This window comes from Polyodon spathula, chromosome 2 (genome assembly GCF_017654505.1).
Source record: "Polyodon spathula isolate WHYD16114869_AA chromosome 2, ASM1765450v1, whole genome shotgun sequence".
Classification (NCBI taxonomy): Eukaryota; Metazoa; Chordata; class Actinopteri; order Acipenseriformes; family Polyodontidae; genus Polyodon; species Polyodon spathula.
This window is the reverse complement of record NC_054535.1, coordinates 73660868-73732956: the sequence shown is the minus strand read 5'-3', so window position 1 is coordinate 73732956 and position 72089 is coordinate 73660868. Positions and strand designations below refer to the sequence as shown.

The following is a 72089-nucleotide window of genomic DNA, read 5'->3' as shown; positions in this document are numbered from 1 at the left end:
TATTGTGATTGGATGCACTATGCAATTTGGAATTAGAGAGCTGATGAGAACTTTAAAACTGCAGTGCATAATGAATCTTGGATCCACAGAGTGAGAGGGAAGTGAAACAGGAACTATCACATTCATTCCATGTGGTATTCTTACTGATGCATTTCCTACATCCACTTGCGGCAGAGCTATACTGCAGTTTTAAAGTGTCAATAGGGTGTGATTTCTGACACAGAAAATTATACAAAGTGGATTTAAACAACAGCAAGCACACATTAGTTTCCCTGATATGTCATACCCATGCTACTGTAAGTAGACAATTGATAAGAAGCCACATAAAACATAGTGGTCTATGATGCTCGCTGCAGGGAAACAGGATTTAAGAGGAAGAACATATGAACAGGTGTTAACGTTAGACCCGATGGGACAATTATAGAAACACAGCAACTGACAACTTCAGGGAGACCACACACAGAAAATCTGGCAACACAGAATACTAAGGAATGGTATGTGCAAAGGGAGTTATTGTTATTCAACGTAAAGAGGATACCCAAGGGATACTACAGGGCCAATCACATTAGGGGAGCTTTGGGGATAAATGTTTCTATGCTAGAACCTGGTATAAAACTTTTTTTTTGGGGGTTATATTAGCCGATGGACTTTTTTTGTATTTAGCATCATACAAATTTTAAAAAAATAAGTAAATCTGGGGAAAAAATATATTTGGACCTATGTGTACTTTAATAAATACATAACTACAAAAAGATGTGACAAACAAATAAAGCCAGCATGTGATGCATTATCAGGGATGAACTCACAATGTCGCTATTGCTTCCTTATACAGCTGTATGTTAGGTATGGGTATGGACACAATTAGTGGCCCCTCCGCCCTCTTCTTAGGCTCAGCACATGATTGCTTAGTTCAAATTTTTACATTAAAAATAAAAGTGATAAATGAGAGGAGGCCATTTGATCCATTAATGCTTGTCTGGATCCAAGTAGCTGATAGATCCCAGAACTTGGTTTTCTGGCTCATCCCAGTGACTCAGCAGCAACAATGTGGTTTGGTAACCCCTTTTAAACACTCCACACTCTGTGTTGAAAAGTGTCTCCTACACTGTGTCCTGAGTCTTCGTCTTCTCATTGCTTATTCATGAAAATTAAGGGTATGAAATTAGATATTTAAAATTAAAGGGTACAAAAGTAGATATCGAAATTTTACAAATGACATCTTTAAATGTCTTATTTAAAAATATATATATCTTATAAAACATAAAACTTCTTCTAGATCTATTTCAACAACACATTCCTAAACAGCACAGGTGGTTGCTTGGCAAGCACATAACAGGTTTGAAGTATTTACTGTAACTGGATTTTTTTTAATTTAAGGGGTTTGCTGCAACAGCTGTTGCCTGGACAAATATTGTGCGGTACATGGCCCTTGGCTAATTGAGTCATGCAGCAGCCTTATAATACAGATAATGCAGCATCAGTGGGAAGATTTATGTGCAACATGATTTTTAAACAGAGACAAACTGAACTGCATTTTTCTTAGGTTATTTCAAATGTCCCTCTCCAAGTGAGATAACCTAGTGCAGGTGCATCTAAGCAAACAGAACAGCATGACCCACTGCATTGAAACTGTGGATCCTCGGGTGCAGTTCTATTCATTTCACATGAGGGAGGATCACCATTCACTGCAAATCACACCAAATTCTTGCTGTTGCAACTAGACTTGAACAGTGAATAGCTTTGACCTGTGAACTGTACAAGGCATGTGTAAACAGCTACAACTTGTCTTTGCACCCGCATGAAGAAAGATATCAAGTGCAACTTACATTAGGTGAAAACTGAAAGAAGAATTATGTGAGTTGGTTGATATTGTTCTGTAGCAACAGAACACAACAATAGAAAGAAGGCATGCATTTTTTTCAGTTTCCTTTGTCCTCACCAATAAGGCAAAGGGTTCCTGTATATTAATCGAGTTATCATCTGTCTCTAGTTTAAAATTGTATTTGTTTGGTTGAAATTGTTTGTTGATACGGAAGGTCTGATTGCTGATGCTACTTTATTCAATTCTATTGATTGTAAAAACATTTTTTACATAGAAGTTTGATATAGAAGACAATATACCTTCTATACATGTATATTACCATATTAAACTGTACCAGTCTGGGCTATTAATAAAAGCAGAGCAGTGGGCATGAATGTTTTGTGAATTTTTCAACACATAAAAAACCTTTTTGATTACAACTAATTGGGAAAACAGAATTTCCATGGCCAATCAGCAGTTTGTTGCCCAGCAGTGTACAATTTTTACACACTACTGCCACCATGTGGTTTTGAAAGGATTTGCAATTGTTTTATTTATTTATGTGTTTATTGGAGGGTGGCATGGAGGTTAGTGCTGCTGCCTCACAGCGCCAGGGTCCTGGGTTCACTTCTGGCCTAGGGGACTGTCTTTTTGCATGTTTTTCCTGTGTTCACATGGGTTTCCTCCTAGTCCTGCAGTTTCCTCCCAGTCCAAAGACATGCTGTTCAGGTTAAATGGTCACTCTAAATTGCCCTCTGTGTGTGATGTGCCCTGCAATGGACTGGTGTCCTGTCCAGGGTGTAATCCCGCCTTGCACCCTATGTCTGCCGGATTAGGCTCACAGCAGCCCTGTAAAGGATTAAGTGGTTAATGATAATATATGTGTTTATATGTGTTTATTGTTATTGAAGTTAAATAACACTATGTAACACAATTTTTGTTCCTGGATAGTAAGTGTTATTTCCTAATTGCTTACACCTCAAAAGTATAGAAAATGGTTATTATTCCCCACAAACTTTGCTTTTGTGACCAGGACAGTGATATTTCAAAATATCACTATTTCCAATGAGAAAACGGGAGCTTTTGTGTCTTTTCGTTCCTATAAAGTCAGAAAAACAACATATGAATCCAAATTAACATGTATTTATACTAAAGTAATACAAAAATGACTACAAAAGATTTAGAAGTGAGTAGTTTTTCAAGATTTACAATTATTTGAACCATGTGTTCATAAAAAATTATTTATTTATACCCTATTCCCTACACAAGCATATCCTTGACTATTACAAATGAACAGACGTGGATCTAAATACTGTCCTTAACATTGTAAACCAGCTCCAAATGTGCCCTGTATTTCTTATTGTATTTAGAGATGTTAGTGTAGTACAAGGCAAACAGATATGTTAATTGGAGTGTTTTGAGGGGGAGAAGCACATTTATAACCCAATATGCAATTGCTCTTATTTCATTCCACCAATCAACCCAGCGTCATTCATAAGTTATATGACACAAGCTTCTCTAGAGACGAACAGCCAAATAAACATGTGACCGTGAAGGATATCGATTCATCTGGTGTCAAGTGCTCTGAGATCACCCACACTTTGAAGAGTATTTATTGTGTATAAAGTAATACTATGTCAATTGTTCCCCTGGAGGTGGACTGAATGTCTAGTTAGAGTAAATAATTCCAAATGTAATTTCCATTTCCAATTACAGTAAATCACTGTGAGTTTGTATTGTGTTTATCTGTACAGTTTGTGTGTGTGTGTGTGTGTGTGTGTGTGTGTGTGTGTGTGTGTGTGTGTGTGTGTGTGTGTGTGTGTGTGTGTGTGTGTGTGTATGGCTGTGTTAAAAGTACTTTCACCTGAGTTCAGAAGCTGCTCTTCAGTTCTAGTTGCTGCCATAAATACAAGGAGCGTAGGCTAAATCAGTTAAAGTGACTTTAGGACAAGTTAAAGCCAACACCATCTAAGCAAATCAAACAGTACTGAGTAATTGTAATAAGAAAGACAAGCATGCAAGCTATTTATTATTTAATACAGAGTAAAAGGGTTACAGTATTTAAATATGCTGCTATTTATGTTAAAAAAAAAAGACACAGAGGTGCTGAGTCGGAATAAGGACCTTTAGATTGAATGGCTGTACCTTTAGTTTTGAGATCAAGTATTTTCTAAAGTTGGTATCCACATGAAACCAAACTCATACCAAGAAATGACTGCATTCGTGTTTAAATCAACCAACTAAAGACCTGAAATATTCACATTAGAAAAGGCAGTGTAACTCTGTGCTGAAATATTCACTTATATGTGGATAAAGAGTTTGCAAGGGTTCTTGACATCTTAGACACCACTTGTGCCTAGTCATCTATTATCCCTAATCTCCTGTTTAAATGATGGAACACTGCCTTCCTCTGATTCTGATCTGCACATATTCAGTGACTGAGCTAAGGATGCTCTTTGTGAATAAGGAAACAAGATTATACAGTATATTGCTAACCATTCCAAAGCTGTTTGCAATAATTTGCAGGGTATTTGCAGCAAATCCCAAGGTATTAGGATTGGTAGAGGCTGAATCTGCTGCTCATGATTCAGTATAATTGTGATTTCAGTGATCTATCCATAAGAGAATGGTTCAGTAATCCTTTATCAATGTTTTATTATAACCACATTTAACCAGGATAAGAACTATCTGTAGGCTGCTGACAACATGCTTTAGAGTAAGTTATATAAACCATTTTAGATTTTTATTTATATATAAACAATTACATTTTATCTACGAGTTAAGGGAGCACTAACCTATTTTCTTACCCTTTTGGCTTTATTAACATTGCAGGTCCTTCTGTTTTGCTATTACTGCTTCTCTTCTTATCTTGTGCATTTATGTTAATTCGGATACTGCAAATGTTTCAGGTGGAATACATTAAATATGCACCCCTGGTACTTTTGCTGTAGATCTGTTCAAAAAAGGGTTTGGTTTTAGTGGTCAATGCACATGTATAAAACAAGCATAATTAATTCTACTGATTCACCCCATTGATTTACATGAAGCACATAATGCATGAATTTGTTAAAAGTAAACCAAGATCAGTTTTTAACCACATTGTCAACCAGAAGGTTTTCCCACAGATGTTACAGACAAGGCTTAAAGAATAAATTATAAAAGTGATTTTAAAGGATGCCAGATGAATAGAGGCAGCCAACAGCAATTAAAAAATAATAATAATAATAATAATAATAATAATAATAAATAATAATAATAATAATAATAATAATAATGTGGGTATTGTATTTCAGTAATAATCTGGTTGAAATATTTCAGTTATCTACTAGCTGTTTGCATCTACAACTTGGCGTCATGACCAGGTGCTGCGATGTTTGGCCTTAGCATTGGAAGACAAGCATAACCTGACCAATAAGTTGCCACCAGTTCCATCAAAATGTTACACTCAAAAGACAATATTCCTCTGCCCAGGAGAGCAACCAGCAAGAAAAGGTGTTAAAACCAAACCTCGCCCAGGACAAGTGGAAGCTGCTAGAGATTGAAAAATGCTGTCTTGTCATCTGAATCAGCATGCCTTGTTCACCTGATAGAGTTAACTGTACCATGGGAGGATACTGTAGATGAGGCATATGAGAGGAAGAAGCTACGGTATGGTCAACTAGCCACTGAAGCAGAACAGCAAGGATGGAGGTCGGGGTTTACCAGGTGGAGATGGGTTGTCGAGGACTTGTGGCACACTCTACAACCCGGTTTCTCAGAAACGTCAAATTCAGAATCCAAGAGTTGCGTCGCACATTGAAGAACTTATCTGAAGCAGCAGAGAGGAGCAGCAACTGGCTGTGGTTGAGAAGGAAAGATTCTAGTTGAGGATCCCAATAGAAAGAAAGCAGCGCTGATGTATGGGTAAGCTGGGTTGAGTTGAGTGGGGGACGGAGGGGGGTGATGCTGGGATGCCAGAATCACCGTCGAGCCCTCTTGAGGTGTCATGGGCTATAAACACCAAGGATGGAAGATGCCCACTTGAAGACCCCAGAGATGTACCCTACTTAGTTCAATCCAGATGGCTGTCATGCTGATGCGCTGGGGAAACCGCACTGTGGTTTATCCCCTGAGCCAGCATCGCAGCCGTTGTGTGTGCTGATGCACCGAAGCTGATCCCTGGAGCCAGCATTACACTTCAGCCATCAACTCCAGCCAGAAAGATATATACATAATCAGATGGAAGGAAACGCAAATGGATGGAGACACAAATGGATCACATTAGTTTACTGTAAAGCTACGTCTTAGTTGGTGCTTATCTTGGTGAGAGCCGAGTTCAAATCAGCATAAAGTTTTAACACCTACTCTCATGTAATGGAAATCTTTATCAGGTGATGTAAAAATGTCAGTCGTTTCTTATTGGTTGTTTGTGTTGCCTATAAATGAAGGCAACGATATACTGTTTTAATTGTTTTACTGTTGTACTATTTTAATAAGAGTCCATTTCAGTTTTATTTATACTAACCAAGTATGTTTCAACCATGAAACCAAAACTACTCATGCAAGATACTATGCATTTATTAGATTATGCAGACCATATGGTGTAAAGAACAACTACACTGCTTGCTAAACAAGATGTTGTCTCTAGTAGTCTTGCCTGGTAGTTTCACACCACATTGTTGTTCCACCAGATGTGAAGAGGTTAACCCTGTGCAGAAAATATTGTGTAATATGGCATTTGTAGTACTGCATATAGCACTGTTCTAACGAAATTGATTGCTGTAATTTTTTAAGCAGCTTTCAATCAAACCTGTTTCTCTATTTGTATATATAAACAAAAAAAAAAAAAAACATTGTTTGTAGCTTAGAATGTAATCAGACACCAGTCTGAAATGGAAATCTCATTATCAAAAAGTTGCAGAATGAAAATATAATATCAAATATTATGTTTTTGTTTACATGCAAGGTTTAGTATAATGGGTCAGATTTATAGGGGTCTTTATGCCAAAATGCAATTTGCATAATTTTCAGTGAAAGTAATCATTTATTTTCTTACAATAAGACAAACAAAAAAAATAAATCTTTAAATGTCAGCTGATCAAATATGTTGTAATGCTTACTGATATACTAAAGATGGCACTGTTGCATCTAGTGATGCAATCTATTGATTCAATACACTTAAATTATGAATAGACATATATTTTGAATACATTTTAACTGATTGAATTATGAGTGTGATAGCTGCTTGTCATTGAAATTTTGTTCACCTTTTCAATCGTGTTAATGTTGAAAAGCAAATAAAGCTGTGGAATCCAGAGTGTAGTACTAATATGTGTGTTTTTAGCAGTTGATCTGACTTGATTCACCCACAAAAAGTGTGATTTTGAAGAAATTAACAACCTTTGCTTCCTTGCATTACCTACTTAACCCATCCCTATAGGATGGGCTCATACGCTATTTAGCTCAATACCACAATCACAGAATGCAGGTAGTAAGCGAGCTGTAGATCCCAACAAAGTATGCAGGGAGTTTCACTGAATCCTATGGGTTTGTTGTACAAGATTCATTGACCTTGGGAAAACCAAAGAAAAGTTATCCTTGTGCTTTATAAACAGATATATAAAACAACCAGCTGAGGGTCTGTGGCAAAGTGCCCCGCCCCTGGGCTATTTATTTATGTTGTGTGTTATGTGTAGTGTGTTAATGTTGGTGTATAGTCATTGGTACACAGGATATAAATGGGTCTGTGTAACACGACTGTTTAAAATGTATATTTGTATTTAGGCACGAGGACTGCACTGCACTTCACGTGTAGGTCAAATGTAATAATATGTGAGCACAGCAAATTGCACTTTTTATTAATTCACGTGCAGTTGTACCGAGACTCCAATTGAATGATTAGCAATCGAGTTCGGTACAGCTGCATAAAAGCAGCATGTTTTTATTCACTCTGGGTTGTGTGTTCGGTGAGTGGAGAACAGGATTAGAGACGGAGGTAATAGTAGTTATAATAACAGCTCACCATGTTTGTCTGTGTGGTTCGTTTTGTTTGTCTCTTTGTTTTGGCTGCCAGTGCCGTGTCCTGTTTTGTTTGTCTTTACAACCTTTATTTTCTGCTTGTTCATTTATTAAATGCTGAGCCCAATCCAAATGCTCAGCTTCACCAAACTCCACCTCTCTGTTTATTTTTGTATTGTTTCCTGGTTTCTGGTCTGACGTCACCCACTACAGCGGTCTTTGTGACAGGGTACCACTGGTCTAACAGACTCATCATTCATTCATGAAAGAAAATGAAGTGTTTGAGGTGTTGGGTCTCAGCCAAGTGTAGGCAATAACAGATATGCAAAACAGTCAGTTAGACCAACAAAGATTTTGATCTTTAAAGTTTAACCTGTTGCCAGTAGGTGTGCAATGCATTTCAAAGTCATGTCAAATAATTAGTTTGGGACTAAGAAACCGTAACAGGGAGTATACGTGTCAGTTCATCCCAATGACCTGCAAAGGATTAGAGGGTTATTGTAAAAACAATGTTGAAAACATCTGCCTAGTAAATGGCTGAAATGAAAAGGGCAAAACAAAGTTCTGTGGTAGCAGAGGGTCAGAAAACAAATCAAGAGATTGTTTCATAGGGCAATGAACTAGACTTTACCCGGAATACTGTGTAAAGCACATACAGTACAAGGGTCACCATATACTGCAGACATTCAAATATATTAATTCCACTAATAGGATGTTGCGTAAGGAAAGCAAGATGTACAGGAGATTAAGAAACACGGCTATGAGGAAATGTTAAGGGAGTGTGGTTTAGTTCTGGTCACCTCGCTATAAAAAAGATATTGCTGCTCTAGAAAGAGTGCAAATAAGAGTGACCAGAATTATTCCAGGTTTAAAAGGCATGTCATATGCAGACAGGCTAAAAGAATTGAATCTGTTCAGTCGTGAACAAAGAAGACTACGCTGCAACCTAATTCAAGCATTCAAAATTCTAAAAGGTATTGACAATGTCGACCCAAGGGACTTTTTCGACCTGAAAAAAGAAACAAGGACCAGGGGTCACAAATGGAGATTAGACAAAGGGGCATTCAGAACAGAAAATAGGAGGCACTTTTTTACACAGAGAATCGTGAGGGTTTGGAATCAACTCCCCAGTAATGTTGCTGAAGGTGACACCTTGGGATCCTTCAAGAAGCTGCTTGATGAGATTCTGGGATCAATAAGCTACTAACTACCAAACAAGCAAGATGGGCCGAATGGCCTCCTCTCGTTTGTAAACTTTCTTATGTTCTATGTACTTATTCTTGCTTAAAAAAAAAAAAAAAAAAAAAAAACACTCTGGATGTAACCTATTTGGAGTTATTATTATTATTATTGATGGAGCAAACTGATGTAACCCAGACATTATTATAAACATAATTTAAATTAGGAACAGATGGGTATTTCAGGCAGAACTATTTGACAAAAATAGTACACACTGTATACAAACAGAATAAGCCATTGAAGCAACAGTCAAGTATACAGGGTGTGAAGGGATATGAAGACAAATCAAAAATATGCAGGCTTATTGGGCCCAGAGCAATGGCCTGCTCCTATTTCTAAACTGAATTACTATCCCAGCATAAGCAATGCCCGTCAAGGAGACTGAGTCTTCTTTCAAGTTATTTTTTCATAACATTTCAGTAATTATAAACACAGTGTCAGCAAGTTAGATTATAGTCAGGTAAATTATGCAACAGAACTGCAGTCCCCTCAAATTGTGCATCATTAGAATGGGGTGTTACAGCTGTAACTACTCTGCTCTCCACTAGCCACAGCACTGTTCTGAAAAGACAGCCCATCCTTTACAAAAGGACCCTTGCAAACTGCTTATACTGAACACCACAAAAAGACATTTGAACTTTGTTAGAAATCAAGTTGCAAACAGTGATGTCAAAATGTGTTAATATAGAGGAGAAACAAGATCATTTTTAGAAGTAGATCTTTTATTTACATTGGTAAATATGTACATTATTTACAGTGCTGAAAACCTAGGTATGTGCATAAATAAGTAAAAGGAATCGAAAATACATCTTTACATTTTATCAGTTTGGAAAGAAAGCCTGAATATTCCTGATGAATGTTTTCCTCCTTTCAGTGACTGAGCTGGCTGGTTGGTGGAAACCTCTTAGGTCTGTTGACCACAGACCAATAAACCATAAATTTTAAAGGTTAAAGGGGGTTCCTGAGTCGTGAATTCTGTAAAGGCACTTCACGTGGAGTGCATTCTGAGATTGCAGGTGCAAATCCAGGCTATGTCACTGCGACCAGGGGTTACTAGGGGGCGGCGCACAATTGGGCGAGCGACACCCAGGTAATGAGGGCTTAGGTTGGCAGGGGAATCCACGGTTTCTTGCGCACCAGCGACCCCTCAGGCCAATAGGGCGCCTGCCGTTCTGGAGTGGAGCCATATGATCTGTGTTGTCCTCTGGCAGTATTGGTCTGATTGGCAGGAGCACATTTCGGAGGACGGGTGTTCCTGCCTCCATTTCCCGAGTTGCCAGGGGGTTGCACCTTTGAACTGGGATACAAATAACAATTGGGCATTCCAAATTGGGGAAAAACCTGGGTAAACAAAAACATTAAAGGTTGAAGGAGGGACATAGAAAGATTTGTATGATTGCACATGCAAGGACATAAACAAGTCTCACAAGACCATATATAGTACACACGTCATCTAAAAGTGATGCCCATCTGTTCAGATGGCCAAACTTTTTTTTAACTGTGTTTATTTTTATTTTAATGTTATAATAATATAACACAGCTTGAAAAATGTAATGGTATAGCATGTTTCAAGGGAGAGGGAACGTGTGTCCCTACTGCAATTACATTTCTAATCAAGCAGCGTTCACATATGGTTAAACTATAAGATTTTTTGTTTGTTAAAACACAGTTTACAAATGAACATCGTTTTGGGACACTAGCTTTAAAAAGTATTACTACAATCGAAAAAAAATAAATAAATGCATTAAATCATGCTGTATGCATAAAGTCATTATTATTGGCAGAAACTGTTTCTTGTAATCCAAACAACTATGGCTCTAAGGCTTATCGTTGCAAGTATTATTATAATATTATAATATAGTATTATAGTAATATTTTCCACACCGTGTTAAAGCAGAAGGGACTGACATAAACAGTCTAACCTAAACCCATCAACACATGGCAACAATTGTGAGTTCAGACACGAAATACTGTCGTCTTGTGGTCTTTTACACCAGTCTAGCAACACCTCCCCTCTTCTGATTTGCATCACAATTAAAGAAAAAAAAGCGTTAACTACCTCAATACGCGTCCAAGTTTGGGGGAATGGGTAAGCTGATAGATAGACCTCTGTGCTTGGACGGACATGAAGTTCACATTGCTGCATTTTGAGGCAGACCAGGTTTTATTGTGAATTTAATTAGACACACCTGAGGTGTCCTTCTATGTTTGCATTTAAACCCAAACAGTTTACTTTGTTTTCTGTACGGTAGTTGCGATGGACCAAAATAATATGGCAACGGAGTCTGATTTCCTGTGAATGCGAAAATGCATTTAAAGTTTTGTGCAAATATACATGTTTATGTAAAAAACAAGTAGCAAAAGGAAATACTGAATCAATTCTCCATTATAAAAGCCACTGCCAACCCAACTTCCCATTTCCTCAGTGAACCCCCTTCCCATACTGGACATTGTACAGCTCACTCACCTGAAATCCCAGAGTTGGGAGGTTTCCAGAGAACTCGCTTTGGCTTGCCTCTCCTGACGTTTAATCGAGAGCTATCTTATTGGCTGGCTGACTGTGCATTTCTCCTGGGTAACCGCACTGTGCTGCCTCCTTGTGCCCGAAACACACTATCCGGCAGGACTGTGTGTAACATTGCATTGAACACAAGCAGTTAGAACGCCACAACACTTAACACAGACATTGTTAGAACCCTCCCATTTCCTGCAATATTGTGTTTTTTTTTCTTGGTTTGTTTGTTTTTTAAATGTCTTCTTAAAACACTACACATTTGAACCCCTGGCTTCTGGGCAACACTGCCATACCTGGAAAATCACCGCGTTTGGAAACAAAGGTACTCTTTTTTTTTTTTTTTTTTTTGGTCGTTTGTTCTGAACATAAAATTAAAGGTAGTGATAATGCCGGCGCAGAGTTATTGTAATATCTGTAAGCTGTTTATTTGTCCTGTTTCTTTTGCAAATATTAATTTTGCTAGTATCAGTCTGCCGACTCAGTTGATGCTTTGTGAATTTATTTCGAAATGGATGAATATTCTGCTCAGTCGTTTTTTTATTTATTTATTTATTTTTTTTTTATTAGAGCTATAGAGAATACTCTTTCTCACGTATTTGCTGCCCAGGCAACGGCAAGCTTTATTGTGTTATGCTTCCTTCCTGGTCTGAGTGAATGCTGTTTACAAATAGATGGACAACTGACATTCTGTACAGGAGAGCGAGCGACATGATTGAAAATATTACAAGAAGTGAGCTTTGTTAGCTGTAGACCGAACTGCCTAGTATTGGTTTACACTGGATGAGAGCTAGGGGGGGGGGGGCTGGGGGCTGGGTGCTGCCCGGTTGTGTTAGAGACTGAGGAAGAACGATTATCTTATTTTTTAGGCGTAGCTGTCTTCTGACATTACGTATTCGTAGCAAATCATTTCAAATGACCTTCATTCAGGGTTTTGTTGTTGTTGTTGTTTTTTTTTAAATTATTTTTAAAAGCACCTGCATAATGTATTTGTATTAAACACACTGTGCACACATCTTTCCTTCACAGATTAAATATGCGTGGGATTCAGTTAAAGCACATCGAGAGGGAGATAAAGGTGAGCTGTTGAAACTGGGAGCTGTTGGTTTGGGAATCCAAGAACTGGCAAAGCGGCTGTCAACATGACTGTGTTTAATCAAGAGAATGTTGAAGACTATTATGAAATTGGCGAGGAGCTCGGCAGGTACGTGGTTGGGGAGTTTATTTGTATGCAGGGTTTATATTAGTAACAAATTGTCAAGGTGTGTGTGCTTTGAATACGATTTATAAGAAGAATGAATACGGTAGTATGTTAACTATGAAGGCAGAGAGAGTAAAGTGGATTTTCTTCAGGCTTAATAGAAAGCTGGTCCTTCAAACTGAAAGTGACTGATAGAGCAAGCTGAGCATAAGTATGGAAATTATACTGGTGACAAATTACATTATAATCTAGATATTTGACCCGTTCAGTTAGATACAAAAAAAAAACAAAAAAAAAACTTTGAAATACTCACTGTTTCTCTGAAATCACAGTACACAAGCAGTACATGAATACTGTAACTGTCCCCTGGTGTAACCTGTTCTAAAGCAGCACTGCTAGAGTGGGTCCTGCATGTCCTGTGTCTCATAATGGGAAGTGCTGTAACAATGTGTTAAAAACATCTTGGTGCTGTTTGCATGCCTTTTTTTATAATGTTCTGGGTGATCGCTCTTAATAACGAACAAGGTATTCTGCTTTCCTGTCTTTACTGCTAGCTGTGGAGTTCTCTTTATCAGCTAGCGATGTAGGTGGTGTCTCTCCCTGCAGTTCCACAGTCATATTTGTGGGCCAGTCACATAGTTGAAGCGTGGGAGCAAGACAACTGCCAAAATGTCAAATGGGGGACAGTTTTTTATTGACAGTGATGTAGTAAGCTCTGTATGAGTAAGCTGCCGTGTGCATGTCTAGTTTATTGTTGGACTGCACTCTTCTCAAACCAGGGAATCCTAATTCCCTCAAACGTCTGCGCTCGAAGTTACTTAACATATAAACAGATTATTCAGTGTGGCCATTTCTAACAGGTGTTTTTAGGCACCCAACCACAGTGTTGATGCTAGGCTTTACTGGGCCCCTATGTAAGACTGTGAAGTAGGCAACCCCTACCCATTGTTTTTTGTTTTTTTTCTCTCGCAAAATCAGATTGTCAAGGTCTGTTCAGGCTCTTGAAATTACACCTTTAGTGTTGCATCTCCCAGTGGAGCAATCACATTACCTTAGCACTGTCCACTCTGCTTCCTGCCTCAACATAGACAATCTGTCAGCTGTGATTTGTGTTTTGATTGACAGTCCAACAATACTACCTTGCTACATTTTTTCTTTTAATCCCAGTGGAGTAGACAGCATGGCACGATATATGGCATATATTATATCATATATATATATTATATATATATATATATATATATATATATATATATATAATTTTTTTTTTTTTTTTTTTTTACGTTTTTACGTCAAATCAGGGGTCAGGAAAAAAAAAAAAAAAAGTACACATGGCTGCCCCCCCCCCAAAGGCTGGGCCCTGGTGCAGTTGCATCCCTTGCACTCCCCATGACGCTGACCCTGCCCAGCCATACATGAAGAATACTTACACTTGCATGAAATCCCTGGACTGTAACTGTTAACTGAAACCATTTGACAATGTGTGAATACCATAAATCACACATTAAATGTCACTCACATGGAAAGTTCGATCTTTTGATTTGTGTAATGCATATTACTTACACAGAAGTTGTATTAAAATCCAACCAAATCATTATACGCAGCAACACTATATGGCCCCGCCCCTTCCCCAGTATTTCCTCATGAATCAGGCTTTCTGATGTAGTAAATGGTAACGATCCCCTTATTCTTTACCTTTTATACAGCCCTCCTTATTGTTTAGTTAAATTGTTCATTACTTTTAATTTTGGAAAATCTCTGAACCAACACTTCCATGTTGGCCTGCATATATTTTGGTTGCCCATCTGAATGCATTATTTGTAGGACATAGTGTCGAAAGTTCAGCAAGAGAGAGAGTGAGAAAGCGAGTGAGAGCGAGAGCGAGCGAGCGTGCGTGCGCAATGAGAATGGTACTGATTTGCCTATACTCATTAATCATTCTTCGCACACTACATACACTTACTCAGAGACATTAGGCTCTATCAAAACTGTTCTGACCAATAAGGACATAGCATTCTGACAGCTGACCAGGTTGGGAAAGTACGAGCCGGAGCCATAGTTGATTCATTTCCAGAATGCTCAAGGTTGGCTACCAGGGTAATAACAGATAGTCAGGCATTTGTTACATAGTTATTTTAGCTTCAACAGAAGATTCAGAGTGTACTACTATAGCCTTTCACACTGGCACTCCTACCCAGTTCCTGACCCGGGCTTTGGCTACCCGGGTCACAATCCCGCGTAGTGTGAAACCATGTACCTGGTTCCTACCCAGATTAACCCAGGTCTCAGCGACCCACGTCAGGATGTGGGTTGACACTCTTTGACCCGGCCGTTTGTAAGCCAACACAGTAACAAACAGCCAAGGAACGTTTTTGTTTATTCTGTTTAGCCATATTTCTGTTGATTGAGACACACTAAGTCAAATTGCAGCAGAGATAAAGAAACATTTGCTCTAATCGACATCTGGGCCGACAGTTCAATCCAGAGAAGCTTGAATGGCAACGTCAGTAACAAGCTGCTCCGTGGCATTGACACACGTGTTGTTTACTTGCATCTGTTACTCAGGTCAACCCTGCTTTATCAGAAGCAGTTTGAAATCACGTACCCATCCCGCATGACACCGGGTCCTAACTCGGGTAGGTTCCGACCCAGGTAGAGCATGTCAGTGTGAAAAGGGCTTAGAAAATAGTTCCCGCTTATGAAGCTTCCTGCTTTAGGGATAAAACTTGCGGTTTATAGTCTTTGTTACGCAAATGACATGCCCAAAATGTGATAGGCCTTTTTGTAAACAAACTGTATAATGCCAACAGAGGTCTTTTATTTTATTTAAGAGTAAACTGCAGGTAAGCAACCTTTAACCGTGGTATTAATCTTTAAGCGTGTAGATTTAATATGATGGTATATAGAGTGATGATGATGATGATAATAATAATAATAATAATAATCATCTTTATTTTTATATAGCACCCTTCATAGTGGACCACCATCACAAAGCACTTTACAGAGATAGGCTGTGAACTGTGCATTATATGCGGAGTCACTTACAATAGGACATTGATTTAACATCTCATCCGCAGGATGGAGTACAAGGAGGTTAAGTGACTTGCTCAGGGTCACGCAGTGAGTCAGTCAGTGGCAGAGGTGGGATTTGAACTGATGACCATCTGGTTACAAGCCCTGGACTTTAACCACTGGACCACAAATTTCTGTGCTTTTACAACTGAAAGGCACTGTGCTTCCACTTTACCAGAACATTTAGGCCGGCTGCTGCCGATTTCACATAGATATTGGTCAGTTTTATATATAGTCGCTTTTAACTAACAATGACTGTTTTTTTTAAGGTTTTGTTTTACATAACTCTCAATTTTACATATTACAATTAGCGATTTGACAGTGAGAGAATCTCTAAATCTCCCAGGCCTCCATCTGGAATCTGTGTGTAGGTTGCTTTCAGATTCGCAAACAGCTATATTCTAGTGCCTGTTGAAGTACTTTTTATACATCATGTAGGATGAAAGCTGTAATTTGTATCAAGTTCATATTATCCCCATATTTACACTGTCAATCATGAAGCAATCTTTTTAGTACAATTAATTATACTTACCCAAGTCTAATGGGAATGTAGGCATGGAAGAAAAATCTTGTCTTCCATTCTCTACAGAAGAGTGTTCATTTGTTTTATATTAATCACAGATCTAGTGGAGTTTCTTATAGCACATCCAGTTTTAATTAATATTGCCTGGTTACAGATGGTTACAATCATTTAATCACTAATCCTGTTATTTCGCTTCTTGCTGGATTTACACTGTACCGTTACTATTGTATCATTCTTCTCAGATAATTGGCTTTCAAAATATGGCTCAGAATCATAAAGTCTTGGTTTAACATAACCAAGATAAACCAAACCAAATTTTTTAACATGACCCTTGAATACCCTGGCTCTTGTGCTTTTAAGTAGGAGGTTTAGTCCACATCCCTTGGAATTCCATCGCTCATGTACCCAAAGCATGCTTTTTTTCATTAATTCTGAGTCAATTCTGTAAAAATCTCAGCCGCTGTCTATCGCACTGCAGCCCAGGGTTAAACTCCTAAACCCTTTCAATCACACTGTTATGCTCACAGCCTCTGGAACAAGCATACTTGATAACTGTTTTTCATTATTGAAAAAGCCTCTTGCCAAGGCTGTCTATAGTCTAAATGAAGTAGGTCTCTTGAATAAGTCTCTCAGTGTTTGCTTAGTTTGTATTCATAGAGTTGTGTAAAGTTCTGTTTTCAGTTAAAAGTATCTCAAATGTGTGAATAGGCAAGGAATATAGAATACGGATTTATTAAAGTTGTTATTTTAAGTTTTGTATTTGTTGGATAAAAATATAACAAGCTGGTAGTAGATCTATGCCTTTCACATCTTGCTATGAGCAAAAATAATTTGTCTAGTAAATACAGTATAGCGTGATAACTCAACGTATAACTTAAACGTTAATGTTTTGTATCATGCTTCCATCAGTGTTATGGCAACATTATTTGTTGCCATAAGTAGTCCAGTTAAGGCTCCCCTTTGGCTGTCTGAATAGATCATACTTTTTTATAGAAATATACATGGAGAGGGGTTATCCTTTTTAGAGTTAGAAAAATTTAACTTTTTTATAACGGTATAAAATAAATTATATATGTAATTTATTTTATACCGTTGGGCAAGTCATTAGCCAAGTCTTTGCTGCATCTGTTGATAGTTGCATAAGCAAAAGGTGACAAGAAGCCAACCGTAGGCGGTCCTTTAAAAAAAAAAAAAATGTTAATACGCAATTAAAGCAATTATGCAAAATATCTCTGGGAGAAGTGGGAATATTTATTTATAATATGAAATGGCAGATTCACATTGGATTTGGGTTTTACCTGCGCTTTAGGATTTCAGTAACAGACATCGTGTCCATTTTAACTAAGGCAAAAAATCTTGGTGCACATTCTTCAAATGAGCAGATGTCATAATTTGTCTAACCCCCGTTCACACTGGCATGCTCTACCTGCGTCGGACACTACCCAGTTCATGGTAGCAAAGTTTGTGGGGAATAATAGCCATTTTCTATACTTTTGAGGCATAAGCAATTAGGAAATAACACTTACTACCCAGGAACAAAATATTATTATTTTTTTTTTGTTACACAGTGTAATCACATGCAATATTTGTTAAGGCTCTTCCGAATTGATATAAAGCATTGTCGAGGGTTGGATTGTCAGGGTAATTTATGAGAAATCGGTATCATTTTCCGGGTAGAATAGTAAATCAGGTACACTTATTCACATCAGTTGTGTTGAGGTGAGGGAAACTGACTAAGAATGAATAAGAAAACAGGATACATCTTGGCCACATTTTAAGCAGAATTGCTGTATGAAGCATAATTTTCTTTTTTACTGTGCAAAATAAAAGCATTTTTGCTAGGTTGCACAAAAATAAAAATTAAATAATGTGTTAAGAAAAAAATCAAACTCATTCACTACACTACAAAGAATGAGGGAACACTAGTAGTATTATCACTCAGTGCTGGTTTTAAGTTCAGCTAAGGATACATATTTGTTCTGTAGTATGTATCTGTGCGCTAGGCTGCAGAAAAAGGTTTTCTAAGGCAACAGGGATTTGACTAGAATGCATTATTACATCTCTACTTGCATGTTAAAGAGCTTGGACAAGTCTGTATAAAAAAAATAGTTATTTTGCAGCAATGAAATAGTGCAAACAGTAAGTATTGTGTTTTTTTTTTAATTTTTTTATTTGTTCTTTCTCCCATTGCCCTGACCAAGAACATGGCAAATATAATCAATAAGTAGATTATAAATGTATTTGATTGAAAATTATACTACGTATATATGTATATTTGAGGGTTAGATTCCAAGTGTGGCAACTCTATTTGACAGTCATTCATTTTAAAATCTTTGTGTTGATCATTTAGAATTATACACCACCACGAAGGTCAGTGTCATTTAGGCATTTGAAGGTCAGTTATTGAATAATGTTGGTTTGGTACCACAAGTTTCCATATTTAAATTTTACACAAAGTAAGTTTATTTTCAAAGAATTGTAACCTATATTTTTTAAAAACAAACCTGCATTTTAGAGGTAAAATAGAGCTGTTTTTATCTTGGTAACAGATGCTGCCAGTGTTGCTTGGTAACAGTACCATCAAATGCGTGCGATGCAGTGAATGTCATTCTTGAATTCAACTATTTGTTGTGAGTGATTCTTACAGCAGATCAACTCATTTGGCAGAACACTTATTAAAATACTGTCCATTCCTTTTGGTAATGACCACTTAACCCTTCTGACTATTTTATCTGGAATGAGTTTAAAATGTTTTTGTTTTATTATTATTATTTCTTCAGGTTTCTAAAGTATTTAGTCATTTAGCTATTTATATATTTTGGCTAGTTCCTTCGTCATTGTTTGCATAGCTGCTGAAATTTACATTGCAGTGTTTCCATTTCCTGGCATTTCCAGGTTCATGTTTCTGGAAGCATAGATAAACAGTATCTTTGCTCACACTGTCTCTCTGCACCGGCAGAGCCCTTAAAACACAACACTGTATTAATCATAAGTAATATTGGTAATTAATATAGCATAGATGATGGATCAAGGATGTCATGGAAGAAGTTGATTACCAGTTTTAGAATTGCTCTAACCAATGTTTTAAATTCTAATTTATTAAGCACGCTCTTTTAGACTCTCTGGAACTCTCTCACAGCTTTAGTGCGTGTAGCTCCCACACTTTCGCTTCTAATCAACTCTCAAGACCCCCTTGTTCACTCTTGCTTTCAGTGCTCTTCAAGCTTGATATCTGTTATTAGCTGTTGTCTAAATTGCTATTTCAGGTTTTTCACTCCGTCTTACTTGTCTGATTCTGCACAGCGTCGTAACTAGAGCTGACATTCTACTGAGGTCAAACCAACAGAGAAAATTAAGGAGTCTTTCATACTTGACCAGAATTTTTACATGAGCATCAGTATTGATGATTCAAAAAAACAACCGAGGACACGACTCCGGTGTCCTCATAACTAGTTACGGCCATGATTCTGCATGACTTGCACATCTACAATGCTTAGAATTCACATCCTATCCTTTTATTTAATGTATTTGCATTGTGTTTTTTTTTTTTTTATTATTACTGCTTGTATTTAATGTATTATGCATTGTTCCTTACTATCTTTTAAAGTGCTTTGCGATGGTGGCCCACCATGAAAGGTGCTATATAAAATAAGTATTGAGTGATTGATTGGTTATCGCTGGTTCACCTTTTGTTCTTCAAGCTCAGGACATCTGTCACCACGATCATTTATCAAGCAGGTAATGACCGTTGTCATACCATTCTGTACATGTAGAAATGGTGTGTGTGTGTAGGTATATGTGTGTGTGTATATATATATATATATATATATATATATATATATATATATATATATATATATATATATATATATATATATATATATATATATATATATACACACACACACACACACACACACACACACACACACACACACACACACACACACACACACACACACACACACACACACACACACACACACACACACACACACACATACAGCTCTGGAAAAATTAAGAGACCACTGCAAAATTATCAGTTTCTCTGGTTTTACTATTTATAGGTATGTGTTTGGGTAAAATTAACATTTTTGTTTTATTCTATAAACTACTGACAACATTTTTCCCAAATTCCAAATAAAAATATTGTCATTTAGAGCATTTATTTGCAGAAAATGACAACTGGTCAAAATAACAAAAAAGATGCAGTGTTGTCAGACCTCAAATAATGCAAAGAAAATAAGTTCAGATTCATTTTTAAACAACACAATACTAATGTTTTAACTTAGGAAGAGTTCAGAAATCAATATTTGGTGGAATAACCCTTTCATGCTTTCATGCGTCTTGGCATGCTCTCCACCAGTCTTTCACATTGATGTTGGGTGACTTTATGCCACTCCTGGCGCAAAAATTCAAGCAGCTCGGCTAGTTGTTTGATGGCTTGTGACCATCCATCTTCCTCTTGATCACATTCCAGAGGTTTTCAATGGGGTTCAGGTCTGGAGATTGGGCTGGCCATGACAGGGTCTTGATCTGGTGGTCCTCCATCCACACCTTGATTGACCTGGCTGTGTGGCATGGAGCATTGTCCTGCTGGAAAAACCAATCCTCAGAGTTGCGGAACATTGTCAGAGCAGAAGGAAGCAAGTTTTCTTCCAAGACAACCTTGTACTTGGCTTTCAAAACCACTTTCTGTTTCATTCTCTAGCACTCTCTCTCTCTCTCTCTCTCTCTCTCTCTCTCTCTCTCTCTCTCTCTCTCTCTCTCTCTCTCTCTCTCTCTCTCTCTCTCTCTCTCCACACTGAACACACAACACGACCAGCAGAAGCTGCTGTTTTTTATACACATAGCCATCTCCAGATTAGCAATAAGTTAGTCGATCTGGAGACGGCCACGTTCTGCACGGTAGTTTTATTCTGCGTGGCCGACAACCAATCTGTCCATAATCATTAGCTGCCGACAGAGACGAGCTCCAAACATCGCCCCTGCTAAACCAAAAGTGTACAGTACATTAATAACATAATCCAATACAGCACATCATTTTAAACACACCTCAAAATAATACGTTTACCCACAGGGCTCTTCTGCCCTGCTACAGAATCATATTTAGGTTACCACTGACTTTGTGAGACGAATTCCTCGTAAATATCCTTAGCATATTTTTAAAGAGGATACCGTTATCAGTTCAGTGATACCAAGATATTTAGTTAGCAGATAGTCTTTTTGAAGTTATCCGGCAACAAACTCCCCATTCCGTTTCCTAGATGAAGGAGAACATTCAGCTTGTGTTAAAATGTTTGATTCTGCTACACAAACACAAAGCGAAACAGATGAAACAGTAAGAATGTGATGTAGTACAATAGTAAGTCTTTTAGTCATCCTGGAAGTTAAAAGACCATTAAAGGGCAGCACAGACTTCAGTTTACTTGTTGATTGAAGAATTGTGGGGATTGGTGGACCTGGAACCCTTTTAGCTTAATTGTATGTTACCAGAAAAACAACAACAAAATGAATAATTGGTCAGAAAGAATAGGCTGATACAAAATATGGAAATTGCGAAACTAAATATCTTGCGGCTGAATGCCAAGGAACCCAAGCATGTAATACCATGTCATGTGACTAAATCCCTTGGAAATGTTAATATAAACTTGACTGTATACTACATGTAGTGTATATGTTAACATTTGAGCTCCCTTCTTATTATATGAATAAGACTGCTTTCAGGCTACTAGTTAGCCAGAACTGGTCTGTTTTACAGAAACATCACAATATCAGTGTTACAAACATAACATTTTCATGGATTGGTCCCAGAGCTTTTTAGGTTAGCCTACCGGTACATGTTTAATGTTGGTTACACTGATTGTGAAATGAGGGAGATATATATATATATATATATATATATATATATATATATATATATATATATATATATATATATATATATATATATATATATTTTTCTGTTTGGGTGGCACAGACCACTGGGTTTGGATCACCCTGGTGCAAGCATTCTGTGGGAGAAAATTGCCCTGAATTACAGTAAAATGAAAAGACTATACATACAGTACCAGTCAAAAGTTTGAGTACACTTGCAGGAAACTAGGTTTTTTTCATAATTGACAATGCTTTACATCATATACGTTTCTGTAAATACTTGAAAATGAAAAAGTATATTACAATATACAAAACAAAACATAAGGGGTATCAAAGCAATGTTCAGGAAAATTGAAAATTGTCTCTAAATCTTGGATTCCTCAAAATAGCCACCCTTTGCCTTAATAACAGCTTCACAAACAAGAGGCATTCCGTTAACAAGTTTCAGCAAAAAATCACCCAACGTGTCTTCCCAGCTCTTCTGCAGCAATTCCCGGAGATGTAGGGCACTTGTGGGTAGCTTTGCTTTGACTCTTCTGTCCAGTTCATTCCATACACGTTCTATAGGATTGAGGTCTGGAGACTGGGCAGGCCAGGTCATTAGACTGAGTTGTCCTTCACTTTCCTTCTTCGCCAGATAGTTCATGTACAACTTTGAGGTGTGTTTTGGGTCATTATCATGCTGAAGAATGAAGGACTGCCCAACTAGCCGTAATCCTGATGGAATGGCATGCCTCTGAAGTATGCTATGATAGCCATGCTGGTTGAGCTTGCCATGGACTTGGTAAAGATCACCAACTCTGTCACCAGCAAAGCAACCCCAGACCATGACACTGCCTCCTCCATGCTTGATGGTGGGAACCACGCATGCAGAACTCATGCGCTCACCCTCTCTGCGTCTACAAATACTCGGCGGCTGGACCCAAATATTTCAAATTTTGACTCACCGGTCCATAAGACTGACTTCCACTCCTCAAATGTCCAGTTTCTGTGTTTTTTGGCCCAGGCAAGTCTCTTCCTCTTATTCTGCACTCTTAACAATGGTTTCTTTGCAGCAATTCTTCCAGTTAGGCCAGCTTCACACAATCTCCTATGAACAGTTGATGTTGAAACATCTGTATTTTTAGTAGCATTTAGCTGAGCTTGTATTTCAGGGGCAGTTAATCGCCGGTTTCGCAGACTGGAATGAACGTATTCTCCTATTCTGATGTCACCGTTGGCCTGCCTGACCTTGTTCAGTCCTCATGAGTGCCAGTTTCTTCAAATCTGAATGGTTTGATGGTGTTGGCCAGAGCAGTTACAGACACTTGCAAACTTCTTGCAATTTGTCTTAAAGATTGATCTTCATTTCTTAAAGTAATTACAGACTTTTTTCTTTGCTTAACTGATTGTATTTTGCCATTTTCTGCTCCCTTACATTCAGGAATGACAAACGTGTGCCTATGCGCACTATATTTGTAGTAATCGTGGACCCTTACCTATTAACAAAAAATGGTGACAAAAGATTAATTAGGTAACATGCTAGTTAACTCAGAGAACATCTAACAAAGACACTTTTATACTTAGGCTGGTGTTCTAACACTGTGTTATACACATTTCAGACTTTTAACTGACTTGGGCATCAGATTGAAATCCCCTTGCTTTGGGTGACCATTTCATTGAAATTGGCAAGATTTACATTTTCATTTAAAAATTTAATTTTTGCATGCAATTCATTTATGATTATCGCTTATATAAGTACACATATCATATAATGAAATATGTTTATAGACAAGTTTATACAGTTAAAAGCATAGATAAAAGTGAAAAACCTGGTTTCAAGCAGGTGTACTCAAACTTTTGACTGGTACTATATATATATATATATATATATATATATATATATATATATATATATATATATATATATATATATATGGGCTGCTCATATAAGTAATACAGGTGTCAAATGTATCAATATATGAAATGACCTTCATTTACAGGAATGAGGATTTCTGTACATTATGAAATCTTCGTCCATATAAAGTTTAACCACATTAGGCCAAGTGGTTCTGCAGATAGTCTTCATGAACTAATCAGAGGCCTGAAAGCTAGAAAAGGTCCTGTGAACTGGATTCTGATGTTAAGGAAGGCCCATACCAATCTTCAACACAGGCTGATAAACACCTCAATATATAGATAAAATGTACAGTATGTGTGACTTGAGCAAGGATGCCTACAACAAAACAAATGCACACTCTACCAAGGTTAGATCAGACCACCAAATTCAAATATGTATTACTTATTTATACTTGCTAGATCCTTGGCCAGTCTTTCATCTCTTCTTCGCAGCAACACCTGTTTGATGCTGCAGTGAGCTCTGAAAATCCATATATGAATGTATTGAATAACATGAATAAATAATAAGAGCCTACTGTGGCTGAGTTGCCAGGTTATCATAAAAGACAAACCATCTGACGCTGCCTTTTAAACAAATAAACAGGTTCTATATTGTTGCATTCCTTACATTGATAGTAAAGGTACAGTAGTGTTGATTTGAGATGTTCTTGATCTGTAAGGTCTGCTATCTTTCCAATCTCCCCAGCAGCCATCAGTAACATCAGATTAAATTATATACCATATAGGGATGTGCTATTGGTACATTTTTAAGAACGTTTTACCTTTCGCTGTTAGGGCTTTTGGAACCCTCAGTGCTCGAGGTTTTTCTAAATTTGAAGCAATTCAAAGTCAAATTTCTCACAAGTCTGTAAAGGAAACATAGGAATACTATGTATGGTTTTTTTTTTTTCAGCAAAGTCTGAACTTTTCAGTGATGTTTTGGGCACATCTGGTCAACTGATTGAGAATACCGCAGGTTAAATATAAAATAAAATTAAAAATGACATGTAACTTTAAATCCCTGGAAAAGTTATTTCTTACCATGGTAAGAAGACAAATTGTATGTGTTTCACATTGCCAGTATGCTGACATGTATATAAATGTATTTTCTAAAAGTACATAAATACAAAATTGAAATTATATGACATTATTTTGCTTGGAATAAAAGTGCAGCATGTGAGTGACTGACTGCCTTTATTTATAGTATAGAGAAAATGTCATTCTGCATTGGTAGTCGTTGGTGGTTTTGAAGTTTTCATTGTTGTTGAATATCTGAGGTTTTGCACAATGGTAAACCTTTTTTTTAAATAGTTTTTCATTTCTCGTTTGCCAAGATAATCCATCCACCTGACAGGTGTGGCATATCAAGAAGCTGATTAAACAGCATGATCATTACACAGGGGCACCTTGTGCTGGGGACAATAAAAGACCACTCTAAAATGTGCAGTTTTGTCACACAACACAATGCCACAGATGTCTGTAGTCGTTTTAGAGAATTTGGCAGTACGTCCAATCGGCCTCACAACCACAGACCACATGTAACTATGCCAATCCAGGACCTCCACATCTGGCTGCTTCACCTGCAGGATCGTCTGATCAGCCCCTCGGACAGCTGATGAAACTGTGGGTTTGCACAACCGAAGAATTTCTGCACAAACTGTTAAAAACCGTCTCGGTGAAGCTCATCTGCATGCTCGTTGTCCCCACCAGGGTCTTGACCTGACAGCAGTTCAGCGTCGTGACCGACTTCAGTGGCCAAATGCTCACCTTCGATGGCCACTGGCACGCTGGAGAAGTGTGCTCTTCACGGATGAATCCCGGTTTCAACTGTAACGGGCAGATGGCAGACAGCGTGTATGGCATCGTGTGGGCGAGCGGTTTGCTGATGTCAACGTTGTGAACAGAGTGCACCATTGTGGCGATGGGGTTATGGTTTGGGCAGGCATAAGCTACGGACAACTAACACAATTGCATTTTATCGGTGGCAATTTGAATGCACAGAGATACCATGACGAGATCCTGAGGCCCATTGTCGTGCCATTCATCCGCCGCCACCACCTCATGTTTCAGCATGATAATGCATGGTCCCACACCAGATACTGACTGGTTTTCTAATCCACGCTCCTACCTTTTTTTTTTAAGGTATCTGACCAACAGATGCATATCTGTGTATATCTTTATTCCCAGTCATGTGAAATCCATAGGTTAGGGCCTAATGAATTTATTTCAGTTGACTGATTTCCTTATATGAACTGTAACTTAGTAAAATCTTTGAAATTGTTGCATGTTGCATTTTATATTTTTGTTCAGCTCTCGGGTAGGGACATTTTTAAGGCAGGTCAGGTTTTTTAACTCCCCTCTCTAAACTGCAATGTATTCGACATGAAAAGTGAGCGTAAATTGCTTCAGCAGTACGGTAAAGTAAATGTATTTAATTGTTTAATTGTGGTGGTGATTCTATCCGGAGAGCCTCATAACAACCATTAATCGTATTGCTTCAATTTTTTTTTGCAACACCATTATTATAGATAACTTTGCACTTACCTGCCCTCTTTCATTTCACCTTGTGACAGCAGGTAAAATTTCTGTTTGTTTACTATTTCTTGCTTCACACAGTCCCGCCCAATCAGAGACTCAAAAAGCCAATCAGCTACTGCATAGGTCTGATTGATGGAAACGATCCTGGTAGACGTGTGCTTTTGGTAACAACTAAGTAAAACAATTCAATTAATTTAGTGACAGTTCGCACAATTAATACTCACTTTACTGAACACATTGCAGAGTAACGAAACCTGACTTTAATTAAAGTCTCCCTAGATTCTGGAGCTTGTTGGCAACCCTACTCTCAGATCCGGTTACAAAGGTTGAAATATAATCATCAATATTTATTCGAACGATTCGATTTTGTGTGCCCAATTAGCAATTGCTATTAGGAGGCTTAGTTGACAGTCCTAGCAAGGATACCAAACATGTTTACTTTTACATGAGGCTCCTGGCTGTAATAAGGCTCAAAAAAAGACACCCTGGCAGGCATTTTCCATGATAATTCTGCCGATGTTGGCATATGGAACCTCCCCACATTTAACATGGCATAGCTTCCTGTGGGCAGCAAGGTAACCACGGACAACTGTATTTTTTCTTAATCCCCACAAATTATAGAATTCAGGGATTGGTGGCACAACCCCCACCCCTAAAGTATGTTACCCATATCCCCCTCTGAAATTAGGTAAAACTACTTAAGAAGTGGTAAAAATGAGGTTTGCAGGGATACCAAACATGTATATTTAATATATTGGGTTCTTGCCTGTCAAACCCCCCTCAAAACCCATTGACACCCCTGGAAGGATAGTCACTGTGGGACAGGCCAGATAGATATGCTGTGGCTTACTTCCAATATTCAAGCTTTGAATGATACAGTTCAAAGCACTCATCATGACAAAGGCCTGGGTGTGAGGGGCACTTCAGGCAACAGTAGTGGCTGTCTTTACGGATGCCTTTCTTTGCACACACCCTGCATCTTTTGGGCCTGTTCCAACTTTTTTTTTTTAGTTCTGGGACATTTGCAACACCTGCCATCCTGCCCTGCTCTTTGCATCTTGTCTATCTTTTCACTCAGCAGACTCGGATGGTTTTAGTGTAGTGAGTAAACATCAAATATAACTGAACTGCAGTAAGACATGAAACCAAACAGACACTCGGGGTGTAAAGTAGGTAACCAACTAATTAATAATAACATGTAGTAAAATAAACTTTCAAGATTTGACACCTTTTTAAGTCATATTCTTGTAGCACGTCTTGACAATCTTTTGAAGTTGTTGCTCAAACTCTTTGCCATTATGCATCATTGAATTTCACAGTGTATACATAAACAACCTACAAAGAGGTTTAACACTTTGCATATTACATATTGGATTATTTTAACTAACTTTTAAAAAGTGTTAAAGTGTTAAAACCTTACATTTCTTTTTTTTTTTTTTTTGTTCGTAACACTTGGAATTAGGTTGATCATTCTCCATTTGTTTGCTCGGGCAAAACATTGTTCAAGGGTATCCAATAGCGAATGCTGTTTGTCATGAACTTTTGGTTAGTGATCTTTAACTCTTTCTAAGCTGCTGACCACTAGAGTAAAAAGGTACTGTATACTCTGTCCTTGCTTGTTTTGTGTACAAGTGTGAAAAACTATTTAATAAAGGTAATTTCTATATTATTAGTGAAGAATGAGCAGTTTTTATTAACTGATTTGAAAAACATGCACAGCCTATACTTAAACTATCCAGGAAATGCCAGTTCATTAGTTTTACAAAAAGAAAAGGAGAAATGAACAAAATACAAAAACTAATTTTACTCTTGCAAGTTTCCAAATCTCTCAAGTGTGGAACTAGATTTAAGGATATTGCTAATGTTTTATTGGTGCTGTACTGTTTTAACACACAATGGAGCAAGCCCAAAACTAATAAATAAATAAAATACAGTATTGATATGGATGGATGCCTCTTCTCAAGGTCTACTCCCTTTGCATAACTTTAGGTTGAGCAAACATAACCCTTCGAGTAACGTTTGTGTAATATACCCTAATGGTCTTATTTGAGGAGTTTTTGCAACGTACAGTATATAACCTTGGCACTTGACCTCAGGAAATGTTGTTTGTCCATATTTAAGTATTTTAGTCGTGTCTGTTTGGAGGATATCTGTTTGTCTATCCGTCTGTCTATCTACATGTCAAACAAAAAGCTGTAATATGCATATGTTGGCTCTAGGTCTTGGTGATCTGTTTGTTCATGTTGCTGATCGCTGTCTTTTGTATGTATAGCTGTGGCGGGGGTGTATAATATGTCACACATACTTGTTTATAACTGGTGGTAATACACATAATAACTGTCATTACCACTGTATTGTTTAATATTCATTTCACTATTCATATTCACTTTGTGCGCTGTCCTGTATACTTACTCATTATTGTAGTTAAATGGCACTACTTGGAGGCGTTGGGTCAGACTTTGAGCACTGTATTCTGTATTTGCTTTATGATTAGTGTGGCCCAGTCTGTTGCATTGCTAATCGGTGTCATTTTTAGGCATCTTATTATTAGCCACGTTTTTAGTATATTTAGTGCAGCTGATTTCATTGTCAAGTATTATGTTTTTTTTTTTGTTGTTGTGTTTTTGTTTTTTTGTTTTTTTTTTAAATGAGGCCGAGTTACAACATCTTTTGAACAAATGATGTCAACTGAATCCAGGGAAAATACTCTCCTTTTATTAATTTGCCACTACAAATGGTAATCTATTTTTTCTGAAATATAGATGCAGTGTATATAGACAGTATGTATTTCAATGATATTTAAGTAGGTTGTACAGGTACCACTGGTGTTGCTTAATAACTTTTGATCTGCAACTTGCGTCCAATAAAAGAATGAGAATCGCGTTATAAAACACTGACTAGCTCACCATGAGAATTATTTTAAACATTAAACACTTAAAACACTAAAAAGAAAAAAATGCAATGAATCTAAACTTTGATTAGTTTGACTGGGATTGCTTAACACTCGCTACTTCCCAACTATCGTCTGTCTATGAGATGAACCTTAGTGGTTGCTAGGTTACAGTTAAACATTACAGCTTTCTACATAATAAACCAATTAAAGTTATGCACCAGAATTACTTGTGTATAGATAAGATAGTTGAACACAGGTTATTAGGTACAATATTTCTCTAATTTGTTTTAAAAATGACTGTCGTAATCATTTATAACCACATAATTTGTAATGTATGGTGAAAACCTTCACTTTGAAGTTTCTGCAAGTTAGAATAATGCTGTTTTGCCACTAGATTTTTTTTTTTTTTTTTTTTTTTTTAAATAAGATAATGAGCATTTTGGAATACATAATTTATGATGGAAGAGGTCAGTTGTGGTGTGTGTGTGGGAATTCATTCTGTGTTGATCTTCCTAGTCCCAAAGAATTGATTCTTTCTTGGATCAAGGTCAAAGCTTAGAAGGACAGTTGTTTTCTTTCACAACAATTTTTTTTTTCTTCTTCTTTGGATTTCCTTTAAATCTTCTCCAAGGACACAGTATTAAACGTGTCATTGAACCATCAATAAGCCTGGAATCATGTACCCTTCTTGCTGACGGAAATGTCAGTGTTCTGGTTATACTGGAAAGCCGTCCTTCATACTGTGTTCGACAGCTGTTGATTTCATGCTGAAAGGCAAGGCATTGTGTAAAGAGCTGGTTTTACATGGTTTTTTTTCTCCTAAGGGCTTTTGAAGTTGCTGTTTTCTTTTCTTTAGTTTGCTTTGCCTGTTTTTTTCAGGTACATGTCTTTTTCTGGTTTTGGGGCTTAACACTACAACTTAACACTACAATTTATTTTTTTTTCACCGAGGCCCACCTGTTCAGCTGTCTTAGACAGTGCAGCCCACTATCTGCGCTTCTTAGGAAAAATGACAAACCTGTAACACTGTAAATAAACTCCATCTAAATTGTTATTTTTTCATTTGAATCTTTTCATTTTTTCATCATATAAAATACATCCCACAGGACTGTTGCCCACAGTTTAGGAATCCCTGCTTAAGGGGTCATCCAAAAATCCTCAATTATAGCAAGCGTGTGTAGTGTGCTCTTTTTCTTTTGCTGACCTCGGGTGCAGGCCCTGTTCAAAATGTTATTACTCACCATAGTGAAAGTGAAAATAGGCACATTTTTCTCTGGTTTATTGTACCCTATTTGTGCACAGACACGTAGGAATTTGAGCACTGGTTCAAAATTTGATAGTAATCTTTTTCTTTTTGTGGCACACAAGAGGACCATAATCTGTAACAAAGTTGTTGATAATTTTGGACGGCCCTGAGGTTGTGAGACCTGAGTATAAGGTTACTGCAGCTCTGTAAAATAACAACACAAGCTGGTCTACATCTGCAGAGATGCCTGGTTCTCCACAGTCTTCTGTAATGTGAATGATACACTAGATCAATTCTATCCCTATAGTAAATCAAAAATAATGTATCCCAGGTAGTATTAGTTTATGAAAATTACTCTGTTTTTTGAATGCATGGTTTTATATTTCTAATCCCAATTGAATATCAGATGTACTCTCACACAGTCGGTTTAGTGCATCCTCCCTTGCACACCAGGCTGCTGATTGTCTTATATTTAAGGAAGGAAACGAGGACAGGCCACACAAAGTTAAAAGCTCAGAAGCGAAGGCTGAGGATTTTTTCCCCAGTCTTAGAGAACCTGACAGAATTTCAGACTGTGCTGTAGTGGTTTGAAGAGTGGCTGGTTGCTGCTTGTTAATGCTTGAATAACACCTTATTAAGGGGAGGAATTCAGTTACAGTAGCAGGGTGCTTGCTGCTGACTGGTGCTTCCATGTAGAAACTTTCAATTACCCTTTCCTGTTACTACACATAGGGCTTACTGTTGAAGACAAGTCCATATTAAAAATACTTATAACGATGAAAGTCCTGGAAGTTACTGGGAACATGACCACTACTTTAATACTGTGCAAAAAAACAATGAAAGCAATGTTTGTATGTATTTTTTGTATTTCTACTTTCAAATAATTTTGTGTAAATAAGCCTAACAAGGCCCATCCTGAAATATAGTCTGTCAGCCTAGTGTGTGTATGTCCTGCAATTACTCCTAGTTTCTACATTCTGAGAGATAACAGGCAAATGCCATGACTCTGTGGTCGACATCAGTCAGCCCTGTTGTGTGTTGTGGACTGCAGTACTGTGAGGTACTGTCCAATTACTTATTTCCATATACCTCAGTATAATAGTCAGCAGTACTAACAAGTATTGATCTTTGATTAATCAAAAGACCCGTAGTACTTGCAGTACTTGTGTGTTTGTGTGGAATTCAGATGTATTTATAAACATTTCTTTTTGGACAAAACCTTACCCTTCTTCATTTCTCAGTGATGCAAATGTGTACCTTTTTTTTTTGTTAATTAAGAACCACTTAAGTAACTATGTTACAACCACAAAAAAAACGGAGACGGAAAGGAATGAGTTTGTTCTCTCTAATTATTAATCTTGGGGGAGTGGAGGATGAGGGGGGTTAAATATAATCAGGAAATGGAACAGTTTAGCAAAAGTGCTTGTCAAGTATGTAGCCTAGCCTCCCCTCACACAAATGGCTGTAAGTAACCCCATGTCCACCATACACTGCTTACAAATTGGTAGACATGAAATCCCCTACAATTTTGTTTGACATAAAACTAGAGGTTTTAATTTATTAATCACATGTGGGTTTTGATTTGATTAAAAAAATAAATAAAAAAATAAATAAGGTTAAATAATCAATTGAGTGCAGTATCAAAAAACTGCACGAAAAAGAAATCTTGAAAGATGGCAGAGCAGAATGGAAGGTGTACTTAGTATTTCCCAATCTCACAATGAAGAAATAAAGATTGCAACTTGCAACATTTGCTCATCGGTGCTTTCCTTTCACGGCAGTAGTACAAGTTAATTGTATCATCTTAGTCGCAAGTAAGAACATTTCTTTTTGTTCAACTTATTTCTTTCAAACAGTATCAGACAATTAACAGCTATATCACTTTCTGCCGCTTAATAAAATAAAATGGCACTCTGTAAGTTACCTTTGTTAGTCTGAAACTTGAAAGTTTACTGGTAACCAAAAACAGATCTGTTAAATACAGTATTCTAGGTTTCTAAGTTGTAGTGCAACTGGTAATTTACAGTAATATATACACTCAGTGTATTCTTACTGTCTTTCTTTTAGACATGGCATTTGGCTGAAGGAAATGAAAACGGACAGTACAGCTCAAAAGAACATGTCACATTACTATTGCTTAATATACAGGGTGAGCAGACAGTAAGCTCACCACATCAATGATATGGTGCATTGATAAGGTAAACTTACTGTCTGCTCACCCTGTATATGGAGATAAGAATGTATAACACAGGTCAAATTTAACTGGTTTTTAATTACATAATGCCAAAATCTGACTATCCACTGTTTCTTCTTTATTCAAATCAGTTTGATATATATTTTTAAATATTTAAAAATTCTTCGTGGAATTGGTTTGGGCATGAATTGGTATTCCCCTGAATTAGAGGCAGATTTTCTTTTTGATATTCTTAGTGTGTCCGTATCTGAATGTGATTGAAAGCTATCACACTAATTAGGAGGATGATACGAATATCCTAAGAGCAGGCTGGTTTTTGCCAGCATCATGTTCATTTGGAAAATGTTATCATTATTTAATTATAGTATGCAAAGAAGAGCCTTAGTTTAAAGACATTATTTACAAAAAAAAAAAAAAACTGTATATAGATGTTTCAGGGTGTTTTACCTTCATCACCAGCTAAATAACTGACTTCCTCACCAGCAGCGATATTTAACCTAAACTTTAATGCACAGCTCTTTCTCTGTGCAGAAACACCAACGACATTTCATGTCATTACTCAAGTTGCTGTCAGTTTACTGCATCACATGGAATGTCTGTTTGATTTTCCATACTTCAGGCACCAAAATGGAAAAAGAAAAACTAAACTGGCTAAAAACATGACAATAGATGTTTTTTGATTTTTTAATTAGTCTATTACATAGCCGGGATGTCATTTTAATTGTTTTTGGCACTAATAAACTATTTGAGACCCCAGATTACTGTTGATGCAGGCTGTACTGTGATGCTTTTGTGTCTGCCGCTGCTGGATTTGATTCATTAAAGTGTCTGCAAAATCTGTTGCTCAGTAGATTCCGCAAGGAGAGTACGTTGGTTTAAATTTAAAGGCTGGTGGTTCTTAACCGTTAAAGATGGAAACAGCTTTTTTATGCAAATTGGCTGTGGATGATTTGCCTTGGTTATGCGAAGAGATCCAAACATGTTTGTAGAACATAAATCTACATTTTGAGTCTACTCTAAATCTAAGCTTTCCAAGTAGTGTTTTTTTTTTTTTTTTTTTTTTTTTTTTTTTTGCTTCAGTTATATTTATTGAATTTACAAGAAAAATAAGCTTAACTACTTTATTCCTGTTTTTATTAATATCTGTGTCTGAATTTTGTAGTCCACTTTTTCACAGAGAAAGTATTGTGTGTATAAAATATTAATGCAGATAAATTTAATAAGGAGAGCATCATAAATCATACAGTTGGAAAAAGGTAATGTTCACATACATTTTGATGTATTTAATTAAAGCAAGCTCCACAAATAGTGCTTTTGTATTTTGTGTCGGTTTATTTGAGTTATGAGTTTTATTTTAAATTATAAAAATGTATTTTGGTCTGCTTTGTCCTTAACCCTCTGGCTTGATTGATTGGGGGTATTTTCAACTTTGTAGTCTTTCCCTCTGTGAGAAGAGGAGTGATTTTTGCTAGCAGAGCTACATCTGCAGTGACATGCCAGCCCAGTCCTCAAATCCCAATTCATGGAGGGCCTGTGGGATAAATAGTCTCTGATGGTTACTTTCCAACATTGCATAGACTCCATGACAAAGGATTGTCTATAAACTGTTGTGGCTACATTAAGTGTCCGACCTTGCTATTAAGGATGAACATGATGTGTACTCATTTTTTGGCAGTCAACAAACAGTAAAATGCCACCTTTGCCTCTTTACTGTGTTGTAATGGGAGAGGGGAGGGGCAGGGGGAGTGTTCGGCAAAACAACAAAACTTGGCTTGTGGAGGGACTACATTTTGGGCAACACTATGCTAGGACTTCCACTACGAGTCACAGTTTAGCTTGTACCAAAGGCATTATTGCATTGCCTACAGTACCTATAGCAAGTCTACACCCCCTTGAATTTTTTTCACATTTTGTTGTGTCAGTGCCTCAGAGTCTCATGCATTTAAATGAGGATTTTTTTAACACTGTTAAGGGGGGAACAAGTTTTTATTGAGAAAAAATATATATATTAAAAATACAAAACTGAAAGATCATAATTGGATAAGTCTCCACCCCCCTGAGTTAATACTTGGTGGAAGCATCTTTGGCAGCAATTACAGCTGTGAGTCTGTTGGGATAGGTCTCTACCAACTTTGCACACCTAGATTTGGCAATATTTGGCCATTCTTCTTTACAAAACTGTTCAAGCTCTGTCAAGTAACTTGGGGAGTGTTGATGTACAACAATATTCAAGTCATGCCATACATTTTTGATTGGATTTAGGTCGGGGCTGTGACTGGGCCACTCAAGGACATTTACCTTTTTGTTTCTTAGCCACTCCAGTGTAGCTTTGGCTGTGTGCTTTGGGTCGTTGTCATGCTGAAAGGTGAACTTCCATCCCAGTTTCAGCTTTCTTGCAGAGGGCAGCAGGTTTTCCTCAAGGATTTCTCTGTACATTGCTCCATTCATTTTCCCTTCTATCCTGATAAGTGCTCTAGTCTTTGCCGATGAGAAACATCTCCATAACATGATGCTGCCATCACTATGCTTTACAATAGGGATGGTGTTCTTTGGGTGATGCATTGTGTTGGGTTTACGCCAAACATAACGCTTTGCATTTAGGTCAAAAAGTTCCATTTTAGTTTCGTCAGACCACAAAACTTTTGCCACATGGTATAATTCAAACAGGATTCAAGGTGGGCTTTCTTGATTAATGGCTTCCTTCTTGCCACCCTACCATACAGGCCAGATTTGTGGAGTGCTTGCAATATTTTTGTCACATGCACACTTTGACCAGTCTTGGCCATAAAATCCTGTAGCTCTTGCAAAGTTGCCATTGGCCTCTTGGTAGGCTCTCTGATCAGTCTCCTTCTTGCTCGTTCATCCAGTTTGGAGGAACGGCCTGATCTAGGCAGGGTCTTGGTGGTGCCATACACCTTCCACTTCTTAATAATGATCTTGACTGTTCTCCAAGGGATATTCAGGGCCTTTTGATATTTTTTTATACCCGTCCCCTGATCTGTGCCTTTCAACAACTTTGTCCCGGAGTTCTTTTGAAAGCGCCTTGGTGCTCATGGTTGAGTCTGCTTTGAATTGCACTACCCAGCAGAGGGAACCTACAGGAACTACTGAGTTTATCCTGAAATCATGTGAATCACTACAATTTAACACAGGTGGAGGCCACTTAACTTGGTGTGTGATTTTGAAGTTACACATGAGCTAATTTAGGATTGCTGTTACAAGGGGGTGGACACTTATCCAACCAAGCTATTTCAGTTTTTATTTTTAATTAATTTTCTACACATTTCTAGAATATTTTTTTCACTGGAAGTTGTGGGGTAGGTTGTATAGATAAGTGAAAAAAAAATATTTTAATGCATTTTAATTTCAGGCTATAAGGGAACAAAATGTGAAAATTTTGAAAGGGGGTGTGGACTTTCTATAGCCACTGTATAGATGAGCTCCATTTGACTTGATGAAAGGGTTCCAGCATTACATTTACAATAAATACAGATGGTCGCAACAAAGCATATGAATGCTAATTAGTTCTACTTTTTTTGTGCCAGTTCATGTTCTTTCCAGCGCCCACTCTCCGAACACATGGCATGAGACTTAAACTTTTCTATCCTGTACAGCTCTTAACATGCCATGCCCAATTCAGAAATCTTGCCCTAAAGAGAAGAATTCATTCTGCAATGTAATGACTATCTGATTTAATCACTCTGGCATTCTTGGTGCCAGAGCGACAGCATTCTGCCGTTTTTAGACATTTTGATCCGTATGCCAGTGCTGCACATTAAAATGCTAATTGCTTTTATAAGGAGCACTCAGCTTTATTTAATATTAAAAATTAGGAATCTACATGTCGATAGACAAGTCTGTCTTTTTGTCAACCTATTGTAGCTGTATTGTTGAACTGTTGACAATTGCACATTGGTTTATAGATCTCTGTGGGGGATAGTTTAAAAAATAAAAATAATCCACTTGTAGTGCCATGGAAACTCACAACAGAACTGACTTTACCGACCTTTATTAGATTGGTGTCACTAGCAGATTCACGCTTCAGAAATGGAGTGTGAATCTACCTGTATAAAAGAAGCTGACAATCTGGCCCACTTTATGTACACTGATCTTGTTTCCAAGCTTTTAAATACACATAAGGTATTCATGTCTATTTTACTAATCCCTGGTGTTTCTGTGCTTAATAGTTAGTCATTGTTTCATTGAGAAATGTTTAAAAAGAATAACTTTTTTCAGTAATACATTTTTTCTAGTATATTACTGTAACTTTTATATTGCTATGTTTACCAAGTAGCTGTTGCCAAATATATCTATCTTTTCATTAATTTAACTTTTGTGTGGATTTTTATGCATGATTTCCATAATTGTTCCCCCAAATCTGTTGAAATTTTGAATGAACGTTTACACAAAGTTTTTTTTTCACACACTGAATTTAGGCTGAACTATTGTAAACTACGTTTTGGGGCTCTGTTTCTGATTTTCTGCAAAGGTGTAGCAAAAAGTACATTGAGATATATTTTTTTAATCCCAATTCTAATAATTTTATAAGGGGGTATGAAACAATTCCAAGGTATTCCTGCAACATCTAAACAAACATGGAAGTTTTATCTTCATAAATTAAGGCATTTTTTTATCCCCAGGTGGATGCAAGACCCTTGTAAAGAGAGAGATGCTTTTTTTCCCTAACATTAAAAGATATTGACAGCAGTAATTCAATATCAGAATAACTGTCAGGTATACCTCATTATACAGTGTAGGTACTGTTTTTTTTCTATTTCAACTTTATTAAACTGCACAAGAAAAAGTTAATTTAAGTACAATAACAGGAAGAAGCCATGACAGATGTTGAAGATACAAATCCGGTTTGTTAGAAATCTGTAAAACTGCCTAATTCTAAAAGGTGTCTTGAACTGCGTGTGATTATGTGGCTGGTTGGTTCTATTTAGGATATTTCAGTGACAATGCAGACTGTGCAATCTGATGTGAGGAGTCGTGACTTTGTGTAGGCGTTTTATCGAAAAGTGGAACAATAAAACACTATGTGAATAATTAATCAAACTGTACTGTAAACATGGGAGCTCCCATTTAGCATATGCCACTACTTCTACAAAGCTAATACCTGGTATAATGTTAGGTTTAGTCAGTAACCCTTCGAGAGGTGTTTTTTGGGTTTTATCTGAGCGGGAGGGCTTCCCAGTGCTTTCTATGACTCATGGTGATGAACCAGGGTTTAATTTTTATCTTGTCAGCTGTGATAACATTCTTCTGTCACACAGTAAGTGTTGCTGTTCCTGCTATTAAGCAAGAGTGTTGCGGTGTGTGTGTGAAAGGGCGTGTAATACCTTTAACAGGGACATTGCTTAAACTGCATGTGTCCTTTTATTACAGTGTCTAACTTGACGTCACATTAGACACTGGGAACATTTAAGTAACCGAGATGAGCCCTGTTTTTATATACGTGTCCAACATAATTCAGCACAATTGTTACTCTCTGCCCAGGACTAAATGGCAAGAGCTGCGTCACAATGTTAGAGCTTGAGATTGAAGGTCTGTTTGACCTAAATTTGCTATGGAAAAATGAAGTGGACTCAAAGCAACCCGCTATTGCATAGAAGGTACGTCCCGGACTGTTTATGTTTACCTGTTTTTATGTTGCTTTGCTAGACAACAGTCTGGTTTCAAATGGATCAAAAGTGAAGCGTGATTCCGAGTGGCTGGCTGCTGTTCTTTATTATGCACGTTGTTCATTGTGTGATAATGGACTGCAAAATACAATTTCAGGTAATTTGAGGCCTATTATCAGACGGGCTGAATCACCTGAATGTTCTGCCCAGTGTCTATTTTGAATTGTCTGCACACAGCAACGACCTTGCTCTATTAACAAAGCCTGAAAACTCAAATTGTATCCCTTCCTACAGCTGTGTAGTGTTTCTTAATTCATATTGATATATAATTGAAAACAAGTCCTCTTCCCTGCCACTGAAGTTACTCTGACAAGTAACATAGTGCCCCACAACCTTTGGTAGATGATTTCCTTCATTTTAATGGACAAACAACAACTAAAGAACAACCAACAGATCTGATTTTGTGACTATAATGTTGTCATAATATCCAGATAATTTAACAACTTTTGGTGCTAAAATGTAGGCTGGGTATATTATCTTTTAAAAAGTAATAATAATAATAGTAATATCTTTATTTTTATATAGTGCCTTTCATAGTGAACCACCATCACAAAGTGCTTTAAAGAGGTAGGCAGTGAACTGTGCATTATATGCAGAGTCACTTACAATAGGACATTGATTTAACATCTCATCTGCAGTACAAGGAGATTAAGTGATTTAAAACTTAACAGGTTCACCTTGAGCTGTTACTGAGCATATCTCTGAACAGCACTCTAAATGTTTTTCTTACATAGCCTGAAGTTCCCTGTTGGGGTTGTTTCTATGGTACCTTTACCACAAGTGCTTTACCAGAGCATGTGCGCTGTGACTTGGTCTAGTGATTCACTGTGCAGGTCTTGAAAATGTAACCAGTTTTAAACCTGTTTTTCTTTTAGTAAACTTGTCATGTGTTTGATTTATTAGATGAAACAGGTGTATCCAGTCTGCAGTGTACTGTAACAACAAAAATGTATTTGTCAGTTTAAAGCTGGAATTGTGCCTGTGTGAGTTTGCTTATTAATGTACAGTGTGAAACGAAAGTGAACTCAAGATTGCAAAAAGGTGGTAGTGTAGCTAGAGTTCACATCTAAACGGACAAATCTGTTTACTCTTGGAAAGTGTTGTCTTGGAAGTCTGTGTAATATTACAAAACTGATACAATCGAATGTAAAAAAAACAAACAAACATGTTCTCTTAGTGTGTAGTCAAGGTATTTCAGTAATATTAACTATTTAAAGAATTTGTGGAAAAAAAATATATATTTTAAAGTTTTGGACAAGGGCCCAAATAAGCTGTTTAGCAATGTGTGACAATAGTGGCCATTACATTAAATTGCACAGGCCTGCTACAAACCATTTATTTAGGCCCAGGCCTACTGTATTCTAGCATAAACCAGGCTTTATTTAATGACAATGTTTGCAATTGTATGAATTGAATATAATAACTTTTCATATTGGTGAAGGTGTTGAAAGCCTCACATGAACTCAAGATAACTTAACAAGTAGGTTATTTATTGAAAAGTTTGCTTTGACCAAACTGTGTATTCCACAGTAGTGTTCTCTTGAGTTAAACAGGTGTTTTTATCTACATGGAGAATAGCCGTTGTTAAATAATGAGGAAATGCTTTGACTTTTGAAATAAAAATGGTATTCTAACAGTGTAATTGAATACTTTGATACAGCTTCTCCTGTGGCAGTTTGCCTTTTTGCACTACAGTCTATTCACTATCTTTAGTAGTAAACTATAAATAATCTGTTAATTGGGTAAAGTACAAAGAGAAACCACGCCCAAGTATCTTTGGTGTTGTCACAATAAAACTTTTGTTTTTGTTTTTTCTCTAGTGGGCAGTTTGCTGTAGTAAAAAAATGTCGGAAAAAAAATGAAGATTTGGAGTATGCTGCAAAATTCATCAAGAAGCGGCGGACAAAGTCCAGCCGGCGAGGGGTTACCAAAGAAGACATCGAACGGGAAGTCAGCATATTAAAAGAGATCCAGCATCCGAACGTCATCACGCTGCATGACGTGTATGAGAATAAAACGGACGTCATTTTAATCCTCGAGCTGTGAGTACAGTTTTAGAATCTTTCACGAGGATTCTGCAGGAAATTTGTGTGAATTGGTTTGGCGTTGTGTCATTCTAATTCAGAATTTCATTGTTTATGAAACCTGCATATCACTTGTGTGATCGTATCACAGCCTGACAAATTGATTAATTCTATATATGTGCAATTCCCAAATGCAATGGTAATAGTTCAACCAGCAGTATGCAATTATAATGTTCATGTATAATCTTTATAGTTCCTCACACAAATGTTAACAGATAAATTCTGATGAGAATGTTCTTCATTTTTAATTTATTTTGTAACAGTGGACTCATTTTAACTAATTACAGCCTCATTTCAACCAGTAGTTTGAGTTAAATATTATCAGAGGCTTACGGTTCTAATTTGTGCAATTTTTAATGCACAACAAAAAGTGCAACATTGGTATGAAGTGTTTGCTAGTCTGATGAAGTGAACGCTCTAACGAGAACAGGCTGAACTTAATTCTGATTACCCGAGTGACTTTGCATACTGATGGTCTGTTTTGTTTAGTTTGTGGCCCACTTCTATACCCCATGGTAAGTATTTATTATAAATGCTATTATTTATTTTTGGTGTGATTTAAAACAAAAGGCTGGGTATCATTGTTCTCTGGAGTTTTATGGCTGTGTCTGCCAGTACATTTAGCAGTAAAATTGTATTTTTTGTTTCAGGAACCTTTTTAAAATATTTGTAAATCCCTTTTTTTATTTTTTGTATTTTGTAATGTTATTATGTTTTGCATTTTACTATGCAAGTTTTTGTTGCATGGACCTGTTGAAAGGTTTTCCTGTGGCAACTGGACTAAGGTAGCAATTGACTTTCTAAAAGCTATACAATAAATTATATTAAAAAGCATGTAACACAGTTATCACAGTATGAAAATGCATGGTGTTTTATATGGCCTCAGTAGTGTCCTTGTAGTATGTTTTGCTTACACTGTAATCTCTTCAGGCTGTGTAAAAAAGCAAGCCTTTTGTTTAGGAGCATAAAATGGAAGCTGGTAAGCATCTTTCAGGAATGATTTTCGCTTCCAGTCCATTTTCATTTCAAGTGCTAAATACAGGACCTTAGTCATGCTGGTGTTCATTCTCACATCGATGGAATGCCCGGTGTGTTATTAACCGCCCCCTCTCTTTGCCAGATTGTAGCTTTTTTATGTTGTACAGCATCCAAAAAGTAATCTCTTCTGCAAATTCACATACATTTCGTTCATACATTTTGGTACTATTGAGCTATCTGGTTGAGCTGTACAGTGTTGGGAAGCGATACTCAATTGAAATTAGCACTGGACCACTTGGTAAAGACATTATTGATTTAAGAAATAGACTTAACAACCCCTTAACTACATTAAAACAATGAAGTATTCAGTGTGTGTTTGCATGTGTTTTGCATTTTTTTTAGATGTTTACTTAATTCTGTTTATACCTTAAAATGTCTTTTAATAACTGCATTAGCTTTCGGGCATCTCAAGATCTTTGCAGGATATATTTTGGCCAATGCTCATCGATTTGAATACCAACATAGTATTTTGACTATTTAATACCAGAGTTTTAATTTGCATAAAATAGTACCAATTTATAAGGGGGGAGTAGCATTTCATAAGGGAAAGTGGTGTACCATGAATCTTTCAGTACAAAAAAAAGGTTTGTCACATATCAGTTATGAACAGATTGAATATCAGAACTAATAATAAGAGTGTGGTAAAAGCCAGGTGTTCTTACAAGATATTATATTTGTAAATTGTCACCCAGCACCCCTTGATGCTTATTTACCGTATGTTAATCATTGTAAGTGTTGGTTAACCACCTTCTTTATGTTTAAAACAGTGTGGCAGGTGGGGAACTTTTTGATTTTCTTGCTGAAAAGGAATCCTTGACTGAGGAGGAAGCTACTGCATTTCTCAAGCAAATCCTTGACGGAGTGCAGTACCTGCATTTAAAACGTATTGCTCACTTTGATCTGAAGGTATACGCTTTTCTTAACTGTTTTTTTAACATTGGAAGAAATGGTAAGGCTGTGATAATTTAGGTCTACAACAATGTCTGGGATTGTGACTTTAATGGGGGGGGGGGGGTTATAAATGATTATAAATATATGCAATAAAACTGTATCTATGTACAGGATGATAATCCCTTCAAAACTAAGCTCATCTGCCCTCATGTCTGCTCATGCTTTCCTTTTAGAGTTCTTCTGTTTTGTCGTTTCATTAGTATGGTGTTTTTACATATTACTTTTTTTTTTTTTTTTTTTTTTTTTTTAAGACAACTGCATTTATTCATTCCTTAGACATTCCTTAGAACAAATTATATCAGTGGATCTGAATATTAAGATTTCTCACACTTATATATCGCTGTCACAAAAACGTCCGAAGTGGGCGGCATCAGAACCAGGAAAAGTAATGCAATACACAAAACACAGGACGGATGAAATGAAATGATGATGGCGCTTGCTTGCGCCCGTTTATTGTAAAATAAAACAGTTTAAACAGACAGAAAAACAGGACACGGCACTTTACGCCAAAACAAATAGACAAACAAAACGAACTACACAGACAACACACGGTGAGCAGATATTGAACTTTATGTTCTTATTTACCATTATCTAATACCTCCGTCTCCAATCCCGTACTCCACTCACCAGACACCCAACCGCGAGTATGTGAAAACGTGCATCTATATATACTATTGTGCTGGGATTCAATTACTAATTAATTATTCACTTGAATCCCAGCACGTGAATTATGTGCAACCTCGTGCTCACATATTAACTACTTTAAATGTACGTGAAGTGATGTACAATCCCGTGCCTAAATAAAAATATACATTTTAAACACTTGTGTTACAGACCCGTTTATATCCCGTGTACCAATGACTATACACCAACATTTAACAAACCACAACCAACGTAACAGATAATATACACAGGGGCGGACACTTTGTCACAATCACACATATATTTTTACTTGAACATGCGATAGGTAGATAGATAGATGTAGTTCATTGGGATCTACTTTACAACATTTCTTGACATGCTTGTTTGACAAAGCAAAAGCAGTACAGTTTTTTTTTTTTTTTTTTATTACAGTTGCAACGATGGGTTCAGAAAACTCAAGTCAACAGTAAATATGTATCTCTGTAATTAATTTTTAATGCATTCAAATTAAAACTAAATATACATACTTATGTATTTTAATGATTTGCATTGTGCCTTAATCCCCATTCAAGTGAAACATGTTTTTATATTCATAGAAAGGGCATCCTACATTTTGCATTTGATTTCCATATTTGATTCCTCTTTCCTGCTTTCCCACAGCCTGAAAACATCATGCTGCTAAACAGAAATGCACCCCACCCTCGCATTAAACTCATTGACTTTGGATTGGCTCACAAAATTGATTTTGGCAATGATTTTAAAAACATCTTTGGAACGCCAGAATTTGTAGGTCAGTGTCAATATTTAATTTATTTTCCATCTTTATACAAGGACAAACTTATGTGCAATGGAAGAGGTTCAGGTGATCACAGCCTAATACACTGTATAATATACACTGAGTGTACAAAACATTAGGAACACCTTCCTAATATTCAGTTGCACCCTCTTTTGCTCTCAGAACAGCCTCAATTTGTCGGGCATGGACTCTACAAGGTGTCGAAAGCGTTCCACAGGGATGCTAGCCCATGTTGACTCCAGTGCTTCCCACAGTTGTATCAAATTGGCTGGGAGTGGATCTCTACTCCGAATAGCTTGTTCCATCTCATCCCATAGATGCTCAATTGGATTGAGATCTGGTGAATGGGCAGGCCACTGCAGTAAGTTGAATTCACTGTCATGTTTGTGGAACCATTCCTGGACAATCCTATCCTTGTGGAATGGGGCATTATCCTGCTGGAAAAATCCATTAGCAGATGGATACACTGCTGGCATGAAGGGATGCACCTGATTGGCAATGATGTTCAGATATCCTGTGGCATTCAAATGTTGCTCCACTTTTATCAAAGGGCCCAATGTGTGCCATGAAAACACACCCCACACCATCACACCACCAGCCTGCAGTGTTGACACACTGCATGATGGATGCATGTAATCGTGGTTTTCTCCATACCCTAGTCCTCCAGTCAGCATGAAACAGCAGGAACCAGGATTCATCAGACCAGGCAATGTTTTTCCAATCCTCCAGTGTCCAGTGTTTTCGTTCTTTAGCCCACTGCAACTGCAGTTTCTTGTGTTTTGCTGAAAGAAGTGGAACTCTGTTAGGTTGTCGGCTGCCATACCCCATTCATGTCAAGGTACGACGAGTTGTGCATTCTTTTATATATGGGTCTTTCGGCACCAATGTTGTACTAGACTGTCAGTTGACTAACTGTAGCCCGTCTGTTGTGCTGCACAATTCATGTCAGCCTTCTTTGGCCTCTTTCATCAGTGAGTCGTTTTCGACCACTGGCCTGCCGTTGACTGGATGTCCTTTGGGTGGTGGACCATCCTTGATACACACGGGAAACTATTGAGCATGAAAAACCCAGCAGCGTTGCAGTTTATTATACACTTAAACCGGCACGCCTGGCACTTACTACCATACCCTGTTCAAAGGCACTTAAATTTTTTGTCTTGCCCATTTACCCTCTGAATGTCACACATACATAATCCATGTCTCAATTGTGTCAAGGCTTAAAAATCCTTCTTTAACCTGTGTCCCCTTCATCTACACTGATTGAAGTGGATTTGACAGGTTACATCAATAAGGTATCATAGCTTTCACCTGGATTCACCTCGTCAGTCTATTTCATGGAAAGAGCAGGTGTTCCTAATGTTTTGTACACTCAATGTAAATTGGAAGTTTATTGTGGTTGCTTGTGTGCACTGCAGGGTAGTCTTTGACAATGACGATGTTGCTTTTCTGATATATTTAGTATTATTTATTAATGTGTGCCAAGCAGAATAAGTAATATTTCAATTCTCAGAGCTATTGCTTAAGAATATGAAGATTTTTGCTTTGGAATATTTGTTAAATCAATGTTGTGATTGACCCAGATCTAATGCATACTTTTTATTACGTCATCATTTTTATTTAATAGAGGAACAAAAGTAAAAAGCTAAGCATCTTAGTGAACTGCACAGTTCGTGTTTAGAGGTTGCCTGTGGTATGCAGCACACACACTTGAGTAAATAGACTGCCTACCACATGATCAAGTCATGTGTTGTGCAAGTGTATCTGTTGGGAGGGATACGATACCACGTGCTTGGTTGGCAGGTGCTTCCATATCCAGGACTGCACAGAAGAGCTGAGACTGTGGGCTGTTATAGAGAACAGAGCCTGCAGCAGATTTCCACCATCAACTTCCCTGAAGGAACTAGAGAAAGCACTCCTTGATGACTCCATTCTTTTTTTAGAAAAAAACGCCTTGTAACCGTCCTTGGCTGCAAGAATGATCATGCACCCTACTGTTATTGCAGGGTGTTCTGTTTGATTAAACTCATTTCAACAGATGCATTTTGTAAAGTGCAGGTTTATTTTTTATATATATATAAAAATATTTTATATTATATTTTCTTTCTTTTGTAGCTCCAGAAATAGTGAATTATGAGCCACTTGGACTAGAAGCAGATATGTGGTAAGAAATCAATTTAGTGGATCATTTAGAAATGGTGCATTTCTTCTCATGAACTATTGACCATCTTTTTTTCTTCTTTTTATTCAGGAGTGTTGGTGTGATAACATATATTCTGTAAGTACCAAGGATTTTTAAAGAAATGCATTGCCACTGTTTAGCTTTTATTACACTTCTTGCCAGTACTTTGTACAGTAATAGTACATAGTTTACACTGCCACTAGAAGCAGTTGGGTTGCATATGTGGGTTTTATATATGTTTCTTCCCTAAAATAAGATGCTTCTTGATACTAACTAAACCCATTTCCTTTTTTTATGACTTGACAACTTCTTATTCACTTTTTAAATAAATGGCTATCCCTTAGTTTTACAATAGTGTCTTTAGTTAGTTATTTTCTTTATTTACAGTTTGAGGCCCCTGTGTCCTATTTCCTCTCCCTCTACCTGCTGCACAGTCATTATGTGTACTCGGTTTTTACATTTTATAAGAGCAATTTCTTCTTCCTTTTGTAACGTGTCTACAACTACTCCACCTATAACAGTTATTGTGTCGTACAGCACAGTTGAGATCGATCTCCACTTCGCATGTTGGAGAAATAAAACAAGCGAAATGCTAATTTTCAACCAACAGTACCCCATCAAAGTTTGTGATGCACTTAAGTTATTGTGCTTTTAAGATAAACAAAAAAATTGCCGCAATATATAAACCCTAACCCTAACCCTAACCCTAACATCTACAACAGTGTTGTCTGGTGAATGGAAGTATTGGGCTGGTATTACTATTTGAATTAGAGGTATATTAGAAATGCAAGTGTGCACAGAATTTTTTTTTTTTTGTGCTGGTTCATGTGAAGCATTGCTGGTGTTCTGCTGACCCCTGTGTGAATAGGGTACGAGCTTGAAAAGACCATTCACCCATAGGGATTGATCTTTAACTAGTCCTCCGCTGGTGACAACAGTGTGTATTGGATGTTTAACTACAAAATGACATCTGACAAGTTCAAATGTACGGCACTTGAGTTCACATATTACAAAAGGGAGTGGAAAGATGACTTCAGGCTGGGGAGTTCCAGAAAAACACAATTGTGAATAACAGAATGAACAAACATGATGATTACTTTTTTATGACTAGGGAATGTTTCAAAGCTGTCATTGACTTTTGTGAAGTTCAATCAAAGTATACCTGTTATTAAAAGGTTTGTCTTGCATCTAATGTAAAATGTATTTGCATTCTAAGAAAATAATCATGTGTGTTTTTTTTTTATTTATTATAACTGTCCTTTTTTAAAATGTGTTTTTTTTTTTTTGTGTGTGTGTGTCTGTGTTTAACAGTTTGAGTGGAGCATCGCCTTTCTTGGGTGACACCAAGCAAGAAACGTTAGCAAATGTATCTGCTGTTAATTACGAATTTGAAGAAGAATTCTTTAGGAAAACTAGTGGACTGGCTAAAGATTTTATAAGAAGGCTTCTGGTAAAAGATCCAAAGTAGGTTCATCATTTCTTTAAAATAAATTATATAATTGCTGTTTTAACTGTTTTATTGCAAGATGGTATTGCAAGATACTTAGTTTTCAATCTAGTCCTGCTTTGATTTGCATTATTTTACGTAAGTTAAAACCAGTTTACTTCCATATCAAAGCAAATGGAATATATAAATATGTGGTTGTGTACAAAATAAATGTCTTCAGAGGAATATAAAGAGGGTGCCCCAGACCCCAAAAAACAACAATGCATTTTCCACTTGTGCTTTCAATTCCCAGTTTTGATTAACACGTCTAAGACTTATTTTACTGACTGGCCTAGTTAAACCCCTAACCTCCTTTTTTTTCAACAGAATATGTGTGGTTTAATTTCATTTCCTGATGATGTTTTTAAAGAGAACTAAAATAGGGAAATTATTGTTGTTTCTGGGCAGTTAGGCTCGACACAATATTGTCATGTGTGGGTTATTGTTCTTATAAACAGTATGTGGGATAAAATGGTCACTTTTAATTGAAAATATACATTGTTATGAAAGTGAGACGTGACAAATATATTATTTGAAGGGTAGAAAGCGTGATCTTAATGCAGTTTGCTCAATGCTGTATGTTTTGGCAGTGCAACTTATGCCATCAATTGATTTATTTGTTTATTGCAGAGCAGCTTGAACATTAAGTCAAACAGTATTACATTCTTTATAAACTGCTGATTACACCGTATAACAATATATATAATATTTTTTTTTTTTTTTTTTTGGTTCCTGGGTAGTAAGTGTTATTTCCTAACTGCTTATGCCTCAAAAGTATAGAAAATGGCTATTATTCCCCACAAACTTTGCTTTTGTGACCAGGACAGTGATATTTTGAAATTTACCTATTTTCCAGAACATTCCAGATAGATTCAGTGCTGAGTAAACTTGGAGTAATTTCTAGAACTTTCCAGTAATATAAATAGTAGTATAAATACAGGGGCCTTAAGCCCACCAGTGCAGTTTATTTCCAGCTGCTTCAGTGGATACATATCTGCATTTTTCTGAGATGGCATCAAGAGGCTGCAATGGTGGCATTCCTGATAGGTCTCCAAGGCGGTTTTACCAAGTTTCCCTACTATCTTTGCCTTTGGGACAGCAGGGACACCAAGGCGCACTACCACAGGCGGGACTGGCCACAGCGGACCGAGTTCTCTGTGGGGAGGAACAACGTCAAGTAGGAGCCACTGGTGGACCCCCGGAAGGTGCTGATACCACCACTGCACATCAAATTGGGCCTTATGAAACAATTTGTCAGAGCTCTAGATAAGGAGTCGGCAGCCTTCAAGTACCTTCAAGACTTCTTCCCTAAGCTGTCTGAGGCAAAGGTCAAAGCCGGTGTCTTCGTCGGACCGCAGATAAAGAAGATCCTGGAGTGCAATGAATTCCCCAAGAAGCTCACTAGTAAGGAGAAAGCGGCTTGGAACAGCTTTGTCGCAGTGGTTCGGGGCTTCCTGGGCAATCACAAGGCCGAAAACTATGTGGAGCTGGTTGAGACTCTGGTGAAGAACTACGGCACAATGGGCTGTAGGATGTCCCTCAAAGTCCATATCCTTGATGCTCATCTTGATAAATTCAAGGAGAACATGGGAGCGTACTCAGAAGAGCAAGGCGAGCACTTCCACCAGGATATACTGGACTTTGAACGCCGCTACCAAGGACAGTATAACGAGAACATGATGGGAGACTACATTTGGGGGCTGATTCGTGAAAGTGATTTGCAGTATAATCGTAAATCTCGAAAAACTACTCACTTCTAAATCTTTTGTAGTCATTTTTGTATTACTTTAGTATAAATACATGTTAATTTGGATTCATATGTTGTTTTTTTCTGACTTTATTTGAACGAAAAGACACAAATTCGCCCGTTTTCTCATTGGAAATAGGTACATTTCAAAATATCACTGTCCTGGTCACAAAAGCAAAGTTTGTGGGGAATAATAGCCATTTTCTATACTTTTGAGGCATAAGCAATTAGGAAATAACACTTACTACCCAGGAACAAAAATTGTGTTACATAGTGTTATAGGACAGGTGAATTTGATTGGCAATGATTTCCCTCTATTCCGATGTGTTAACTTGGTGTTTGGGGGTGCTTTTTTTTAAAAAAAAAAAAAAAAAAAAAAAAAAAAAAAAAAAAAGGTTAATGTTAATATCAGGTTCAACACATTTCTCTATTCATAGGCAAATGTCAGCAAAACTGAAGATGAATTTCACTACAGGCTTTTAAATCATCCAGTGATCCATTAAGAAAAACAACAAATAGTTATTGCAAGATAACTGTTACCTAGAAGAGATATCATTTTGACAAAAGTACTACATTCAGATAGAAAATAATTACTGGAAGATAAGTCTGATATGTGAATTTCTCACTCAAATTTGAAAATTGATGTGTAAAGGAAACAGTCATGTAACACAATGGTGCTTGTGTACAGTAACATACAGTACATTATCTTTTTTTTTTTTTTTTTTTAAATAACCACTAATGTCTTTTCCATCACCTGCAAGTGCATTGTTCATTTTAAGCATCTTACTATATTATTTATAAAAAGATTATGCCCTCTGGATGTGCAACGATACCTTGACATGTTGGCAAGCACATATTTAGGATTATAACAACACAGCACTCACAAAATTTCATCATATCCTGAAAAGGTTTGGTTGAAAATTCCTTTCCTTTGTGGCATTTAAAGGTCATGTCAAACCATAGCATTGCTTTTGAATTTAAAATGTTCAAGTATTTATGACTGCAATGTTATATATCTGTTTACCTCTAGAAAGAGAATGACAATTCAAGATAGTTTGGAACATCCGTGGATCAAGGTTAGTTGTAACAGTTTCAAATGAATACCATTGTAAACCTGGCAGGTTTGTGTATTTCTGTATATGTCATGCTTGTAAACATAATACCTAATTTTAAAGTGCATATTTAATATATCCCTATCTTTTACTGCCAATGAAATATATATATTATATATCTATATATATATATATATATATATATATATATATATAATATTTCTATATGGCTTGGAAAAATAACAACCTCTAATTGGTTAAACAGCATCACATGACCGTGCATGTATATAGTGTATAGCACAGCTTGCATGCTAATGAGCCGTTTCACACTGAATAAATCATTACCCACCACTACATTCTAAATTCCATGACAAACTGCCATTTTATTTGTTATTAGTTACAAAACACACAGCCAAAAATAAGTGGCATTTCACCTATGCCCTTTAATATATTTGGGGGTGAAACTCCACATAACTGGTAAAACACCAACTCTGAGTGAAGACAGCAGTCCATCCTGAAATAAATAAATAAAATAAGTGCACCAGCAAGAGTAGACACATAACAGTAGATGAGGAACAGCTAAATGAAACAGAAGAAAACAAAGATTGAAAAAAAAACTACAACATGGGCTGGTTAATGTACTTAGAGAAAAATATGGACATTCATTTAAAAAAAAATCTCCAGTATTCAGTCTCCAGTTTTATACTGCTGAGCTGGACTAAATACATCTTTTAACAGTAGAGGTTTTAACATCTCTGCTTACATCGAGCTTAAAACTAGTAATAATGTATAACTGTCAGTCAGGAAAACTCTTCGAAAAGCAGGTAAAGACAAGGCCAGACGCCCCCGAATTACCCGCATGGATTTGAAGTGTCTGTGGAAAACTGAGTCACTGTCCCCTGACACCGTGGTCAGATTGGTGCATAAAATCTGGTTCGATCGTCAACTTAATCTGGCACGACTTGGACGCGAGGGTGTCTGACAACTAACAGAAACATATTTTGAGATCCAAAAGGATGAAAACATACTAGAATATGTGTGCCTCGCATATAACGAGTTTACAAACTTGCTTCAAGATCCGGCTTCAGTCTCCATCGCAGCTGCTCCCTTTATTTCCTAGTGTCATTTGAAACTCTGTCCATCATCACAGCTTGTGGTCAGTCGTCTAGATTCTAGTGAGATGGCACTTAGATGCAGAAATTCACAATGAACGGACATTTTTTTTTAACAAGCAAACAATGAATTTAATTAAACAAAATTTGGGACTGTATTACATTGCGGCTGTATACACAGTAAGTTGCTGGTTTTGTCTTAATTTAAATGTGTTTTAATTATTTTTCTTCCCACAAATGACAGGTAGCCATGTTATAAGCAGTGTAAACCAGTTTGAGCTGTGCGGTTCCAATGATATATACCATATAAGCTAACACCTTGGCCCGTTGTTTATATATATTTATTTTATATATACATTATACTTTGTCACTTAAAATAATGTTTTTTTAGCAATTTGTAAACACTACATAAAAACACAAAAAGCAGCTTCTGCACCTTACCCACCCCTCTCTGACACAGACCTTGAGAAATAGCTGAAATCCGAGACATTTTATTGTATTTATTTTTATTCCTCCCGTCTGTTGTGTTCAGTGTGTCTGCACTGTCAGTGACAGGGGAAAAAAATAACTCTGTCAGTGGAAATGTCCACAATATCATAAATACAGATGTACTTTCTTTTGCATGTTCCAAAAAAATTTATTTACTCAGCTTAACTTAGTGTTTAGGTAAAAGTTATAAATGGGACTGCTTCATTGGCGTAAGGATATTTAATAAAAACAACTAAAAACGTTTTGCCCTAAACATGGTTTTATGGTTTTTTGTTTTTTTATTTTTCAAATCCAAGTTGATAAACTGGATTATAAATGCAAAAAGGCCCTTCAGGGCACTTCTCGGGTCTTGGAGCCCTGAGGTGTTCTTATATTCGAAGTAATATATGTGTATGTGTGTGTATATGTGTGTGTATATGTGGTGTGAATGTGTGTGGTGTATGTATATATATATATATATATATATATATATATATATATATATATATATATATATATATATATATATATATACACAACACACACACACACTATACATATATATATATATAATATATATATATACACACCATTATTAGATATTTTTGTTTTTACAGCTATAATGCCCTGATGTCCAATTATTATTGTTATGGAGGAACTTCACATTGGCACGGGCCCGCAGGTAACTATGTAACTATTTAGCACACCATACCTTCTATTTAGCCCAAAGATACACAGCAAGCACTCAGCAGAAAGGAATCGGCTGTCAATATGGAAAAATTCAAGAAATTTGCAGCCCGAAGAAAATGGAAGGTAACCTCAAGATGTGTTGCTCATTTGTAACGCCGTTTAGCCAGGCTCTTTATAGTTTAAAAACTGCTAATATAAAATGATCCACGAGTGGGAATGTTACCTTTTATTTTATTTATGTATTTTTTTTATGTAAAAAAAAAAAAATATAGCGTTGATTTACATGGTGCTTTATGGATTGTTAATTCACAGAAAATTTTTGCCTAACTAAATGTGCATTATAGAGAGGGAGTTATTTTATTTTGTATTTTAGTCAGATGTGTGTTGTGTCCCCTGTGGCACCCCCTCCCTGTTTATAACGCTCTGTATCATTTAATATAATATTAAATACAGATGTTATGTTTTCCATTGAGAGTAAATGATCACAGCAAACCTGCAATACAATACGAGTACTGGCAAATGTATTATGTACTTCGTGCCGGCATAAAGTGTAGTATTGTGTGTACGACACCCACTTTCTAGTGAGGGAGCACTGTATATACATTTAATATAATATTAAATACAGATGTTATGTTTTCTAGAATAAATAACGATTGAGAGTAAATGATCACAGCAAACCTGCAATACAATACGAGTACTGGCAAATGTATTATGTACTTCGTGCATCATGACACCAATGTTTTCATTGTTCTTCATATTTAGCAATCGGTGCGCTTAATCTCACTGTGCAATCGGCTGTCAAGATCTTTCCTGTCTAGAAGTAATATGAGTGTTGCAAGGAGTGAAGACACCCTGGTAAGCAGTCTATATAATATACTGTCACAAATGGAATGGATGGAATGGATGCCTCTGTCTCGATGGGAATTAGATAAATACTGTGTTTAACTCGGCTGGTTTCACAGACACCAATTAGTGTTGTTCCCTTAAGTAAGGTATTCCAAGATCAGTGCTAAGCAGGGTCTGTTTAACCAGACCCTTGACTAATTTGTTATATACGTGTATTTCATTTTTGAGCATTTCATTATTTTAATCACAGTGGCAGATTTTAACCAGGTCCTGAGAATGAAAGATCAGGTCACTCATTTAGGGCCATTACCTATGCAAAAAACTTGCCAGAGGGAGTGGTCTAAATATTCCCCTATTAGTAATGATGAGTTACAAATATGCAACTCCATGGCAGCCAAGTGGTACGAGTTAAACTGCTCCCAGGTAAATAGTTAATGATTTGTGAAATATTAACTGTCCATGAGTGGTGAATACATTTAAACACCCTGCATATCACAAGATTACAAGGTCAAATAGCTTGCAAAGGTCTATCCGTATTTTAAATAAATAAATTAATTAAAATAAATACAAAAAAAATGTAATATGTTTGACAAGACTCACACACACATAGCTCACACACACACACTCACAAATTCTATCAAAAATGTTGCCTCTTCTAAATTTAAGCAAATGCATCAAAGTTACACATGACTGCCCCCTAGTCGCTATTTTAGGGTTAATGCAGTTATATTTTCCAACTTGAAACTGTCACTTACAGGTTTTGTTGCGACCCTTACAATGTTTTAACAACGGCTTCCATCATTCATATTATACTTAGTTAAATGGATTAATGTGGATCTGCAAGATATAACTAATGCCTTACCGTAACAAAACTAAATGCGACTTAAAACCCATTTGTATTTAGATTCAATTATTAATTGTACCTGTCTGTTCTTTATGTCCTCTTGATTTTAAGTTGTATTAAATTCAAGAGGAGCTTTGAAAGTTAATTTACGACCTGCTGTTAAGTTGCGTTAATGCTTGACTGGGTCTAGACTTTCCCCTTTAGCTGTTACATTCTAGCTGTGCAGCTAAGCGTTCATAGATGCGTGTCATTTCTAGAACTCTGTTAAAGGTTATGGATTTAAGTGATATTTTCTACAATCATTTAAACATATTATTAAAAAATAAAACTGAAAATAGATTTTTTTTATTTAAGTAGCTGTTAATAAGTGTGTAATTATTTCAAGACTAAATACTATATGTCTGATTTTAAATAACATTTTATTCTTAGGACAAAGAATAGTGAAGTTGGTTTGTTCATTTAATCAAGATAAAATTGCTTGCACTTTGTCATGACAGTTTCATGATTTTTTTTTTTGGTTTAAATGTATTCTTTTACCAAAATATCTTATTTTAACTGGACCGTAGGCATGGCTAGTATATCTTAATATATTTACTGTGCAGTGGAATCTCAAAACATGCTTAAGAACTAAGCCTGCCTGTGACTCCAACAATTTGACATTAAACAAAGCTCACCCTGCTTATTGCTCTTCTCTGAAACACAATATTTTGCTTAAAGCTGCAAGCTTTGTGTACAGTAAACATACTCTTTGATTAAAAGGATACAAATCTGAAAGTACAAAGTTGTGTTTTATATTTTTTATTGTAGAATTTATCCATAAATACTTAACGCTGCAATAACATTGTCATTTATTTAATTTGAGTTATTGGGTGTTTCTTTCTTGTGTGTTATTCCTCAGGTTAAAGGCATAGTAGACAGTTTATTAATACAGCATATGCACATCCATGAAATAATTGAAGTTTCAAAGTAATCAGCACTCTTTAATCTTTGAGCTTTCATTGTAATATTAATAACAATATCTTTAGTGCAGAGACTCGGCTAATTCAGTTGATGGCCATAGGAAAAACCTTAGTCCTTGACTGACACAAAGAAAAAACTTAAAGGAACAAAAACTATAAATGTGATTGCTGCAAACAGATCAAACAAATCCCAAGCGTGGGAAGAATGACTGTTGTCTCTGCTTTCTTTAAAAGGATGAGGAAGATTCCTTTGTAATGAAAGCAATCATTCATGCCATTAATGATGATAATGTCCCCGGATTACAACATTTACTTGGATCACTGCCAAGTTATGACATTAACCAACCTAACAAGGTAATAGTAACAAGCCACAAATATTATGTGCATATTCTATCTATCACTTTTTAAAAAGTAAATGTTTCAAAGGACTACTTTACAACTTTGAATGGGGTTTTAAGCAATGTGATTGTCTCAAGTGTAATATATAAGGTGCTAATAATTTACAATTCCAAAAAACTTTTATCTTTGAGAAATGATTGCTGTTCTGAGATGCTTGATGGCACCCTAATTTCTTTTACCTGACCTGCCACAACATGTAAAACAAGGGTCTTCCTGTGAAGTTAGAAATACAACAAAAACCCATTTGAAGATATTAAAAACAACATGTGGTCGAAACATTAGTCATTTGAATTTATTATGTTTCTTTTAGTATTTCTAAATATAGAACCATTGAGTGTTTCATAGTTATCGATGATCTGCGAAGTTTCTCAGGAACACAATTGCAATTGATTTTGTACTCTTAATTAAAAATATTAAGAGACGAGGATAGAAAATAATGTAAATCTTTCTTTTTTGAACAGTAATAAAACAGATTTTTTAATGTAATTGCTAGGAGGAATCCAGCTGTGTCTGTATGAGAGGTTTTATATCAACTCGTGCTTTATTAATGTTAAATTGTTTCTGCAAATGGAGAGAATTTGAACTTTTGCTTGTAAGCAAGTGTTATCTGTAACTGCTTATGAGTCTTATCATTCTGCTTCCATAAAAAAAGAAAAACAACTACACTTCTCCTTTTGCACATTTGAATGTTTCAGTGTTTCATTTCTTGCAGCACGGAACACCTCCATTGCTTACAGCAGCTGGCTGCGGAAATGTTCAGATGATTGATTTGCTCATAAGAAGAGGAGCACAAATCCACGCGAAAGACAAGGTTAGGGCTTCCAGGACAGTAGTGGCTGTGTTTGTGTGCCTTGTTTGACCACAAATCTGAAGTTTCATTGGCACAACTTCAAGAAGCAGTAAACTTGACATAAACCGTACATGTGTATGTTCTGGCATTCTTGACTGTTGAAATGCAAGTTATGTGAATGCTCAGTCTTTTAGTGTAGAGAAACACATTTTAAAATCTGTACCACTTGCTTTATTTGAACTGTTCCTTTTTTTTTTTTTTTACAGTCTGGATCAAATGCTGTTTATTATGCATCCAGGCATGGTCATGTGGAAACCTTAAAATTCCTGAATGAAATGAAGTGTCCTTTGGATGTTCAAGATAAGGTAATATGAGCGCTTGTACACACACATGCACAGAAATACACACTTACTACTCTTCCAGAGTGACTGAAACCAGTGCTGTATCTTTAAATGATTTTCTAGTTTTAAGGTTTCTGACCATGCATTTCAAAATGTAATCTGACTCACAAATCTAATTTCTGCATGATGTCGAATTAAGGTTTTATAGGACCATTTCTATGGTTACGTACAGAAGTCACAAAGCATAATAACAAATATGGTATTGCAGAGATCCGACATACCAATTTGTAATCATCTTGGAATACTTCTATTAAATATTGCAGTTAAATGCTGTTGAAACCCAAGCTATGCTTCTAAGAGAATGGATATACCTTCCAAACTTTCATTTATTTAATGAGACAAGTTCCCAACCAGTGGACTATATATGTAGTTTAGGTAGTCGTCTTATTATATATGTTTGGCTATGACACCTTCCAGTACATTTAATTCAATGGGCTATAAAACTATTTCCCCAACAAATTTGGTGTGTACAGTCAGATTTATACTGAAAGTTAGAGAAGGAGTTGTTTTGGCTTTGTGCTGTTGTTGTAACAGTACTGTGTATTATCAGAAATACATTCATTGAATCACTAGCTACAAAACAATGCTCATACATGAATGGCTCTCGTTTTGTTTGTTCTATGAGCCCAGTCTGGAGAAACTGCTCTTCATGTAGCTGCCCGATATGGAAACCTGGATGTGGTTCAGTATCTCTGCAGTATTCAAGCCAATCCTAACCTTCAAGACCGGGTAAGTGCAGTAAAACAGGGAGTCATAGTTTGAAGGACGCTAGCTAAGAAAGGAACCTTTTTCTCTAAAACAGGGTAGTCCTGATTCCTAGGAGAGTAGGAATGACTTTTTAAATGTGTGTACTGTTGCTGGTAGAGATGCATAGACCTATTTGATTAGGTGGTGTTGATCAATGGTGTTGATTGGGCTAGTTTGCCATTACAATTGAAACATTTGAAGAAGCTGCTGCTTTGCCGATTTGCTCAGAGGCTTAGAAAATCTGACCATGTGGAGAAGAGAAATTTACAAAAATCAATGCAGCTGTTTTTTTTGTTTCAACTGGAACGGTGAATTAGCTCTATTGACACTCACCTGCAGCTAGTTTTTACTACAGTAATGATACCTTCCAGTTGTTCATTCAGATATATCTAATTAGCCGCAGTCCTATTGTTCCCACACCATAAAAGGACCATGTTAGAAAAATATTATAATCATTTGCTGTTTAAGGCAAAAGAAGGTAACAAGAATGAATTTTAAGGTAGTGTGTGATTCAGTAGCCTGTTGGGAGAAAAGAGGTGCAGCCATGCAGAAAAAGTGCTGTGGCACTCGCTTCAGGAAACCGCTGTCAGAACTATAGAATTGTTAGGAGTAATGATTTGGTTGTTCTGTTATTTTTTTAAGTAATGGTAACTATGAACTACTTTTCCGGCAGGAACAAGAAACCCCTCTACACTGTGCTGCTTGGCACGGGTATTACTTTGTTGCCAAAGCTCTCTGTGAAGCTGGGTGTGATGTGAACTTTAAAAATAAAGAAGGGGAGACCGCACTCCTTACAGCATCAGCCAGAGGATACCGGGATATTGTGGAATGCCTGGTGGAACATGGTGCTGACCTTGATTCAACAGACAAGGTTGTTCATTTAGTAATGGTCATTCTGAAAGAAGTTGATCATTTTAGATGTTTTATTAATTCACTATAATTAAGGATATCTGTGGATATCGAAAGACCAGGTAACTTTGATTAGAGTTTTTAATACGTTTTAAAGAGCTGCATATTCAATCACAAAGGAGACTGTTGTCCCTGAAGCAGTTACTGCCCATGGTGGGAATGTACCGAACATGCTTTTTAAATTAATGTAGAGAATTCTCTTAAGATAGTGTTGATGGTTTTTTTTAGGATGGACATATTGCCCTTCATCTTGCTGTCAGAAGATGTCAGATAGAAGTGGTAAAGTGCCTGATCAGTCATGGCTGTTACATAGATGTACAGGATCGACATGGCAATACACCCCTGCACATTGCCTGCAAAGACGGCAACGTTCCCATTGTCTTGTGTCTCTGTGATGCAAAATGTAATCTGGATATCCCAAATAAAGTAAGTGAAATGCATGGAATTGGTGTTTTTAAACACGTATTACAAGTTGTTTTTGTATAAAAGCTTAGAAAGCAATTTAACATTTAGTATTGTTCTCCTTCATTAATTATATAAAGTGCCCACAAGTATAGAGTTTTTGTTTTCTTGCATGACACTGACTGCAGCATTTATTCATTTAGGAATATATCTGAAGTGTAGAGCTTGCTGTATTATCAATAGGTTAATTTGAAGAATAGCCTTGTAGCAAATAAACGACTGATAACAGGCACCGGGCAGTGGTAGAAAAAGCTGCTCTTTACTTGACATTTAAAGTATGTTTTTGTGGCTGAAAAACAAGATCACGGTTCCGCTGTCATTTTTGAACCGTGTTCCTTATTTAAATTCTCAGAAGAATGGCATAATAAGAACAGTAAGCTTATGTATGGTTAAGGAACATCCAGCCCCCCCCCCCCCCCCCCCCCCCCACCACCACCACAATGTCAGAAAGTAAAGGAATATCACAAATAGTACATTTCAGAAATCAGTATTCATGTTTAAATCTTGCAGTATGGAAGAACCCCTCTACACTTGGCAGCTAACAACGGAGGCCTTGAAGTTGTCCGCTATCTTTGTCTTGCTGGTGCCAGCGTAGATGCTGTAACTTCAGTAGGTATCACATATGTCAAGTGCTGCTTTCTCAATAGGTCCATTAATATGTAACCTTTAAACATGCCTGCTAAGCTCCTTTCATTAGTGTGGGCAGGGTATACAATTGTGTCCTGGGTCTAGTTCATAGGAGGGTATATTTCTATATTATAATAACCTGGGAAAAGCTGTTTTCAGCATCCTTCTGCACGCTCTTTAGACAGCCCGAGTTATATTATAGTACATCTTAGCATTAAAAATATATTACACTGGTGTCAGCAATGGGAGTCTTCACTGCAGTAGAGTCCTTAAAGCAATAAACCAACAGCCTTTCATTGCCCAAGTCCACTGTCTGCTACAGATGAGTGCAATAAAATAAAATAAAATAACATTGTATGCATGTTTCACAATGTAAGGTTGCTTATTGACGTCAATCAAAATGTTGATGAAATGATGCATAAACTGACACATGTCCCTTTCTTTACACTTTACAGCATTTGGGACTTGTTCCCAGTATGTAGTGTTTCTTAATCAAATAGGAATCATTCAGTTCTGAAAATTATGTACCAATCCAGTGTACCCAATATGAGTCACTCTGTATCAGACACAAAGTCCATATTCCTACAATATACATAAAGTCCTGATTACATGTCAAACAGAGTCTAATGTAGGGTGCTGTTTTCCCCCACCTCTTTGTAATTCATTTTATAAACCTCGTGGACAGATTTTTACTGTAGATACAAAAAAAAAAAATAATTGTAATATTTAGTAACCTGCATTTTTGCATGCCCTGCACTTTTCAGCAGGTGCTGCCTCAGGCGATAACAGTAGATATAAAAAGCTTTCTATTTTTTACCATCAGAAATTATGCTTATGCTAAGCCTTCTAGTACAGTAGTGCACCAGCATCAGAGAACACATTGTGAGATTTTTTTTTCTTATCAAACAGGATGGAAAGACTGCAGAAGACCTTGCAAGAAATGAACATCATGAGCATGTAGCCAGCTTGCTTGGGAAGCTTAAAAAGGTAATTTTATTTATCTGTTTGTAAATTGACAGAATGGATGAACTAGTAGCACATGAAAATCTGCTGCTCCAACAACTGTAAGGCCTGGAGATACATGACAACAAAAAATTAATACCTGAATTGCTGTCCTGTCAACATTTGATCAAGTCCTCTAGTGACTTCCCGAAAATATTTGCTAATTCCTTAGTCCTTTTTTTTTTTTTTATTGCAATGTTTTATATTCCACGAATCTAGCATCACATAAACTTTCTGTCATGAAAAAATCTATCATTTTCAAAGTTTCCTCATGCGTCCACTTGTCTGTAGCTGTAATTCCAATTTACAAAATTGAGTGTGAAATCAGGTGATTAGAAAATGCAATATCATTGGCTGGACACCCACAGGCACATAGGAAAATTGTCAACAGAATTTCTGAAAATAGAGCAGTGGTCTAGTCTAGCAACTCGGTTGCAAATCCAGTTATCAGTTAGTGACTCAGTCGGTTTTTATGGTCAATTTAAGTCGCCAAGAAAAAATTGCTTTAAAAATTGCTTTAAAATTTCTTGTGTATCTCCGGCATAAGTGGCATGAAAGACAAACTGGCTTCAAATTCTGTTTTCTCCTCTCCTTCAACTGTTAATCTTTGTTTTTATTTCTTTTGACTTTTGGGGATTTCTCTCAGAATCTACCTCCTAAACACACTCTTGCCTCCTTTTGACATAAATGTCATACCAGAGGAGGCCACAGACAATTCAACTGTTGTAGCAAAATAAATAAACTATGCCAGTTAGTTTGGAAACTGCAAACGGGAAGTTAATAGGCCAGTATGTTCTGAACATAATCATTACTTTAGAACTACAGATAAAAACAGCTTCAAGTCTTCCGCCATATAGTTTGAATACAACATTGTATGTAGGTATACTGGTAGCATGAATTGTTTTATGTTTGACATCGATAGAACAAAAGTGACATGCTAAAAAGTATGCATGCTTTTAGTTATTCTTCTAAAGTGGAACTCTCTTTGTTGGGCCAGCAATGATGGTCTATACGGAATAGTACTGAAAAAATAAAACGGTTATAGTCGGTTACGACCTGACCATAGTAACAAGGTTTTGTTATCTTTTGTATTTATGTAATACTTGTCTTAGGACGCACACAAAGGAATTTACATTCAGCAGCTCCGGCATACTCAGAACCCACAACCAAGGATAAAACTAAAACTATTTGGGCACTCTGGCTCAGGAAAAACGACACTACTTGAGTCCCTGAAGTGTGGTCTTTTAAGGAGTTTCTTCAGGAGACGACGGCCCAGGCTGTCCTCTACCAATTCCTCCAGATTTCCACCGTCTCCCTCGTCAAAGCCCTCAGGTATCTCATGCAGTTAAGAGGTTATTGCCAATGCTTCACCGAAACCTTTCTCTGTAAATACTTAGCAAGAACATTAACATAATAAGATTAACCAAGCACTGCCTGATAAGATCTAAAACTGCACAAAATGTCACTAAGTCGATTACTATACAGTACTCTATCTAAACATGCTTTAGGAGAGTACTGTGAATATAGATTTTAAATAAACAGCACCCCCTGGTGTTTAAATTGAGACCTGGACTTTAAACAATCCTTCTGTAGTTCCTAGCTTAAAAGCATTACAGTGCCACCAGGCGTTACCTTTGGAAATACCTTCCATGATGTGGTCAAACTAGCAAAAGGGCACAGTGCTTACAATAAAGCTTTAGTGTGAAAACACTTTAGTTCGCTATTCATGCTGTCGTTTTATCTTAGTTTCAGTGAGTATTATGAACCTCTATCCCGGTTGTGAAAATGTCAGTGTCCGGAGTCGCAGTATGATGTTTGAACCCAGCTTAACGAAAGGAGTCCTGGAGGTTTTCTCACCTTCGAACAATTCCCACTCCACTTCTGACGATCAGTCTACCAAAGCCATTGATGTACAGAATGGCAACATAAATGGTATGAAGTTCCTTTATTTATTTATTTATTTATTTTTTTTTACATACGAGTTAAAATTGTGACATTTGGCCTTTTATCAGGTAACACCAGGTTACAATGTTGTTGTAGTCCACGCGGGCAGGGTACAGAAACTGCCCTGCACAAGACCCCCAGTTTTATGACCATATAAACTTCTCATGACTTATTGTTTACTTTGTACAGTTCTAAATACAGAATCCTTGATTTAATGAGACATGTCCTTTAGAAGAAGCAGCATATTGGTGCCATGGCTATTTGTTTAATACCAGATGTAGCAAGCTATTTTCATTTTTCACACCATACTGATTTTCACACCGTACTGAAAGTGATATGATGTTCATCATAGCACATCATCACGTGTATTGAATAACACCCCCACCTCCACCGTAATGGTGGTTTGCTGCGTTTTCGTTCTAGAGATCGCTGGGTTGCAGTAGGAGATACTATATATTTTGTGCAATTTAATTAATTACACAGATGATAAATAATAAAATGCATAAATAATGTTACTTTTGTAAATGCATTTTGCGTAAACAATATGAATAGTATTGGTTTATATGCTTTTTATTTTCAAAATATTTGTTTTTTGGTGCAGTCCATCCATGACAAATCAAGAGGATTGCTAATTTTCATGTATAATAATAATAATAATAGTTGTGTGCATTTCTAAGGTGTGTTTTTGTGTTTCAGGAGTAGGTGATTTTAGTGTGTGGGAGTTTGCTGGCAATCCTGTCTATTACTGCTCTTATGACTACTTTGCTGCAAATGATCCCACTGCAGTCCACGCTGTAGTTTTCAGCTTAGAGGAACCCTATGAAACTCAGCTCAATCAAGTGACTTTCTGGCTTAACTTCCTTAAGTCCTTGATCCCACCAGAGGAACTCACAGGTCTGTCTGAGTTTAAGATTACTGCATCTTTGTTTTGTGTTCATCATCCTCATCTTCTTTAACCCTAAGCCAAAACCTTGCCAAAATGTACTTTTAAGGGAAACTTTGAATCCTTTTTAAAATTAAATGTGAACACCTGCCACTACTGAAAGCCTGCTGTTTTATTCAGGTAAGATGAATACATTAGGCATGGAAAATAGATAAAGTAGAAAACACTGAGCAGACCTATGCCTCTTAAACCAGAAGCCCCCTATGGGTCAACTGACCTGAACTAAGATGACAGATAAGCAGTTTTTCAAAATGTAGTGTAAAAGTTACTCCTGACCGGACTGTTGAAAGTAATGTGTTGCAATATAGAAAGAGTTTGCGCAGGTAGGTACAGGGGTATATCTTGGTTCATGTCAAAGGACTTCTTTCAGGCCTGTCCATGTAATGTAATGTATGAGTGGCGCCTCTTGTGGTTTCTTCTAGTATTTGCTTCTAATGATGCCTTTGTTCCACACAATAAATGTTACTGCTCTGCCCCATTAATCCATTTTAAACTATAGCTGGCTGAACTATTTATATATATATATATATATATATATATATATATATATATATATATATATATATATATATATATATATGTATATATATATATATATGTATATATATATATATATATATATATATATATATATATATATATATATATATATATATATATATTATATACACACACACACACAGACTTTGTACATTATATATACCTTTTAATTTCTCTCTGCATTTTGTTTTGTTTTGTTTATTTTTTGATCCATTTTCATGATTTCATCCAGGCTTTCATTTAGAGGATGGTTCACGATTTGTGCAAGTACTGTAGAAAGCATTCATACTGTTGGATATAAATGTGAGCTGTTACATTCAAATCTTTGCAATTTGATAGCTTGTGACATTTGTTTTTTAATATTATATTTTGCACTGTGAAACCATTTATACAACTGGCTCTTTTAACACACCATCTTCTAGCTGTTACTGCAGCTGGTGTGCTATATATAGTTGCTTTGCGTGTGTGTGTGTGTGCGTTGATAACTTCATTGTGGAAGTTATTGAAGCATGCTTACTGTTCTCATTGTTTTAACAAATTAGGTGCCAAGAGGGATTTTTATTTACACACAAGCTTTCTTAATACGACATTGAGAAAACTAAATAAAAATGTTTATGAAACCCTGTGGTGGGGAGTGAAATGATTTTGCTAGTGCTCCCCTGGGCTGAATAATGACCCAGAACATGCATCTGTAGAAATATATCAAAACAGATTACACTGGAGACAGTAGCACAGTGAGTACAGTAGTGAGGATCTTATTACATACACAGGGGTTTCAGTAATGTTAAATCAGCATCAATTATGCAGCAATGTGTTTTAATTAAATAGATAAAGATTTTTCTTCTCATTTGGAACATTTTCTGTTTTTTTAGCATTTGGAGGGAAGATCAAAAATCCATTGAGAGTTGTGCTTGTGGCCACACATGCTGATATTGTGAATTTGCCTCGTGCCTTCGGAGGGGAGTTTGGGTATGATAAGGACATCTCGTTACTGAAGGAGGTCAGAAGCAGGTAAGCTGCTGTTTCTGCTTTATTCCTGGGAATATCTTCAATAGGAAAGTGCGTCGTTCAAAACTCATTGTAAATATGCTTGGCACACTAATAGTGGTCCTATTAGGATGCTAATATTCCACTATATCTTATTTTGTCACATGTTTATATTTATTCTCAGGCACAGAACACAATTAACTGACTAGTACTCTTAACGGGCATGTGACAGAGTAGGCCCAAGCTGTTACCAGCAGGAAAGAGACCCAGAGACAGACAGCTGCAGTTAAAGTGCTGGTGCGCACATTTATTAACAAAAAAAAAACACAAAAACAGGAACAAAATAAATTGGCACGAGAACCAAAATAAATCACTTACAGGCTGGACATTAAACTTCACTACAGACAAAAAAAAACACAGCATAAACTCCTCCAACAAACAAAGGATTTCTCCTTCCCTGCATACATGTGGCACCTCCCCAATTAGCATCAATTACCTAACTGGGGAATGGCCACACCTGCGATTGCTGGCAGGGATAAGTTTAACACCACCCCTGCCAACCGCACCCACACGCACACTGTTTACAGCAACAGGGCTTCTGCCCTCCCACAGAACAACAACACAATTCTTAGCTCAACTCTAAAGATGATTTAGAAAGGGTTTAATGTGTACAGTTGATTATTATGGTATTAAAATTTCAGTTGTACATTTTCAAATTCACATTGTAATATAGGATAAGCTGGTGGTTTGTAGTCATGTTCATTCTTTGATTCCATAGAAAATGTGTGTCGAAGAGCATTGGGTGACAAGGTCTTGGCAGGTAGGGGGTAAAGCAGCTCCCCCCCCCCCACCCCCTCCCAAATAAGAAAATATTTCTAAATGTAATTAAATTATGTAAGGCTTATTTATTATGAATTAGGAGTTCAGTTATGATTTTTTGACACTTGGTTTTATATTAACTGCATGTTCTGGATTTGTTTATCAGGTTCGGGAATGATCTGCTGATATCTGACAGACTATTTGTTCTGGATGCTGGAGCCTCGGGGTCTAAAGACATTAAATTACTCAGAAACCACCTACAGGAACTTAGAAATCTTCTTATTTCAGTAAGTGCTCCAAATGCAATTCAAGGCCTTTTTACCCGACATACAGTAGTGCATAAGTTAGTAAAAGTGGCATCTTGTCTTAGTGTAACCTTTTAAACTTGACAGGTCAACATGTCCCTATATATCTTTTACATTGTCTATCGGTGCATTCCTTAGAGCTGAACTTTCAAGTCATGCCCACAGGGAGTATTTCAAGAGTCTTGAGGTTGTACTCAGTAAACAATACTGTCTTGTTAAAATGGAAAGTCAGAGCACAGCATCCAAGTATTTCAACTCATTCCAGTAATCATTGTGAGGGCCATACATTTAAAAGTTGAAATAAATACAGTGAAAACTGAATGAACTGTTCACAACAGGGATTGATCCTTTGTGTCTGCTTAGGATTACTCAAGGTATCATCTCTCATTCACTTGAAAAAAGATTATCTGTTCAGGCTGGTAAGAGCAGGTGACCATTTTGTTCAACTTGGTTTTTGTAAAAACATGCTGAGGACATTCTTGAGAACATGTTATTCTTGGTGTCATAATATGGGCTACATAGAGGCTGTCTACTTGATGGTATTACAGTGTGGGGCGATATGGAGGAATCTGTTAATCTGGCGATATTTCAAACTTGCATTTTTTCATGTGTTTACATTAAATGCTTGTCTCCTGCTGCATTGTTTGAGTGGAAACAGGTGTGTCTTGTCCGATGTTGAAGGGTTCTGTGATTGTGTCACTTTATCACGCTTGCTGCTTGTCACAATTCTCCATGACCTGGTTAAGCCCAGGGAAGCTCTTTCCCATGGGGAGGTTTCATCTGGGAGCTGGGAGACTGTCTTGATGGACAGCTCAGTCAATGCTATCACTGCATTGAGGGACTAGTTGATTACACTGTACCAGTGATTAAAGTAACGCATTCATATTGACTACGTTCACAGTTAACAATTTTTTAATGTTCTTGTTTTTCAGGCTTGTCCCCCAATGACAATACTTTCTGAGAAAATCATTTCAACGCTCCCTTCCTGGAGGAAAATGAATGGTCCAAACCAGCTGATGTCCTGGCAGCAGTTTGTTTTTGATGTTCAAGAACAAATTAATCCTTTAATCAGTGAAGATGACCTACGGGAGATAGCCTTCCAGTTGCACAGCATGGGAGAGGTAATGCATGTTTTCCTATTCACGTTATGTGTAAAGCACAATGTTTGGTTGTTCATTTAACAGTATGTTTTGCATATGAACGCCATGAATAAGGCTGCCACCTATAAACATGTTAGTCTTAGTTTACTAGTCCAGTAATCTGTCATGTATCCACCCATCAGATATCCACCCTAACCATCGATCCGCCATGATCAGTCTCTTCAGCACAGTGTGTGTGAGTGTGAGTGAGTGCGTGAGAGAGTGAGAGAGAACCAGAAACAGGGTTGGATACCGAAGAGTGAGTAAACAGGTCAAAACCGCCCAGCTGTGCGAGTAGCTGAAGTTAATTTATTATTGAACAGAGAAGATTAGTTCAGAGATTCTAGATCCCACCAAAGTTTTCATACACTTGTGTTTTATGTACACCGTGACCTACCATTGCTGGTAGTGTCACAGGAGATGTTCAGTGTGTTGCTATGTAATAACTCATGTTTGCATGTTTAAAGCTGAATCTCAAAACAATAATTGTGTGAATATAGCAATTTCTACAGCTGTGCATACAATGGTATTTAAAACAGGATTCATTTATCTGACTTTTTGCATATCCGCCCTTACTCTGGTCTCAACACAGTTGGATACACGATGGACTATTGTAATAAACATTTAGAAAATCCATAAACTAACATTAAACAGAAGACCAGTCTGAATCATTTTACCCCAGTGTATTTTTGTATTATGTTGCTGCTACAGAGTCCACCGTGAACATGACCAGACTAAACTTCATGTCAAAGAATCCTCGGAGGCTGGCTTGCTTGTAAATTGCCTTGCTTCTTTATCATGATGCAGAGTCATCATTTTAAATTACATTGTCCTCTTTATGTGAAGCAGGAGATGGTATAGGAAAAAGGCAGGTTAATTTCAACTGAGTCGTTTCAAGTGACAGTATAATCTCTGATACAACCACTAATAATTAATAAGAAATAAAAAGGCCAGCCCTTTTTTTTTGTGTGTCTAAAGCAGTTTATTTGCTAAAAAATGAGTATCTTTATTCTGAGTTTACTTGTGTACGTTACCTGTAGGTTCGCTAAATATTTGATAGAAGTAAAACAACTGGCAGCTGGTGTGTGACCAATGCCGTCCAGCTTGCAGCAGGTTATTTGAATGTTTACAAAAAAAATGTAAAGGTGGCTGCCTTAGTCAAGGATGATCTTCCTCTAAAACATGCCATGTTTTGTAGGAAGTGCATCTAGGATGTTAAACTGCTATGATAAGGACGCTTTCTCAGACACTGCTATTGTTTGAGTGTTTGCAAGCTATTCAAATGTACTTCGCAGCTGTTCACATCTTTTAGCTTTGCTGTTTGTTCACCAGGTGTCAGTATTACTTCATTTAAGTGAGTCAGATTTAAAAAAATATATATATATATTAAATTGCATCAGAAAAAAAAAATAGCTCATAATTTCATTTTCTGAGTGGCACTGATCCTAAATGGGATATAAAAAAAATTGTCACTACAGTACAATGTCAAAGGCTATTATCACCTGTTAAAGCAGTCTGTTTAGTTGATTTTCTGGGTAACTGACCCAAGAAACAATGCACACCAAATACCATAACTTTGTCTGTTTTTATAAGCACAACACTGCCAGTTACTTTTGTAGCCTGCAATGTACAACTTGTTGTTAAGCATGTTTTATTTTTTTACATAAGTAAGTAAAATGCATGTTATCCTGGGACCAGGTAGAGATTCCCGATACAAACGTTCATGCATACCCATTTTTTGATGGCATTAGTATATTACTGTTAATGCGATGGCTGACCTTGACATTATTTATTTTTAAACAGATTAATATAATGCAAAGTGAGACTGTCCAAGACGTGGTTCTCCTGGATCCTCGGTGGCTTTGCACCAATGTGCTCGGGAAAATCCTCTCCATTGAGAACCCAAAAGCCATACACCATTACAGAGGACGCTACAGAATAGAGGAGGTCCAGAGCCTGGTGTCTGACAGCGATGTGGATGAACTGATCCAGATTTTGGATGCTATGGATATCTGTGCCAGGGATTTAAGTAACCCAACAATGATTGATATTCCTGCTCTGATCAAAACAAACGGCCTGAACAGATCCTGGACAGGGGATGATGGTGATGAAGATGAAGTTTTGGTCTATGGAGGAGTTCGTATTGTCCCAGTGGAGCATCTTACCCCTTTTCCATGTGGCATCTTTCATAAACTGCAAGTGAATCTATGCCGGTGGAGCCACCAGAAGCCAGATGGAGATGATATTCGATTATGGACAAATGGAATAAAACTATCACATGGAGGGGCAGACGTCATGATCTTGCTGGTCAACCATGGACAAGGTATTGAGGTCCAGGTGAGAGGACTGGACACAGAAAAGATTAAGTGTTACATGCTTTTGGATTTAATATGCGGCATTATTGATAACCTGATAGCAACAACTTTGCCAGGACTTCTTACTGTGAAATATTACCTCAGCCCCCAGCAGCTAAGGGAACGTCATCAGCCAATAATGATCTATCAACCTAGAGACTTTTTCAGGGCTCAGACACAAAAGGAAGCATCCCTTGCAAACACAATGGGGGGTTACAAAGAGAGTTTTAACAGCATTCTGACTTTTGGGTGCACGGATGTTTACTATCAAGGAAATCTTGGCATGGATATGCACATATCAGAGATGTGTCTTTTGACTAGGAGAAAACTTAGTCGCCTTTTGGACCCACCAGATGCAATGGGCAAAGATTGGTGCCTCTTGGCCATGAACTTGGGTCTTACTGATCTTGTTGCTAAATATAGCATGAACAATGGAACACTGAAAGAGGGTGCATTCCATCCCAGCCCAACGTCTGCTCTTATACAGGAGTGGAGTGGCAATCCTGGAAGCACCATCGGGATTCTCATTACAAAGCTAAGAGAACTGGGTCGCAGAGATGCAGCCGACTTCCTCATGAAATCATCCGCTGTTTTCAAAGCTAATGGCCAAGAAGCTTATGCGTCAAGCTGCAATGGAGGAACGTCCTATAATTCCATTAGCTCAGTCGTATCACGATAAAATGAATGAAGTACGTTGAAATGAATGTGCAATCTCAATAGACTTCTAAGGTTAACCAGCTTTAGTTGTTGCGGACAGGATTGGAACTCTAGAATTCGCTTTTCTAAATAAGGGAGCTGTCCTGAATTAGTATGCTTCTGTATACTTTCACACCCCTTCCCCCTTTTTTAAAGTTTATAAGTGTGTTTTATTTTTATTTTTTTTATTTTTCAGGCTGTCTTAAATGGTGAAGGAACACTTTTATTAGCACTGTTTGCATTCTTGAATGCAAATATATAACACTGCCATTTTGGTACTGTCTTTCCATTTGATAGGCTTTCCTTAATTATTGTGTTTGGCATATGGTTAAACTTCCCTTAACAATGGGAGTATTACAAGCTTGCTTTTTACACTTTGTATAATTGCATTTGCTAAATACTGTGTGATATAAAGTTACAATAATAAAACGTGTATGCCTGGCAGAACGTATTACTACAGTATATTATGTTTTAAAAAATAAATAAATGTGAGTGCCTTCTTATGTGATGGTTAGTTGACCATATTTTTACATAGAAGCTGTCTGCATCCCCACTATTCACACCGAGGGGGTTGGACTAAAACATAACAACATTCCTACCATAGCACTATCAATAGAGTGTAGGGTTACCGTGGGCTCCAAGTACAGCACTGATATTACACAGCAGGGTTCAAAGTTGTTTAAATTGTTCTAGAAGGCTACGTGACCAATGATTTACATCTTGTTTCTTGTAACACAGATGTTGTGAAGTATTAGATACGGAAGCACTTGGCAACCAAGTACCATATATCTTTTTTCATGCAGTATGTCAAAGAACAGTAGGGATATTGGAGGAATTCCATGAACAAGTGAATCAGCCTGGCCTTGCTGAAAAGTAGCAGTTGCTACTTTTGTTGAGTACCACCCTATATAGAAATATTTAAATAAATACATGGAAGAAACACTCTATCTACACCAAAAGGGTGTGCTACAAATGGGGGTATTTCTAATTGCTTGTCCAGCTTAGAAAAGGGGTGCTTACTGAATAGCTTTTGTGTTATTAGACCCAGTCTTTTATATATATATATATATATATATATATATATATATATATATATATATATATATATATATATATTGTAGTTGTTAACAATATGCAGGTATATTTTCAAATGAATTTAAAAGTTAATTTTTATTTTAAATTTAAAATTCAATTTAAATTCGTAAATGACTTAAAAAAAAAAAAAAAAAAAAAAAAAAAAAACAGTTTTTAAAGCTATCCAGAATAATGTGATGGGTTCCTTTTATTGTGTTTGTTTCTTTGTTTTGTTTTGTTTTTACATAGATTGACTTCACATTTTTTGTTTTAGTGTCTCGGTTCACAATGTAAGGTATCAGAAAGACAAGGAAGTCTGTTTAAAACAGTATGTACGGTCATTACTTTGCACAATAAATTTTTGTTCTATTTATATATTATGTTCTTTTAAGCATGTCTTGG

At 36.8% G+C, this 72089-nt stretch overlaps 1 protein-coding gene across 2 annotated transcripts; it reads left to right on the top strand.

Moving 5' to 3' along the window:
• Window positions 1–11618: 11618 nt before the first annotated feature.
• On the top strand, window positions 11619–71688 carry LOC121300329 (death-associated protein kinase 1-like). 2 transcript variants are annotated; one of them, XM_041228864.1, is made up of 26 exons: window positions 11619–11874; window positions 12579–12753; window positions 40476–40697; window positions 42545–42683; window positions 44031–44160; window positions 46279–46327; window positions 46415–46441; window positions 47657–47809; window positions 50609–50654; window positions 52934–53023; window positions 53663–53755; window positions 55784–55903; window positions 56661–56759; window positions 57005–57103; window positions 57770–57868; window positions 58560–58757; window positions 59024–59221; window positions 59768–59866; window positions 60794–60871; window positions 61999–62218; window positions 62633–62818; window positions 63527–63724; window positions 65186–65324; window positions 66286–66406; window positions 67357–67545; window positions 69367–71688. In XM_041228864.1, exons 2-26 carry the CDS (start codon window positions 12692–12694, stop codon window positions 70594–70596), a joined length of 4284 nt encoding a protein of 1427 aa, XP_041084798.1. In that variant the 5' UTR covers window positions 11619–11874; window positions 12579–12691; the 3' UTR covers window positions 70597–71688. The 2 variants fall into 2 exon arrangements, with proteins under 2 accessions (XP_041084798.1, XP_041084807.1); XM_041228873.1 differs by lacking the exons at window positions 11619–11874; window positions 12579–12753; window positions 40476–40697 and adding an exon at window positions 43803–43852 and having other exon boundaries at window positions 40708–42683.
• Window positions 71689–72089: the final 401 nt, after the last annotated feature.

Coding starts and splice junctions, on each gene's coding strand:
- LOC121300329 (XM_041228864.1), top strand. CDS start 12,692: ATGACTGTGTTTAATCAAGAGAATGTTGAAGACTATTATGAAATTGGC. Junction 60,872..61,998: donor TGCTTGGGAAGCTTAAAAAG/GTAATTTTATTT, acceptor TACTTGTCTTAG/GACGCACACAAAGGAATTTA. Junction 62,219..62,632: donor TCCCTCGTCAAAGCCCTCAG/GTATCTCATGCA, acceptor GTTTTATCTTAG/TTTCAGTGAGTATTATGAAC.